This window comes from Aegilops tauschii, chromosome 3 (genome assembly GCF_002575655.3).
Source record: "Aegilops tauschii subsp. strangulata cultivar AL8/78 chromosome 3, Aet v6.0, whole genome shotgun sequence".
Lineage (NCBI taxonomy): Eukaryota > Viridiplantae > Streptophyta > Magnoliopsida > Poales > Poaceae > Aegilops > Aegilops tauschii.
Genome location: NC_053037.3, coordinates 222,481,512 through 222,553,600, shown reverse-complemented (window position 1 = coordinate 222,553,600; position 72,089 = coordinate 222,481,512).

Here is a 72,089-nt window from a genome sequence, read left to right as displayed (position 1 = left end):
ATCGGACCACATACATCTGTATGTATGATTTCCAACAAATCTGTTTGCTTTCTCCATAGTTCCGGAGAACGGCGTTTTAGTCATCTTGCCCATGAGGCACGGTTCGCAAGCATCAAGTGATTCATAATCAAGTGATTCCAAAATCCCATCAGTATGGAGTTTCTTCATGCACTTTACACCAATATGACCTAAACGGCAGTGCCACAAATAAGTTGCACTATCATTATTAACTTTGCATCTTTTGGCTTCATTATTATGAATATGTGTATCACTACGATCGAGATCCAACAAACCATTTTATTGGGTGTATGACCATAGAAGGTTTTATTCATGTAAACAGAACAACAATTATTCTCTAATTTAAATGAATAACCGTATTGCAACAAACATGATCAAATCATATTCATGCTCAACGCAAACACCAAATAACACTTATTTACTTTCAACACTAATCCCGAAAGTATAGGGAGTGTGCGATGATGATCATATCAATCTTGGAACTACTTCCAACACACATTGTCACCTCGCCTTTTACTAGTCTCTGTTTATTCTGCAACTCCCGTTTCGAGTTACTACTTTAGCAACTAAACCAGTATCAAATACCGAGGGGTTGCTATAAACACTAGTAAAGTACACATCAATAACATGTATATCCAATATACCTTTGTTCACTTTGCCATCCTTCTTATCTACAAAATAGTTGGGGTAGTTCCGCTTCCAGTGACCAGTCCCTTTGAAGTAGAAGCACTTAGTCTCAGGCTTAGGACCAGACTTAGGCTTCTTCACTTGAGAAGCAACTTGCTTGCCGTTCTTCTTGAAGTTCCCCTTCTTCCCTTTGCCCTTTTCTTGAAACTAGTGGTCTCGTCAACCATCAACACTTGATGTTTTTCTTGATTTCTACCTTCGTCGATTTCAGCATCACGAAGAGCTCGGGAAATACTTTCGGCATCCCTTGCATACTATAGTTCATCACGAAGTTCTACTAACTTGGTGATGGTGACTAGAGAATTCTGTCAATCACTATTTTATCTGGAAGATTAACTCCCACTTGATTGAAGCGATTGTAGTACCCAGACAATCTGAGCACATGCTCACTGCTTGAGCTATTCTCCTCCATCTTTCAGCTATAGAACTTGTTGGAGACTTCATATCTCTCAACTCGGGTATTTGCTTTGAAATATTAACTTCAACTCCTGGAACATCTCATATGGTCCATGACGTTCAAAACGTCTTTGAAGTCCCGATTCTAAGCCGTTAAGCATGGTGCACTAAACTATCAAGTAGTCATCATATTGAGCTAGCCAAACATTCATAACGTCTGCATCTGCTCCTGCAATAGGTCTGTCACCTAGCGGTGCATCAAGGACATAATTCTTCTGTGCAGCAATGAGGATAATCCTCAGATCACGGATCCAATCCGCATCTTTGCTACTAACATCTTTCAACATAATTTTCTCTAGGAACATATCAAAAATAAACACAGGGAAGCAACAACGCGAGCTATTGATATACAACATAATTTGCAAAAATACTATCAGGACTAAGTTCATGATAAATTTAAGTTCAATTAATCATATTACTTAAGAACTCCCACTTAGATAGACATCCCTCTAATCCTCTAAGTGATCACGTGATCCATATCAACTAAACCATGTCCGATCATCACGTGAGATGGAGTAGTTTCAACGGTGAACATCACTATGTTGATCATATCTACTATATGATTCACGCTCGACCTTTCGGTCTCCGTGTTCCGAGGCCATATCTGCATATGCTAGGCTCGTCAAGTTTGACCTGAGTATTCCGCGTGTGCAACTATTTTACACCCGTTGTATTTGAACGTAGAGCCTATCACACCCGATCATCACGTGGTGTCTCAGCACGAAGAACTTTCGCAACGGTGCATACTCAGGGAGAACACTTTTATCTTGAAATTTTAGTGAGAGATCATCTTATAATGCTACCGTCAATCAAAGCAAGATAAGATGCATAAAAGATTAACATCACATGAAATCAATATAAGTGATATGATATGGCCATCATCATCTTGTGTTTGTGATCTCCATCTCCGAAGCACCGTCATGATCACCATCGTCACCGGCGCGACACCTTGATCTCCATCGTAGTATCGTTGTCGTCTCGCCAACTTATTGCTTTTACGACTATCGCTACCGCTTAGTGATAAAGTAAAACAATTACATGACGATTGCATTGCATACAATAAAGCCACAACCATATGGCTCCTGCCAGTTGCCAATAACTCGGTTACAAAACATGATCATCTCATACAATAAAATATAGCATCATGTCTTGACCATATCACATCACAACATGCCCTGCAAAAACAAGTTAGACGTCCTCTACTTTGTTGTTGCAAGTTTTACGTGGCTGCTACGGGCTTAGCAAGAACCGTTCTTACCTACACATCAAAACCACAATGATAGTTTGTCAAGTTGGTGCTGTTTTAACCTGCGCAAGGACCAGGCGTAGCCATACTCGGTTCAACTAAAGTGAGAGAGACAGACACCCGCCAGTCACCTTTAAGCAACGAGTGCTCGCAACGGTGAAACCAGTCTCGCGTAAGCGTATGCATAATGTCGGTCCGGGCCGCTTCATCTCACAATACCGCCGAACCAAAGTATGACATGCTGGTAAGCAGTATGACTTATATCGCCCACAACTCACTTGTGTTCTACTCGTGCATAGCATCAACGCATAAAACCTGGCTCTGATACCACTGTTCGGGAACGTAGTAATTTCATAAAATTTCCTACGCACACGCAAGATCATGGTGATGCATAGCAACGAGAGGGGAGAGTGTTGTCTACGTACCCTTGTAGACCGAAAGCGGAAGCGTTAACACAACGCGGTTGATGTAGTCGTACGTCTTCACGATCCGACCGATCAAGTACCGAACGCACGGCACCTCTGAGTTCAGCACACGTTCAGCTCGCTGACGTCCCTCAAACTTCGATCCAGCCGAGTGTTGAGGGAGAGTTTCGTCAGCACGACGGCGTGGTGACGATGATGATGTTCTACCGACGCAGGGCTTCGCCTAAGCTCCGCAACGATATTATCGAGGTGTAATATGGTGGAGGGGGGCACCGCACACGGCTAAAAGATCGTTGATCAATTGTTGTGTCCATGGGGTGCCCCTTGCCCCCGTATATAAAGGAGCAAGGGAGAGGCGGCCGGCCAAGGGGAGAGGCGCGCCAAGGGGGGAGTCCTACTCCCACCGGGAGTAGGACTCCTCCTTTCCTTGTTGGAGTAGGAAAAGGGAAGGGAGAAGGAGAAAGAAGGAAGGGGGCGCCCCCCCTCCCTAGTCCAATTCGGACTAGTCCATGGGGAGGGGTGCGGCCTCCCTTTGGGGCATTTCTCTCCTTTCCCGTATGGCCCATTAAGGCCCAATACGAATTCCCGTAACTCTCCGGTACTCCGAAAAATACCCGAATCACTCGGAACCTTTCCGAAGTCCGAATATAGTCGTCCAATATATCGATCTTTACGTCTTGGCTATTTCGAGACTCCTCGTCATGTCCCCGATCTCATCCGGGAGTCCGAAATCCTTCGGTACATCAACATACATAAACTCATAATAAAACTGTCATCGTAACGTTAAGCGTGCGGACCCTATGGGTTCGAGAACTATGTAGACATGACCGAGACACCTCTCCGGTCAATAACCAATAGCGGAACCTGGATGCTCATATTGGTTCCCACATATTCTACGAAGATCTTTATCGGTCAGACCGCATAACAACATACGTTGTTCCCTTTGTCATCGGTATGTTACTTGCCCGAGATTCGATCGTCGGTATCTCGATACCTAGTTCAATCTCGTTACCGGCAAGTCTCTTTACTCGTTCCGTAATACATCATCCCGCAACTAACTCATTAGTCACAATGCTTGCAAGGCTTATAGTGATGTGTATTACTGAGTGGGCCAAGAGATACCTCTCCGACACTCGGAGTGACAAATCCTAATCTCGAAATACGCCAACCCAACAAGTACCTTTGGAGACACCTGTAGAGCACCTTTATAATCACCCAGTTACGTTGTGACGTTTGGTAGCACACAAAGTGTTCCTCCGGTAAATGGGAGTTGCATAATCTCATAGTCATAGGAACATGTATAAGTAATGAAGAAAGCAATAGCAACATACTAAACGATCGAGTGCTAAGCTAACGGAATGGGTCAAGTCAATCATGTCATTCTCCTAATGAGGTGATCCCGTTAATCAAATGACAACTCATGTCTATGGCTAGGAAACATAACCATCTTTGATTAACGAACTAGTCAAGTAGAGGCATACTAGTGACACTCTGTTTGTCTATGTATTCACACATGTATTATGTTTCCGGTTAATACAATTCTAGCATGAATAATAAACATTTATCATGATATAAGGAAATAAATAATACTTTATTATTGCCTCTAGGGCATATTTCCTTCACCCTTCCCCTAGGAGCATGCGTAGTAGTACTTTGCTTCGAGGGCTAATAAATTTTTGCAATAAGTATATGAGTTCTTTATGACTAATGTGAGTCCATGGATTATACGCACACTTACCTTTCCACAATTTTCTAGCCTCTTCGGTACCGTGCATTGCCCTTTCTCACCTTGAGAGTTGGTGCACACTTCGCCAGTGCATCCAAACCCCGTGATATGATACGCTCTATCACACATAAAACTCCTTATATCTTCCTCAAAACAGCCACCATACCTACCTATTATGGCATTTCCATAGCCATTCCGAGATATATTTCCATGCAACTTTCCATCGTTTCGTTTATCATGACACGCTCCATCATTGTCATATTGCCTTGCATGATCATGTAGTTGACATTGTATTTGTGGCAAAGCCACCATTCATAATTCTTTCATACATGTCGCTCTTGATTCATTGCGTATCTCGGTACACCACCGGAGGCATTCACATAGAGTCATATTTCGTTCTAAGTATTGAGTTGTAATTCTTGAGTTGTAAGTAAATAAAAGTGTGATGATCATCATTATTATTGCATTGTCCCAAGTGAGGAAAGGATGATGGAGACTATGATTCCCCCACAAGTCGGGATGAGACTCCGGACTAAATAAAAAAAGAGGCCATAAAAAAAGGAGAAAAGGCCCAAATAAAAAAATGAGAGAAAAAGAGAGAAGGGACAATGTTACTATCCTTTTACCACACTTGTGCTTCAAAGTAGCACCGTTATCTTCATGATAGAGAGTCTCTCATTTTGTCGCTTTCATATACTAGTGGGAAATTTCATTATAGAACGTAGCTTGTATATTCCAATGATGGGCTTCCTCAAAATGCCCGAGGTCTTCATGAGCAAGCAAGTTGGATGCACACCCACTTAGTTTCTTTTGTTTGAGCTTTCATAAACTTATAGCTCTAGTGCATCCGTTGCATGTGACACCCAAAAATTTTGTTTGGTTTTATCAAATTCTTTATTTGATTTGAAGGAGGTTATTTAAATTTTTTCCTAAAGGACTCCCCTTCTCAAAAAAAATTCTTTTATGACAAGTATTTTCCTTGGGTTCATCCAAAACTTGATCTTTGGTCTTGAGGGTTTTTCATCTTGTGTTGACTCAACACAAATGTTTTTCATTGGGAAAGTTTTTGAAAATCTTTTCTTTTATAAATAGCCCTATGGCTTATGGAGTGATCCTTCCCCTTTTCAAAAATTATCTCTTGCCATGACCTAAGTTGAAATCCCCCTCCCAAAGGCCATCTTCCCACTTTGTGTCAAGTCTAGCTTCAAATCCAGCAAGTTTAACTTCCCCATGATTTTTATCTCCTTTTGTTTTAATCAAAAATCTTTTCTGTCTCCTATTTTAGCCCTTAGAAATTTACAAAGGAACCACTAGTTTTCCTTTGAGTTCTGCCTCCAAACAAGTTTCCCTGGATAGTCCTTAGGACCCTCAACCAAGATCCATGAAGAACCACTGGTCCCTAGTTCAAAATTTTCAAAATGTGCTTGCTACAATTTTGGACCATATTTGCAAAATTTGGTGAAATTCATTTGTTTCCTTCTCCTAAAAATCTGAGAAAATTCAGGCAGCCTCTAGATGCATCAAGAGGTCACCTCACCAAGTCACAGCTCCAGAAAAATTTTCCTCGTGCCCAAATCATATCGTCGAACACCTGGAGTGCACTGTTACTGTCAAAGTTCAGAGTTCAGAGAACAGCTTCAGGTGTCAGTGTCGTTTTCCTCTAAACTTCACGTCGATCTCGCTAGTAACTGCAGTGGCACCTTGCTCCCTGATCCTCCTTCTTATACACCGCGCCGCACGGTCGCCTGGACGCTTGCGGGCGTCGGCGGCGAGCTGGCCGAGGTGCATCGCCCCGTGCGCAGCGGCAGCAGCGCCCGCTGCGGCTGCCAGAGAGGTGCAGCGAGGGACGGCGCCGTCCAGCACCGCCCAAGCCACCAGAGGCCACCGCGTGGCCGTCCCCTCCCCTGTGCACGCTGCAGAGCCATTGTCGTGAACCGGAAGGCACGGAGCGCGCTCCCTACCGCCGACGTGCCCGTACGCCCATTCCGTCGAGGGCCGGAGCATTACCCAAGTCCGACCGAAGTTTTGGCTGAGAAACGGTACCATTAGACCATCACGATGATGCGCAACCGCCTAAACCTCCTGCCCGACCTCTGCCCCGTCGTAATTGCTCCCGGCGTTATCCCGGTCACGGCCACCTCCTCGGATCGACTATAAAAGGAGGTCCCGAGCTCGATCTCGACCACGCGCCATCACTCCACCCCCACAAGAACCACGCCAAGCCACTGGGAAGGCCTCGAGGAGGTCTTCTTCCCCAACTCCGGCCGCCTCGACCCGCTTCGGGATCCGGCAAGATTCGCTCCAGTGCGTGCACCCCCGCCTCTCGACTCATGCCAGTAGCCTCCTAGTGCATCCACCTCTCTAACCCGCGCCCTAATTTGGAATTTGCAGCACCCACCGGAGAGTTTCATCCTCGCCCGAACCACCGTCCACCGGAGATAAGGTCGCCGTCGACGTGGTGCTCGCCGACGGCCAAGTCCACCACCCACCGACGCAGAAGGACACCTTGAACCCGTAGGTACCCTCCGATCCCCCTACCTCGCCGTGGATCAACGCCGGCGACCACCGCAGCCTTTGGGTGCCGGCGAGCTCTGTTCGAGTTTGAACCTGACGAGTGGGACCCCCCGTCAGCCTCTCCCTCTTTCCTCGAACCTTTTTTCTATAGGCGCCTTCGGGCAAAGTGTGTTTTCCTTCTGGGCTGGCGTATTTCGTACCGAAGCGTTTTCTGCTTTTTCAAACGAGCCCCTGGATCTTTTCTGTTTCATCACAGATTAGTCCTTGGACTAAAACCCTTATATCTTTTAAACAAAAGATGCTTTTTGATTGATTCTTTTTTTTGTCAGTCTTATATTTTTGTCTAGTTTTTTGTAGTATTTATTTGGAAAAAAATTGGAATAAATTTTTATACACACACGGTATTCACGTTAGTATACGGTTTCTTTATACCGTAGATACCGGAGGAGGTGACGGAGCCGCGAACTTCGCCGAGCTAGACTCCGACTTCTCCGAACCAGGCAAGCATGTTTGAACCTTTGATATGATGAGTGTTTGCATGTTTGCTTGAATAGTTTGTGCATGGCATATGGGCATCAGTGGGTGTTACGTTGCATGCAAGGCAACTACCAGTATGCTTCGAAGTTTGATGTGATCTTTTGATGGGAGATGACCTGATCATGTGGTGACATGAGAGGTAGTAAGATGGTATTATTGTAGCATGCCAGTCTTATGTCAACCGTTAAACTCCGACGTTAACGTGGACCGAGCCACGTTACCGTTCGTTCCCCTTTCGTGCTGCCACATGTTTTCTGCAAAGAATACGGTTTAGTAAGTTGCAAACCTCTTTCCTTGTACACACCAAATAGAGGGGCCGGGATGAGGGTTCCATGGCCCTGGATTAAAGCCAGTCATCCGGTCAGGGGGCATGGGTGTTTCTGGTTGGGACCGAGAGGGGGCACCCCTTAGAGCGCGCGATATAAATTTGATCCCATGCTACGCGAGGTTGTAGCCTCCCCGTCTCAAGGTTTTTCTTGAACGTTGCCTAGGGTGATTCCTGGCAACGGAATGTGGAATGGGTGTGTACTGGTTAGATGTGTTTCTCCTAAAATACCGTAAACGGAACTAGTCCCTTGTGACTACTGAAATCCGTTGGCTGTGGTTAAGAGTACAAACTCTGCAGAGTCAAAACCTTCCGAGTCATCGTATCCATGGTCAAGGACCTTGGTCATTGTATCCATAACAGTATCCATATCAGTCTCAGTGTCAGTCCCTGTGTCAGTGTAACACCCCGGATGTAACTTGACATATTTGTAACTCCGACTCTTGCCATTTCCGGCTATGTGTTATGATTTTCCCTCCGTTGTCGGGTTTTTGTTTTTCGTTTTGTATTTTGTCATGTCATGCATTTCATATCATGTCATCATGTGCATTGCATTTGCATACGTGTTCGTCTCTTGCATCCGAGCATTTTCCCCGTTGTCCGTTTTGCAATCCGGCGCTCCTATCTCCTCCGGTGCACCCCTCTTGTTTTCTTTCGTGTGCGGGTGTCAAACTTTCTCGGAATGGACCGAGGCTTGTCAAGTGGCCTTATTACACCATCCGGAGACCACCGGTCAAGTTTCGTTCCATTTGGAGGTCGTTTGGTACTCCAACAGTTAACCGGGCATCCGCAAAGTCCATTTGAGTGTCCAGCAAAAACCCCCTCCAAAACCAGCCCAAAAGCCACCAAACTCTCTTCCATGTCCTAGGTCGTTCGATCACGATCGTGTGGGCGAAAACCGCACCTCATTTGGACTCTCCTAGCTCCCTCTAGCTATATAAGTGCATCCCCTCCCGTATACATTCGCAGTCCAACCCTAAAATTCTCCACCGCGTGCCGCCGGACAAAAGCTGCCACCGACGGACATGTCCGCTCCGTCGCCCCGACCAACCACGGCGTGACACGTCACCGCCGCCGTCCCCGCGCCGACGCGGCCCGCCGGCCCGTCCGCGGCCCCCGCGGCCTGAAGCCTCCCCGCGAGCCCACGCCGGCCGGCCCCGCCGTCCACTCCGGCACCGGCCGCCACCGCAGCCATCACCGGCCACCGCCGCCGGCCCCGAGGCCGCCGCCTCCTCCTCCGTCCGGTCCCCCTCCGCCTGACGTCTCCTCTCCTTCCTCCGTCGCCAGCCGCCATCGCCGGCCACGGGAGCGACGAGCTCGAGCTCCATCGAGCGAGATCCGATCTGGTAGTCACGTACGTTGACTTTTCCCCGTCCCCCGATTTCTCTAAGTCCTCCAAATTTTACAGCATATTGCCTTGTTCCTCATTGCATAACTCCTCGCATGTAGCTCCGATTCACGCGTGTAATATGTCAAATTGTTCGTCTCGTGATGCTCTTCATTTTGTTCAATTGCACCTTGTTCATTAGAGGTCATCTTGAGGCCCAAATCTCTGTTGGAAGAGGGCTAGGTTCTGTTATTCTCTGGTTCTTAACAGAACTTGGAGATTTGTCATTTTTGTATCATTTAATCTGTGCATCTTTTGGGCATGAGCTCTACATGTGTTTTGAAGTATGCCATGCCATCTTTCCAGTGGTGTAGTCCATGTATTTTTGTGATCTCTGTGGTGACTAGCACAAGCATGCAAAGTAGGCTCCGTAATATTTCTGATTTCAGGGACTTGGTGATTTCTCTAAGTCCTTGTCTGCTGTTATTTTGTTGCCATGTAAACTGGATGCTACAGAGAGATCCATGTATATTTTGGAGATGTTCAGTAAGGATGTTTTGTAGCTATTGTTGTAATAGATCTATTCCTGCAATGTTTTGCAATTATGGAGTGCCAGAGCATGACTCAATCTTGCTCTACTTTTGCTATAAAATATTTCTGGCAGATTCTTAACATGATATGCAATTTTGCCAAGCTTATTGTAGTTGATCCATACATGCTATGCAATTGTTCTTGCCATGGTTAGCTTCATAAACATGCCATCTTGCTGTAGGTGTGCTTGGTGTGTCATGCATTGCTCTGTAGTGAGTGCATCAAGCTCACAAAGAGGCCTACATATTATTATTTCTGCCATGCCCTGTTTTCTGCCAAGTCTGAAACCTGATAACGAAACTTGCTATGTTTACATGCTTTCCATCATATCTTCTGGTCCTTTTTGGCTTATGGTCATTAAGGGACTTTTGTCATGTGCTTTTAGTAGAACACTACAATGCCTTGTTTTGCTATGTTAATTTCCTGTAGCATGTTGATTTCGTGCTCTGAACATTGCTACCTGATGCTGTTTTCTGCCATGTCCAGTTTTTCACTAAGTCTGTGATCCTGTTATCTTTTGCACTTTTGCCATGCTTGTTTGAGCTTGATATGTTGTGAACTAGCCGTAGCTCAGTGTTCATCTTTTGTCAAGCATCTCCTGTAGATTACTGCCATGTGCTTGTTGCTATGTTAGGGTGATGTACCATTGTTACTTGTTACATTTTAAGTGCTATCATGCTGTTTATCGCAGATTCGTGTCATTCTTGTTTTGCTTGCCATTTGCAAACCGTGCATCCGTTTCCGGTGATCTTTATATCGATTTCAACCGAAATCATCTCATCTTTCCAGTGGCATGCTTGGTTTTCCAAGTTACTGCCATGTTCATCATTATCCTTCCGGAGCACACATATGCATCGCACATCATATCTTGCTTATCATACATGTTTTGCATCATGTTGCTTGTGCATTTCTCGTGGTTGATTGTGGTTCCGTTTGTTTGTGTTCTTGTCTTGGGTAGAGCCGGGAGACGAGTTCGTGAACGAGGAACCTGTTGAGTATGCTTACGAGGATCAAGCTTTCGACAACTCTGAGAACCTTGCAGGCAAGATGACCACCCCTCGATATCACTTCTATCTTTGCTTTGCTAGTTGTTCGCTCTATTGCCATGCTCCGCTACCTATCACTTGCTATATCATGCCTCCCATTTTGCCATGTCAGCCTCTAACCATCCTTTCCTAGCAAACCGTTGATTGGCTAAGTTACCGCTTTTGCTCAGCCCCTCTTATAGCGTTGCTAGTTGCAGGTGAAGTTGAAGTTTGTTCCATGTCGGAACATGGATATGTTGGGATATCACAATATCTCTTATTTAATTAATGCATCTATATATATTTGGTAAAGGGTGGAAGGGTCGACCTTATGCCTGGTGTTTTGTTCCACTCTTGCCGCCGTAGTTACTGATATACCGGGATTATGTTCCTTGAGTTTGCGTTCCTTACGCGGTCGGGTGATTTATGGGACCCCCTTGACAGTTCGCCTTGAATAAAACTCCTCCAGCAAGGCCCAACTTTGGTTTTACTATTTGCCACCTAAGCCTTTTCCCCCGGGTTTTCGCGAGCCCGAGGGTCATCTTTATTTTAACCCCCCGGGCCAGTGCTCCTTCGAGTGTTGGTCTGAACCGAGTAGCCTGCGGGGCCACCTCGGGGAAACTCGAGGTCTGGATTTAGTCGTAGCTTGACTTATCCGGTGTGCCTTGAGAACGAGATATGTGCAGCTCCTATCGGGATTTGTCGGCACATTCGGGCGGCTTTGCTGGTCTTGTTTTACCATTGTCGAAATGTCTTGTAAACCGGGATTCCGAGACTGATCGGGTATTTCCGGGAGAAGGTTTATCCTTCGTTGACCGTGAGAGCTTATGATGGGCTAAGTTGGGACACCCCTGTAGGGTATTATCTTTCGAAATCCGTGCCCGCGGTTATGAGGCGGATGGCAATTTGTTAATGTCCGGTTGTAGATAACTTGTCACTTGACCCAATTAAAATACATCAACTGCGTGTGTAGCCGTGATGGTCTCTTCTCGGCGGAGTCCGGGAAGTGAACACGGTCTGTGTTATGCATGACATAAGTAGGCGTTCAGGATCACTTCTTGGTCATTACTAGATGACGACCGTTCCGTTGCTTCTCTTCTCGCTCTCATTTGCGCAAGTTAGCCACCATATATGTTTTTGCCGCTGCAGCTCCACCTTATTACACCTCTCTTTCCTGTAAGCTTAAATAGTCTTGATCTCGCGGGTGTGAGATTGCTGAGTCCCCGTGACTCACAGATTCTACCAAAAACAGTTGCAGGTGCCAACGATGCCAGTGCAGATGATGGGGTCGATCTCAAGTGGGAGTTCGACGAGGAACGTGGTCGTTACTATGTGTCTTTTCCTGATGATCAGTAGTGGAGCCCAGTTGGGACGATCGGGGATCTAGCATTTGGGGTTGTCTTATTTTCATCTGGATTTTGACCGTAGTCGGTCTATATATGATTGTATTTTGGATAATGTATGATATTTATTCATGTATTGTGTGAAGTGGCGATTGTAAGCCAACTCTTTATCCCATTCTTGTTCATTACATGGGATTGTGTGAAGATGACCCTTCTTGCGACAAAACCACTATGCGGTTATGCCTCTAAGTCGTGCCTCGACACGTGGGAGATATAGCCGCATCATGGGCGTTACAGTCAGTCTCAGTGGAAATCCCCCGTGAACAAGCTTGAGTGGTAACCCGGTTGAATGTTATTCCTGTGGATGGATTAACCATTTTATTATTACGTACCTGAGTATTTCCTTGAGATGATTTAAATTCATGAGCTACTTGAATTTCGAGTAATGAAATATAAGCCCTTTATGTGATGTCGCTCAGACGTCCGACTGTGGCACTTTTGTTATTTACTTTTAATATAAGCCCTTTATGTGATGTCGCTCAGACGTCCGACTGTGGCACTCTTGTTATTTACTTTTGATATAAGCCCTTTATGTGATGTCGCTCAGACGTCCGACTGTGGCACTCTTGTTATTTACTTTTGATATAAGCCCTATATGTGATGTCGCTCAGACGTCCGACTGTGGCACTCTTGTCATTTATTTTCAATATAAGCCCTTTATGCGACGTTGCTCAGACGTCCGACTGTGGCACTCTCGTTATTTACTATTGATATAAGCCCTTTATGTGATGTCGCTCAAACGTCCGACTGTGGCACGCACTGTCATTTACATTCCAATATAAGCCCTTTATGTGGTGTCGCCCTGACGCCCGACTGCGGCATTGTTAATTTATTTTCCCGTTCGAGGCGTCATTCAGACACTCGATTGGCCTTCAGTATTTCATTGGGATTTCGGGAGGACTACCGCCCGACTTCCTTTTTATTTACCATGCAGCGCAAAATTTTATCATCTGAGAGCGCATTACTAATCTGCTCGTATGCATCATGTTTGCATTTGTTATATCTTATGTCCAAACTGTCTTGCGAGTACTTTCATAGTACTCACCTGGCTTGTTGATTTGGCCAGATGTTGACGAAGGCGATCTTATGGATGATGAGTTCGATAGCGAGTCCGACGCCTAGAGGAGTCCCAGTCAGTCCCGTGCGATCCTGGAATTGGTCACTTGTTTTGTATACGCTTCCGCTACCCAGATAAAAACCCTCGAGCTTCACTCCGATGCTCGATGAGTTGTTAGATTCAGGAGTCATGTCACCCACTTCACTGTGACATATCCACCACCACTTTTATTACGAGTCAGTAGTTATGCCACCATATCCCTTGTGTCATATCCGCCTTTATGTATAATATCGGCGTGCTTGTAATAAATTGTTGAGCCACCTCAGCTCAACCCTGTATTATATTTAGTACTTCTGGATTTCTGTATCAAGGATTTGTCTACCAGTAAGAAGGATTCTTCTATACTGGTCCATTAAAGGGATCGGTTTCTCAATAAATGTTTTATTGGAAAACCGGTCGTGACATTGCATGGCAATCCCTACTCCTTGCATTGACATCAATTGATGGGCATCTCCATAGCCCGTTGATTAGCCTTGTTGATGTGAGACTTTCTCCTTTTTTGTCTTCCCACATAACCCCTACCATTATACCTTATTCCACCATAGTGCTATATCCATGGCTTGCGCTCATGTATTGCGTAAGAGTTGAAAAGGCTGAAGCGCGTTAAAAAGTATGAACCAATTGCTTGGCTAAAACCGGGGTTGTACATGATATGAATATTTTGTGTGGGGAAGATGGAGCATAGCCAGACTATATGATTTTGTAGGGATAACTTGCTTTGGCTATGTTATTTTGATAAGACATAATTGCTTGGTTAGCATGCTTGAAGTATTATTGTTTTTATGTCAACATTAAACTTTTATCTTGAATCATATTAAATCTGAACATTCGTGCCACAATAAGAAGAATTACATTGAAATTATGCTAAGTAGCATCCCACATCAAAAATTCTGTTTTTATCATTTACCTACTCGAGGACGAGCAGGAATTAAGCTTGGGGATGCTTGATACGTCTCCAACGTATCTATAATTTTTTATTGTTCCATGCTATATTATATTCTGTTTTGGACATTATTGGGCTTTATTATACACTTTTATATTATTTTTGGGACTAACCTATTAACCGGAAGCCCAGCCCAGAATTGCTGTTTTTTTGCCTATTTCAGAGTTTCACAGAAAAAGAATATCAAACGGAGTCCAAACGGAATGAATCCTTCGGGAACGTGATTTTTGGAACGAACGTGATCCAGAGGACTTGGACCCTACGTCAAGAAAGCAACCAGGAAGTCACGAGGTAGGGGGCGCGCCTACCCCCCCCCCCCCCCCCAGGCGCGCCCTCCACCCTCGTGGGGCCCACGTTGCTCCACCGACGTACTTCTTCCTCCTATATATACCTACGTACCCCCAAACTACCAGATACGGAGCCAAAAACCTAATTCCACCGCCGCAACCTTCTGTACCCATGAGATCCCATCTTGGGGCCTTTTCCGGAGCTCCGCTGGAGGGGGCATCGATCACGGAGGGCTTCTACATCAACACCATAGCCTCTCCGATGATGTGTGAGTAGTTTACCTCAGACCTTCGGGTCCATAGTTATTAGCTAGATGGCTTCCTCTCTCTCTCTTTGGATCTCAATACAATGTTCTCCCCCTCTTTTGTGGAGATCTATTCGATGTAATCTTCTTTTGCGGTGTGTTTGTTGAGACCGATGAATTGTGGGTTTGTGGTCAAGTTTATCTATGAACAATATTTGAATCTTCTCTGAATTCTTTTATGTATGATTGGTTATCTTTGCAAGTCTCTTCCAGTTATCAGTTTGGTTTGGCCTACTAGATTGATCTTTCTTGCAATGGGAGAAGTGCTTAGCTTTGGGTTCAATCTTGCGGTGTCCTTTCCCAGTGACAGTAGGGGCAGCAAGGCACGTATTGTATTGTTGCCATCGAGGATAACAAGATGGGGTTTATATCATATTGCATGAGTTTATCCCTCTACATCATGTCATCTTACTTAAAGCGTTACTCTGTTCTTTTGAACTTAATACTCTAGATGCATGCTGGATAGCGGTCGATGTGTGGAGTAATAGTAGTAGATGCAGGCAGGAGTCAGTCTACTTGTCGCGGACGTGATGCCTATATACATGATCATACCTAGATATTCTCATTACTATGCTCAATTCTGTCAATTGCTCAACAGTAATTTGTTTACCCACCGTAATACTTATGCTCTCGAGAGAAGCCACTAGTGAAACCTATGGCCCCCGGGTCTATTTTCCATCATATTAATCTTCCAACACTTAGTTATTTTTATTGCCTTTTATTTTACTTTGCATCTTTATCATAAAAATACCAAAAATATTATCTTATCGTATCTATCAGATCTCACTTTCGTAAGTGACCGTGAAGGGATTGACAACCCCTTTATTGCGTTGGTTGCGAGGATTTTATTTGTTTGTGTAGGTGCGAGGGACTCGTGCGTGGCCTCCTACTGGATTGATACCTTGGTTCTCAACAACTGAGGGAAATAGTTACGCTGCTTTACTGGATCACCCTTTCCTCTTCAAGGGAAAACCAACGAAGTGCTCAAGAGGTAGCAGGACCCACCGGAAGGGCCTCTGTATTTCATGAAAAAAATGTTCCCCCCGCTGACAGGTCGGACCCACCAGCTATATCTTCGCACGCAAGGAAGTGCCTCCTTATTACGCACAAAAAAATGAATACCCCCTGCTAGCTAGGACCCACCATAGTGGGAGGCTGACTTGTGGGCCTGCTAAATTGACGGGGACGGAGGGCTTTGTCAACTTAGTCAATATGAACGATTCTAGATCAAGTGACCGTACGATGTCCATCCAACAGTGGTAGTGCTTCTTCAACCTCTGATCTTGTTGCTCCAGCTGCCCAAACCAGCGCCGGTCGTGCCGCGTGCTCCTGCTTCCGGTGGCCGGCTGTGATGCCGCGGAGGCCTCATCGCCCCCTACTACTCCCACCGCTGGCCAGGCCCTGCGGCGACGGCAGCCTCACACCGCAACCGAACCAGTGAACCCTCGTACTCCTCTCCGCATGGGCATCCACTGCCGCGTCTTCCCCGGCTCCGCGCCGTCCCCTTCCTAGGCCTCACCGTCGTCCACCGCCCTGGTGCTCTCGCCGCGGCGTGGTCGGCGTGGTCAAGGAACGACTTCCATCGGAAGAGTACTGTACGTGGAGAGGCTGACAGCTGGGTCCACGGCGCAGCAAGGAAGTGCCTCCTTATTTTGCGGAAAATAATGATTCCTCCACCTGACAACAGGGACCCACTGGACGGGCCACCATATTCCGCGAAAAAAATGTTTCCCCCTAACAGCTGGGACCCACCAGCTACATCTTCGCACGCAAGGAAGTGCGTCCATATTATGGGCAAAAAAATGATTCGCCCCCTGACTGCTGGGACCTGCCAGTTACATCTTCGCACGCAAGGAAGTACCTGACAGTCAAGACCCACCCGGTTGAAGCGTACGTAGCGTTGTCATTCTGGTCGTGAGCGTGTACGTACATACTGGTCGATGTAGAGGCGCGCACGTGTGGTAGTAGAGGCGCGCACGTAGCATGTACACGTATGCACAGCAGCCAGGGTGCAAGAAAGTAAATACGGCCACGTACGTACATACGGGCGGTGTCTCGAACGCCTACTCGCGCATACGTACGGCCAGGGCTCGTGTACATGGCTGTGGCTGGGTCAGAATGGAGAAACTGCATCGTCATCGTGTTCATGGGGAGGCAACGGAATGCGTCGTGTTCATCGGGAGGCAACGGAATGCGTGTTGTTCATCGGGAACCAACCGGCTTGGACGGAACAGACAATGGAAACGAGGCCTGGCGTACCGCAGAACGGAGGAAATGGCCTTGTGTTCGACCGGCCACGGTGGAAACGGGATCCTCTTCATCGAGAGGGGTCTGGCGTACTGCAAAACGGAGGAAACGAACCTCCTATGGTCGAAACGGGGTCCTGTTGATCGGGAGGGGTGTGGCGTACCGCAAAACGGAGGAAACGGACTTGTGTTGGAGCGCTACGATCGAAACGGGGGTCCTATTCATCGGGAGGGGTGTGACGTACCGCAAAACGAGACTCCACGAGATACTGTTCATCTCCACCGTCGACCTCCTCCAGCCTCCACGGGCTATTGTTCATCCACCGTCGACCTCCTCCAGCCTCCACCTGCGACTGTTCATCCACGGGCTCCTGTTCATCCAGCCTCCACTGCGCGCTCCTCCACCGCCTACTGTTCAACCAGCCCTCCCCACGGGGGTCCTGTTCAACCACCCCTCCACGGGCTACTGTTCATCCAGCCCTCCATCGGCTCCTGTTCAACCAGCCCTCCATCGGCTCCTGTTCAACTAGACCTCCACGGGGTCCTGTTCATCCAGCCCTCCACGGGGTCATGTTCATCCACCGGCTCGATCGATCGGGGTACTGTTCATCGAGTGGCAACAGCCTCTACTACCACGGGTTCCTGTTCATCCAACCCCCACCGGGAACTGTTCATCAAAACCCCCCAACAACGCTCACTGTTCATCCAGAGGCAGCATCGATCGGCTACAGTTAGCAGCAGTAGCGAAGGAATCGCTCGATTGGGTTCAGTTAACAGCCATCGATCGATCGCTCGGGTTCAGTAACGCGTAGCCTGTAGTGCAATCGCTCGGGTTCAGTTAGAGCCCAACGCCTCGCTCGGGTTCAGTTAGAGCACAACGCCTCGCACACACGCGCGTACGTACAAGAGAAACGCGCATCGCTCGGCCCCCGGCCACCCACCGTAACCGGGAACTCCCCCGATATTTTCCTCGCCCTCGCTTCTACCACGGTTTTCTCCGTCATGGACGGCCCAAAGAATGTCATGCAACTGCGTCTCCGGCCCGCCCAGGACGAAAGGCCCATTTTCTGTCATGATTTTTTGTCATAGAAGTAGGAGCCCACCACATCTATGATGATACCGGGTTTTGTCACCATTATCGTCATAGAAGTGTCATAAGTATGACAAAAAAACGTTCGGCCCAAAATGTCACGGATGTGTCTTTTTTTGTAGTGCTAGCTTCAACGACTCCAACACCTTCTACCTCAACCAAGCCATCTACAAGCAACAGCGACAAGTCAAGTTACAAGAAAACTTCGACAACCTCAAGTCATCCTCCCACTATAAGCAACTTCAAGCCGAGAGCTTCATCATCATCTACTCCAACCGATGAGACCATCAAGACAAGTTCCTTCAAATGCTTCACATGCGGCTGCCGAGGCCACATGTCCTTCGAGTGTACAAACAAGTGCACCATGATCTTCAACGATGATGGTACATATGACTCCATGAGTGAAGGAGAAATGGAAGCCCTTGAGCAAGTGGCCATGCACCAGCAAGCAAATGAAGATGAAGATGATCAAGTCTTTTGTGGCGAAGATCCGAGCCCTGCTCTTGTTGTCTCCAAGGTCTTGACTCTTCAACATCAACAGAAGACCAAAGATGTCATATCTTCCACACCAAGGCCAGCATCAATAGAAGGTCCGTCAAGGTCATCATTGATGGAGGGAGTTGCCATAACTTGGCAAGTGAAGAACTATGTTCCAAGCTCCAATTGGTCAAGATGAAGCACCCACATCCCTACAAAGTTCAATGCTTAGCGACTCCGACACTATATAAGTCGAGCATACGGTCAAAGTTTCCTTCAAGATCGGAGCTTACGAAGACACTTTGGAGTGTGATGTCGTTCCAATGTCCGTTTGCCACCTCCTTCTTGGACGACCATGGAAATTTGACTGCGGTGTCATCCACAACGGACGAACGAATCACTATAGCTTCAAGATGCAAGGAAAGGAATACATGTTACGACCTATGTCTCCAAGCCAAGTGGAGAGAATAGTGATAGAGTGAACCACCAAAAAGAGAGTGAGTGCCGCAAGCCCAAATTGAGTGCCTCCACGATGAGCGACAAGAAAAGCCTAGTCCTATTTGCCACCAAAAGTGAGATGAGAGAAGTGTGTGAGAAACCATCAAGTGTCATGCACTATGTCCTTTTGTGCAAGGATGAGGCACCCAAAACTAACAACTCTCACAATCTACCTTTAGTGTTATCTTCTCTATTGCAGGAATTCCAAGACGTTTTCCCCGACGAACTACCTCCGGGTCTACCACCACTAAGAGGCATCGAGCACCGAATTGACCTCATCCCCGGAGCACCACTTCCAAACAAGGCTCCCTACCGTGTCAACCCCGAGGAAACTAAGCAGATCCAACGGCAAGTACAACAACTCATCGACAACGGCCACGTACGAGAAACTTTGAGCCCTTGTGTCGTCCCGGTAATCCTAGTTCCCAAGAAAGATGGTACATTTCGCATGTGTTCAGATTATCGTCCTATCAATTCTATTACCGTGTGTTATCGTTGCCCCATTCCACGCCTAGATGACATGCTAGATGAACTTAGCGGAGCCACCATTTTCTCTAAAATTGACCATAAAAGTGGCTACTATCAAATACGCGTCCAAGAGGGTGATGAATGGAAAACCGCCTTTAAGACCAAATTTGGCTTATATGAATGGCTTGTTATGCCAATGGTTTTATCTGAAGCACCCGGTACCTTCATGTGACTAATGCATTTTGTTTTTCGACCCTATATTGGTGTATTTGTTGTGGTCTACTTTGACGACATTCTTGTGTTTAGCAAATCTCTCAAAGATCATGTCACCCATCTTAGAACCGTGTTGCAAACTCTTAGAAAAGAGAGCCTTTATGCTAATATGGACAAATGCCTTTTTGGTGTTGATAGGCTTGTTTTCTTGGGTTTTGTCGTGTCTTCTAAGGGTGTTCATGTTGATGAATCTAAGATCAATGCTATTAAAACTTGGCCCCAACCAACCAACTTGCAACAAGTGCGTAGTTTTCTTGGTTTAGCCGGTTTCTATCATAGATTTCTGAAGGATTTTAGCAACATTGCTTGACCTTTACATGGTTTGAGCAAGAAGAATGTGCCTTTTGTTTGGGGACCATCCCAAGATACCGATTTCAATGAGCTTAAGAATTTGCTTACACATGCTCCTGTGCTTGCTTTGCCCAATTTTGACAAACCTTTTGAAGTTCATTGCGATGCTAGCGGTAATGGCATAGGAGGTGTGTTCATGCAAGAGAAGCGCCCAATTGCTTACTTTAGTGAGAAAATTTTCGGAGTGCCACTCAATTACCCCATCTATGACAAAGAGCTATATGCTTTAGTGCGAGTTTTGCGTGAATGGGAACATTATCTTCTACCTCATGAATTTTTCATTCATACCGATCATGAAACGCTTAAGTATCTTAAAGGTCAAACTAAATCGAACAAGCGTCATGCTAAGTGGAGTGAATTCATTGAGTCATTTCCATATGTCATCAAGTATATCAAAGGCAAGGAAAATGTTGTAGCGGATGCGCTTTCCCGTATATGCATGCTTGTTACTCAACTTGAATTGAATGTCATTGGCTTTGAGCATATCAAAGAATTGTATGCGCATGATCCTACTTTTGCTATTCCTTATGCCAAGTGTTTGACGCATCCATCTTGGGAACGTTATTACATCAAAGATGGCTATCTTATGAGAGCTAACAAACTTTGCATCCCCGAGTCTTCTCTTCGTTTGTTACTTTTGCAAGAATCTCATGGATGAGGACTAATGGGACACTTTAGACACGACAAGACATATGCTATGCTCTCCAAGAACTATTTTTGGCCCAAGATGTTCTGTGATGTCTCACACTTCACCAACCGATGTTCGACATGTCGCAAAGCTAAGTCCAAAGCTCAATCTCATCATCTATATACACCCCTTCCAATTCCATATCACCCATGGGAAGATATTAGCATGGATTTCGTGCTTGGCTTGCCTAGAACTAGAAATGGAAAGGATTCCATGTTTGTTGTTGTGGACCGATTCTCTAAGATGGCACATTTCATACCATGCAACAAGATAGACGATGCTTCACATATTGCAAAATCTTTTTTGTAGAGAAATCTTGTGCCTACATGGAGTGCCAAAGACGATTGTCTCGAACCGTGACATCAAGTTCTTGAGTTACTTTGGGAAGACCTTATGCGCCAAGCTCGGAATCAAGCTACTATTCTCCATGGCATACCATCCACAAACCGATGGCCAAACGGAAGTGACGAACCGAATGCTCTCCACTCTACTACACGTGATAATCAAGAGGAACATCAAGGAGTGGGAAGAGTGCCTGCCCATCGCCGAGTACGCCTACAACCACGCAAGACATTCGACTACCGGCAAGTCCCCCTTCGAGGTCGTGTACGGTTTCAACCCATTGTCCCCACTGGACATTATTCCTCTACCACTACAAGAGCGCATCAACATGGACGCGAGTGCCCGAGTGAACTATCTCAAGAAGATGCATGAAGATACAAGGCACACCATCGAGCGCCAAGTACAACAACTCGCGACTAAGCTCAGCGTCAACAAGCAACACATGATATTCAACATTGGAGATCTTGTGTGGCTACACCTTCGCAAGGAACGCTTCCCGAATGAAGGCAAGTCCAAACTTCTACCATGAGCCAATGGACCCTTCAAGGTGCTAGCACGCTACAACAACAACGCTTACAAGATCGACCTCCCGCGCGACAAGTACAACGTGAGCGACGTCTTCAACGTCAAGGATCTTTCGCCCTACCATGGTGATGAAGATTTCGATCCGAGGTCGGATCTTTCCCAAGGGAGGGGAGATGATGCGGAGCATCCCAAGGTCATCCCCATGGACCTACCTACGTCTCCCACGACACCACTTGGACCAATGACATGAGCCCGAGCAAAGGCTATCAAAGATAAGGTGAACTCGCTCCTTTCCAAACTACCACTTTCTATACATGAGACATGGCTGCTACCTCAAGCGGAAACACTATGTGTGATCAGGTACATGGAGGAAAGCCACGGAACATCTACATCCAACGGACAAGACGGCAAGGACACCAAGTGCGAAGGACGAGAAGAAGAGTTGCCACGGAAGCTACAGCCACCGGACGACCGGTCGGGACCGGACGCCCATCACCTGAAGCCCAACCTGCCCAAGTCCCAGCCAACACAAGCTACAGCGAGCGGACGTCCGGCCAGGACCGGACGACCGACCACACCTCCCAGCAAGCGGACGACCGACCAGGACCGGACATCCGGCGCCACCACACCTGAGCCAAAATTAGCGGAAGTCCGAAGCCACTGGACGTCCGGCGCCACCCTCACAGAACGGAAATAGCGGAAGTCCGGCGACCACCGGACATCCAGAATCCCACGAGCCACCGGACGACCGGTCCCCAGCAGACGTCCGGTACCTGTCTGCGTACAGTTTCGGGCCCGAGGCCCATGTATCTCTCTCCCACTTACCCCTTCGTGGACCTAGACTATATATACTCCTCCACCTCCTCCTAGTTAGGGTTAGCATTGTGATAGCTCATATGTGAGATAGAGCCTCGCTCATCCATCCGGATCTACTCCACCACGAGGGACCGACACCTCTTCGGAGAATATCCACTTGGATTCAAGACCCCTTGTGGGAAGACCTCAACACCTCCTCACGGAGAAGAACCGGTTACCCTATGTATCGTCCCTTGTTGGGTTTGGACTGTGTGATCTCTATGTGTACTTGGATCTAGCATATGTGTGGCTATATCTAGTTGGTTTGAGTGTTTCCTCTCTTTCCCTTTGTGTTTTTCCCTTTGTGTTCTTCATGTTCATCGCGGGATCCACTCCTTTCGTGAAAGATCGGCCCTCTAGGGTTCCACCCTACATCACAACCCCAAAGTCATGTCTTGATGTAGTGTTTGAGATACTGGCCACTACCGCTGGCACAAGCTCTTCGAACTCACTGTCTGAATCAGTTCGGTTTCTTGAGTCTCAACTACAAGCTGAAAGACATCGATCAGCTGTGCTGCGACAAGAAGCCGAAGGACTGAGGAAGTCCCTGGAGAATTCAGATGCATACTTTTTTGGTGAAACAGCAAGCGTTGGAGGATTTTAGTGCCAAACAGGAGAAAGCTAATAAGCTTGCTAAGCTTATTGCCAGCATGGTGGATACCCAGGATAACGTTTCTTGAGCTCTTGTGAAGTTGTTTCAGTTCTGTACTTGTTTTGTTGTCGCTTGTTTATTTGCACTAGTGGCCAATTAATACGCCCAGTGTATGTAATATGCTTCTTTGTTCCCTATATTTGCACGGGTGGCGAACTTCGATGCTCAGTGGATGTAATATGTGTAATAGTCGTAATAGCCTAGCGTAAGTTGCTTGCTTATTTATTTCCTTATTGTCTTATTTAATTTTTTGGTTGCAGCCACTGCAGTTCTTTTTTCGCGGTTTGCTAGTGGCAACAATAAAATATTTTTTAAAACTAGGCCGTAATAACCATGCACCGTTATGTAGTGACCATGGGCCTCCTACGGGCCGTAGGATCTATGGCCCTCCTACGGGGCCGTAGGATCAATGGGCCTTGTGCGGGGGCGTTAGAATCAATGGGCCTTCTACGGGCTGTACTACTCATGAAACAATAAAGGACTGCAATATGGGCCGTAAACGGGCTAGAATGGAAATTGTCTGTTTATGGCCCGATCATAGCGAGCCATTAATAGTTGATATGTATAATGGGCTTAAATGGGCCGTATTTGATAATGCTAAGAAAACAGCCCAACAGATTAACGGGCGACAAACTGGCCGACTGTAACCACGGGCTGAATTTGGCTCCCAAGCAGAACAATCTAGTAACATACCAGAAGTAATCGAATGCTAGAAGTGAGCCCATCAATAAATGGGCCCTTTGAAGGCCGAAAGTTCACACGGGCTAGAAAGGGCCCAATGGAATAATGGGTCGTTAATGGGTATAAATCGATACACTGTTCATTATGGGCCAGTTTCACCATGGGCCGTTAATGGGCCAAGAGTTACATAGGGCCTCATAAGGGCCGAAAGACGTCGTGGGCCATACATGGTCCGGAAGTTACAACGGGATGGAATCATGTTGGATGCCCCAGATGCCGGTACTGGGCCTAATTTGGATAGGCCATAACGGGGCGTGAGTTAGCGGGCTATAAATGAAGCAAATATGCCCTAGAGGCAATAATAAAGTTGTTATTTTATATTTTCTTATTCATTATAAAGGTTTATTATTTATGCTAGAATTTTATTGACCAGAAAATTAAATACATGTGTGAATACATAAACTAATACCGTGTCCCTATTAGGCCTCTACTAGTCTAGCTCGTTGATCAAAGATGGTTAAGGTTTCCTAACCATAGACATGTGTTGTCATTTGATAACGGGATCACATCATTAGGAGAATGATGTGATGAACAAGACCCATCTGTTAGCTTAGCATATTGATCGTTCAGTTTTATTGCTATTGCTTTCTTAATGTCAAATACATATTCCTTCGACTATGAGATTATGCAACTCCCGGATACCGGAGGAATACCTTGTGTGCTATCAAACATCACAACGTAAGTGGGTGTTTATAAAGATGCTCTACAGGTATCTCTGAAGGTGTTTGTTGAGTTGGCATAGATCGAGATTAGGATTTGTCACTTCGAGTATCGGAGAGGTATCTCTAGGCCCTCTCGGTAATACACATCATAATAAGCCTTGCAAGCAAAGTGACTAATGAGTTAGTTGCAAGATGATGTATTACGGAACGAGTAAAGAGACTTGCCGATAACGAGATTGAACTAGGTGTAAAGATACCGACGATCGAATCTCAGGCAAGTAACATACCGATGGACAAAGGGAATTACGTATGTTGTCATAACGGTTCGACCGATAAAGATCTTTGTAGAATATGTAGGATCCCATATGGGCATCCAGGTTCCGATATTGGTTATTGACTGGAGAGGTGTCTCGGTCATGTCTACATAGTTCTTGAACTCATAGGGTCTGCACGCTTAACGTTTGTTGACAATATAGTGTTATATGAGTTATATGTTTTGGTGACCGAATGTTGTTCGGAGTCCCGAATGAGATCGCAGACATGACGAGGAGTCTCGAAATGGTTGAGAGGTAAAGATTGATATATAGGACAAACGTATTTGGACACCAGAAGTGTTTCGGGACATACCGGGATGGAATCGGGTCACCGAAAGGGGTTTCGGGCACCCCCCCCCCCCCCCCCGGCAAGTTATGGGCCTTAAGGGCCAAAGGAGGGGACAGACCAGCCCACAAGGGGGCTGGTGCGCCCCCTCCCTTGTTTGGGCAGCCCTAGGGAAGGAAAAAGAGGAGGGCTAGCCCCTCCTACCTTTCCCTCTCATGGGAGAAAGGAAAGGGGGGCGCTACCCTCCCCTGCCTTTCCCCGCACTCCAAATAAGGAAAGGGGGCGGCTTGGGAGGAACGCCAAGTAGGATTCCTCTTACTTGGGCACCTCCCTTGGCTGCTCCTCCCTCCCTCCCACCTATATATACATGGGGAGGGAGCGCCACACAAACACACGACAATTGCTTAGCCGTGTGCGGCGCCCCCGTCCACCGTTTTACTCCCTCGGTCATATTTTTCGTAGTGCTTAGGCGAAGCCCTGCAGAGATCGCATCACCATCACCGTCACCATGCTGTCGTGCTGCCGGAACTCATCCACTACCTCTCCGTCTTGCTGGATCAAGAAGGCGTAGGACGTCATCGAGCTGAACGTGTGCTGAATGCGGAGGTGTCGTACGTTCGGTGCTCGATCGGTTGGAACACGAAGAAGTTCGACTACATCAATCGTGTTGTCAAATGCTTTCGCTTACGGTCTACGAGGGTACATAGTCATACTCTCCCCCTCTCGTTGCTACGCATCTCCTTGATAGATCTCGTGTGCGTAGAATTTTTTTGTTTTCCATGCAACGTTTCCCAACAGTGGCATCAAGGTCAGGTCTATGCGTAGATGATATGCACGAGTAGAACACAAAGAGTTGTGGTAGGTGATAGTCATACTGCTGGCCACCAACGTCTTATTTTGATTCGGCGGTATTGTGGGATGAAGCGGCCCGGACCAACCTTACATGTCCACGCACATGAGACCGTTTCCACCGACAGACATGCAACTAGTTTTGTATAAAGGTGGCTGGCGGGTGTCTGTTTCTCCTACTTTAGTTGAATCGAATTTGACTACGGCCGATCCTTGAAGAATGTTAAAACAACAAACTTGATAAAACACCGTTGTGGTTTTTGCGTAGGTAAGAACGGTTCTTGCTAAAAGCCCGTAGCAGCCACGTAAAACTTGCAACAACAAAGTAGAGGATATCTAACTTCTTTTTGCAGGGCATGTTGTGATGTGATATGGTCCAGACATGATGTGATATACGTTATTGTATGAGATGATCATGTCTTGTAAGTTATCAGGAGCTGGCAGGAGCCTTGTGGTTGTCTCTTTATTGTATGAAATGCAAACGCCATGTAATTACTTTACTTTATCGCTATGCATTAGCAATAGTTGGCAAGACGACCACGACACAACGATGGAGATCAAGGTGTCGAGCCAGTGATGATGGAGATCATGACAATGCTTTGGAGATGGAGATCAAAAGCACAACATGATGATGGCCATATAATGTCATATATTTTGATTGCGTGTGATGTTTATCTTTTATGCATCTTATCTTGCTTAGTACGGCCGTAGCATTATAAGATGATCCCTTCACTAAATTTCAAGGTAAAAGTGTTCTCCCTGAGTATGCACCGTTGCTACAGTTCATCGTTTTGGGACACCACGTGATGATCGGGTGTGATAGACTCTACGTTCACATACAACGGGTGTAAGACAGCTTTGCACATGCAGAATACTTGGGTTAAACTTGACGAGCCTAGCATGTACATACATGGCCTCAGAACACTGGAGACCGAAAGGTCAAACGTGAATCATATAGTAGATATGATCAACATAGAGATGTTCACCATTGATGACTACCCCATCTCACGTGATGATCGGACATGGGTTAGTTGATTTGGATCACGTATCACTTAGATGACTTGAGGGATGTCTATTTAAGTGGGAGTTTGTCAGTGTGGAACGACACCTATGGGATCACAAGAATCCCTACTACGGTTGCCGGGGCACAGGGTTGCGAGAAGAGCAGGATTAGTAATCGGCACAAGGATCGTTTATCCAGGTTCGGGCCGCGAGGATGCGTAAAACCCTAGTCCTGCTTTGGTGGCTGTATTTCAGAGAGTTCTTGAGCTCTCGAACTAGCTATGGTGGGTGCGTGGTTCCAGAGAGCCGAATCCTCCTCAAGTACGCCATGGGCCTCCTTTTATAGTTGAAAGGGGCTGCCACAGTGGCGTACAGGAGGTGGAAAGGCCTACAGTGCTACGAGCTTATCACTCGTATTACAGCACAAGACGCATTTAATGCGCCGCTGAGGTGTCCCCTAGCTTTATCGGGGACGGGGGTGAGGCCCATCCCGTCCGTCGCCGCTCCTCCTCACTTCGACACGCGCCCTGGCCAGCGACGCATGCGGTGCCATGTAGGCAGGCAGCTGAGGTGGCGCGGTGGTAGGGTCTTCATGAAGATCTGCATGCCGCCATGCAGGCGCCTGCTGAGTTAGCCTAGAAGCTGCATGTTGCCACACAGGTGCCTGCCTAGCTGGTTGGGCTGGCAGCTGCATGCGAACGGCGGTGGAGATTTGGTTGGTGCGGGCCTGGCAGTGGCCCTGCTGGCGTCCTTGATGAGAGCCTTGCCGGGTGACCCGGCAAGGGTCCTGCCGTGGCGCGCTGTCGTCCCCGGCAAGGATCTTGCCGGGGGTCTCGTGGCTCTCCTCGGCAAGGATCTTGCCGAGGACCGTTGTCTTTTAATCCTCATCTGATCTTGAACATTCGTTGTCTTCACAAAGATGTGCATGCCACCACGGAGGTGCCTCCCGAGCCCTAGTTCCAACGTGGTTGGTTGAGTTGGAACCCGTGGGCTCGAGGGTGGCTCACTCCGCTGGCGTGGATGAGCCGCCCCGGCAAGGGCCTTGCCGGGGCCGCTGAGGCTGCCCCTGGCAAGGATCTTGCCGGGGGGACCTGCTTCACCTCTCTGCTTCTTTGTGGTCTCAGTCTTGGCGTTGCTCTGGCTATCTTGGGCTTTGGTTTTACCTTGGTTCACCTCCTCCGCTCTGCTTGGTGCGGCCGTGGGCGCGGCTCCGACTGTCCGTGCACAGGTAAAGGGGTACAAAGGTGCGCCCCTTCTTTTGTACACCGACAGGAGCCCCCGGGCCTGGGCCACACATAAGCGCGACACATTGTTGGGCCAGGGCCAAAACAGTGCGTGGGCAGGTGGGGCGGTTTTTACCACGGTAAAACTTTTCGCGCGCTACGTTTCCCACGACCCGCGTTGAATGCGCGGCGTGGAGGGGTGCGCATGACGTGGGCGGCATGCGTGGGGCGGTTCCTGCACGCATGCGTCACATCGCGGTAAATGGGCAGTGCGACCTGCACCTTCCCCATAAAAAGGGATAACCGCGGGCGCACTGTTCCTTTTACCCTCCGCGCAATCCCAATCTCGGAAGTCTCCATTCGTCTTCCTCTTCTTCCCTAAGCTTCGCTCTTGCTCGCCGCCGTTGCGTTCCCGCCGCCCTCTGTCTCTTGCCCCCTTCCCCCAGCCGCCATGGCGCCAAAATCCACCAAGGACAAGGGAGTGGCCAAGGATGCCGGCACGACGGAGCCGCCGGAGAGTGCGCTGGCGGTGCAGCGGACGCAGTCCGCCTACTTCCCCTCGACAGTTGATGTGTTCGAGCTCCGAGAAGCATTCAAGCCCCTGTGGGGGGTGAAGACGGGGGGAGAGAAGACGGGGCACCCAGCCACGCGCGTCATCCCTGCCAACTGTGCCGAGGCCGCGCCGAATCGATACCCCTTCTTTGTCGACTATTTTTCCTGCGGGCTTTGTCCTCCCTTCTCTGATTTCTTTAGGGACATCATGCACACCTTTGGCTTCCGCCTCTTGGATTTCACCCTGAATGCCGTGGCGTGCATGGCCCTTTTCGCGCACCTCTGCGAAGGTTTCGCCGGGGTGCACCCCAACACGGCGCTCTTCCGCCATTACTTCTTCCCTCGGATCCAAACGGGAGGCGCCATTTCTGGTTGCATCACTTGGATCCCAAGATCCAAGGGAGCGTACCCGGATGGCGCCATGAAGGAGAGGTGGGAAGAATGGCGGGGCCGGTGGTGCTGGATCGAAGAGAAGGACCCGCCGGCGGTCTGCGAAGTTCACCGGGCGCCGCCAGTCCGCAGAGGCGATTGGAGCGACGTCGATGCCGACGACGAGAAGCTCTCGGCCGCTACCACCAGGATCCTTTGTCTCACCGAGGTCGGACTCACCCTTGAGATGATCGGGGCGAACTTCATCTGCCGCCGGATCGCTCCACTGCACAACAAGGGGAGGCCGGCCTGGCTCTTCACGAACCCCGCTAATATCATGCGGCTTCGCCCCGGCCTCGACCACAATTTCACAGTGATGGGGCATGCCCATTTCTGCCAGCGACTCTTCTAGCTCGATGTGGGCCGCGACGGCGAGGTTGAGCGAACCGGCAAGGTCGCGAGGGCCGCCGCGAAGGCCGGCAAGGTCTTCAAGGGGCTCTTGTTCAAGTTGCCGGCAGGAGTGGTCCCGCTGTGCAATAATTCGCGCCGGACCGAAATCATCACCATGATGCTGGACTGCAACGTGCATGGCCCTGACCCGAGCTGGGTCGAGCCGGAGGACATCCAGGTGCAAGAGTTCTTCGACACTCTGCACGAGGGATACATCAATGCCGACGCCACCCAGGCGGAACTGGACTACATCGCCACCAGGGCGAGGGAGGCGCAGCTTGCCGAGGAGGCGGGCAGCGCTGGTGGTGTGGAGGACAAGGCCGCGACGGCCGCGGAGGAGGAGGAGCTTGCCCGGTGGGCGGCGACTGCCGGGGAAGCCAGCAGCGCCGGCACCGATGCTCCTCTGGTTGAGGATGCGGCCGACGAGTCGTCGGAGGAGGAGGCCGGGGCTGTTGACCCTCCGGCCACAGGAAGAGGGCGAGTCCTGCGGCGGGCCACTTCTGGCGAGCCGGTACAGCCCGTCAGGGCCGCACGGCGGCCAAAGTCTCTGGAGGAGTCCGCGCGTCAAACGAGGGCCGCGGCGGTGAAGAAAGTGGTGAAGGCCGCGGTGGCGAAGAAGAGAGCATATGCCTCCTCTTCGCCCAAGCGCGCCCAAACTCCGCCCTCCTCCCCTCCTCCGGCGGACGCGGGGGTCACCTTTGACTTCGGATCCCTCAGCCCGAGGAGGAAGAGGAAAACAACAGAGGAGGAGGTGGACGACGAGTAAGTATCTTGTTCTTCCACATCATCTCTGTCTCCTCAATCTGTGTTGCTTGTCTTGACTCGTTTTCATCTTTGCAGGGACGCGGAGACGCTGGCTCAGAGGGTGAAGAGGGCCAAGACCTCGGCGGGCAGCCAGCCCCCGGCTGGTACTTCAAGGGCGCGACTGGTGGTGTTGAGCAGCCCGGACAGCAGCCCCCGGCGTATCCCCCAGCGTAAGTTCACCGCTCACTCCTCGTCGACATGTGTCATGGGTATGATACTTTGGCGCTGACCTTGTCGTGTATGCAGGAGGAGAGCAGCAGTAGGAGGAGCCACAGAGGGCTACTCCCACCACGCCGCCCCCATCGACCACACCGCCCCGAGGGGCGTCCCCGGCAAGGGCGCCAAGCACCGAGCCCACACACATGGAGGACGAGGAGGAGAACTTGGCCGCCGGTGGCTTCGCCTCAGTGCCAGATATTGGCGGGAAGGGGACTTCTGCTTCCCAGCCCGGGACCGGTAAGTCCCTGGCCTTTTGTCCCTGCTTTTTCTCTTCTTTTTGAATCTTTGATCTTGGCTCTACCCCACCCTCTTCTTGATATCCAGATCCTCTCTCGGCGAACCGGGAGGACCTGGACACCGTCATCAAGGACGTGGCCAAGGATGCCGCGGCGGAGGCCGAGAAGACCGCCGCCGAAGAGGCCGCCGGGGGCGCCGCGGAGGACGCCGCCAAAGGGCCTGCCGGCAAGGCTACCGCCGAGGAGGCCGGCAAGGGGCTTGCCGGAGAGGCTGGGAGGGCCGCTGCCGAGTAGGAGGTGGTCGATGACCAGCCTTCCTCCTCCGCTGCCTCTGGTTCCGGCAGGTACCTGAAGGTGAGCGACGATCTCTTCGTCCACCTCCCAGGCGCGTCGAGCACCAGGGCTCCCTTGGAGGGGGAGGTGTTTGACGACGAGGTGCTCGCCGCCACCGGGCTTGTGATTGTTGACGAGCCGAGTGCCGGTGGCGGCGGCTCCCAGGAAGAGCGGCTCCTCCACGCCATGGGCGCCAGCTTCCGGAAGCTCCAGGCGCTCCACCGCGCCCGCCTGGACAAGGCTAAGTCCAGGATGGCAGTGGCGGAGAAGGCGGAGGCGGACCTCCAGAAGCGCATTGCCGAGACGCGGGACTGGTTCCGCCAGGCTCACGAGGAGCTAAAGACCGCCCAGGGTGAGTTGGCCAAGCGCGATGTGGAGCTCACCATGAAGCTGGCCGACATCGAGAAGGCCCAGGAGATGGCAGAGGGCTTGGCCGCGGCAGCCGAGGCCGCCCAGACTCAGCACCAGGCCGCGCTGAACTCCCAGGAGGAGGACCTCGCTAAGCGTGAGGCAGACCTCGACGCCAAACTCCACGCCAAGGACAAGGAGGTGGAGAAGCTTGTCTTGCAGCGGACCCATGAGTTGGAGCAGAGGCACAAAGAGGCGCTCGATGCCCAGGCCCAGGTTCACGCCGGCAAGGTGAAGGAGTTGGAGGTGGAGCTGGACGAGCTGAAGGAGCAGGCCCTGAAGCTGTCCCAGGAGAAGGACACGCTCAACGGCGCCCTGACGGAGGCGCAGGGCGCGGCCATCAGCAAGGCCGGGGAGCTCTCCGAGGCCAACAAGTCCATCAAGGACCTCATGCTGAAGCTGGAGGGCCTCGAGGGGATGCTCACTGAGGCCAAAGCCCGGGAGGGGACCCTGGCCAAGGAGCTGGAGACCGAGAAGCAGCTGCAGAAGAACGAGGCCGCCGAGCATAAGGATTTAAAGGAGGGCGTGAACCGCTGGATCGGCCGCCTCGAGGACGTTGCCGGCAGGATCACTGCGCAGCTGGCTACCATGGGGATGCCAAACGTGAGGTACGCCCCAGAGCGCAGTGGGACCACCAACGCCAAGCTGACCTTGTTGTTCGAGTGTGTTCTCGGGGCCCTGGAGCAGCTTCACGCCAACCGGGCGACCTCATTGGCCGACAAGGCCCGGAGGCTTTGCCAGGGTGCCATGACCAAGGTTCTCACCAAGGTGGCATACTGGTACCCTGACCGTGACGCCGCGCTGGAGAGCTTGCGGGAGGATACTGACCTCGCGCCGGTCAGGGAGCACATCAAGCCTATCATCAGCCGTGTCGGCGGAATTCTAAGGGTGGAGGACCAGCGCCGGGATTAGGCACCCCATTTCTTATCGCCGCTGCAGGTTCACAACCAAGACAATTGCTATCTTTAGTTAGTACCGCAACAACAATTTGATGTAATATGACTCTGCAGCACTTCTAATATTATGCATGTTAGTTTCCTATTCGATTTTCCTTTGTATGTCCACCCTACGTTAACTGGGTAGGTTTGCCGGCGCGTAAACCCAGGGCGGCGTCTTGGGGACGGATCCCCAATGGCCTGCCGGGTGTGCTTGCTGCCGGTCGAACCACCTTACCGCCCTTAGTGTGGCCGCCCGAACTGTCGAGCTTGACTCGAGTCAGAATCGAGAGCGTTGCCAAGTGCGGAAGGCTACCCTGCCACTCTCAACGCGGCCGCTTGAGCTGTTGAGCAGACTCGAAACAGAACAAGGGCATTGCCAATTGCGGGAGGGCCCCTTTGCATGCAAGTTTTTCATACATAGGCAAGATCTCCGAGGACGATAACCTTATATATAAAAGGAAAAAACTCAAGGCTCTGAATGACTTAGCTTTTCTGTTGCCGCACTAGTGTCCTTCGCGTTCGCAGGCGGCGCCCTTTTCTCCTGGTCGTCTCCTTCTTGGGAGCCATGGCGATGAAGAACTTCTAGGCCAACTACTAGACCAGATTCCCACAATTGCTCCCCCTACCTGGCGCGCCAAAGATGTCAGTGTGGAACGACACCTATGGGATCACAAGAATCCCTACTACGGTTGCCGGGGCGCAGGGTTGCGAGAAGAGCAGGATTAGGAATCAGCACAAGGATCGTTTACCCAGGTTCGGGCCGCGAGGATGCGTAAAACCCTAGTCCTACTTTGGTGGTTGTATTTCAGAAAGTTCTTGAGCTCTCGAACTAGCTATGGTGGGTGCGTGGTTCCAGAGAGCCGAATCCTCCTCCAGTACGCCATGGGCCTCCTTTTATAGTCAAAAGGGGCTGCCACAGTGGCGTACAGGAGGTGGAAAGGCCTACAGTGCTATGAGCTTATCGCTCGTATTACAGGACAAGATGCATTTAATGCGCCGCTGAGGTGTCCCCTAGCTTTATCGGGGACGGGGGCGAGGCCCGTCCCGTCCGTCGCCGCTCCTCCTAGCTTCGACACGCACCTTGGCCAGCGACGCATGCGGCGCCATGTAGGGAGGCAGGCAGCTGAGGTGGCGCGGTGGTAGGGTCTTCACGAAGATCTGCATGCTGCCACGCAGGCGCCTGCTGAGTTGGCCTGGAAGCTGCATGTTGCCAAGCAGGTGCCTGCCCAGCTGGTTGCGCTGGCAGCTACATGCGAATGGCGGTGGATATTTGGTTGGTGTGGGCCTGGCAGTGGCCCTGCTGGCGTCCTCGGTGAGAGCCTTGCCGGGTGACCTGGCAAGGGTCTTGCCGTGGAGCGCTGTCGTCCCCGGCAAGGATCTTGCCGGGGGTCTCGTGGCTCTCCTCGGCAAGGATCTTGCTGAGAACCGTTGTCTTTTAATCCTCATCTGATCTTGAACATTCCTCGTCTTCACAAAGATCTGCATGCCACCATGGAGGTGCCTCCCGAGCCCTAGTTCCAACGTGGTTGGTTGAGTTGGAACCCGTGGGCTCGAGGGTGGCCCACTCCGCTGGCGTGGGCGAGCCGCCCCGGCAAGGGCCTTGCCGGGGCCGCTGAGGCTGCCCCCGGCAAGGATATTGCCGGGGGGACCTGCTTCGCCTCTCTGCTTCTTTGTGGTCTCGGTCTTGGCGTTGCTCTGGCTGTTTTGGGCTTTGGTTTTACCTTGGTTCACCTCCTCCGCTCTGCTTGGTGCGGCCGTGGGCGCAGCTCCGACTGTCTGTGCACAGGTAAAGGGGTACAAAGGTGCGCCCCTTCTTTTGTACACCGACAGAGTTCTTAAGTAATTTGATTAATTGAACTTAATTTATCATGAACTTAGTCCTGATAGTATTTGCATATCTATGTTGTAGATCAATGGCCTGTGCTACCGTTCCTGTCGTGGAATTATCACGGCAGATGTCCTCATGCAAGGACTTAGTCGTGGAGCCATCACAGCTAGGAAGCTTAAAGGGGTTAAACGGGACAAAGGACACGAAGGTTATACTGGTTCGGCCCCTTACGGTGAAGGTAAAAGCCTACTCCAGTTGAGGTGGAATTACTTGGGGTTTCTATGACCAGGGAGCTAAACGGCTATGCCTGGCTATCGATCTTATGTTACTTGTCCTGAACCACCGCCGGGTCGTCCCTTTATATAGAAAGGTTAGCGCCCAGCGGCTCTCAGAGTCCCGGCCGGCTCATAAACTATGTTCGGCTGGGACTCTTAACTATTCTTGCCTTACACTACAAGTCATGCCACAACGGCGGTTTACCACTACGGGCCTTAAGTCGCCTCTGGGCCTTAGACCTATGACTAAACCGCCATCCTTAACCTATCCTTGGGCTTCTGAATGAAGAGCTGTCGCAACATAACCCGGCCCATCTTGGGCGGGTTACACCAGTAGCTATATCCTCAACATTAGGCCCTAGATTGATTTGAACCGGTTCATCTCAATCATCAATACCTTAAGAAAAAATCTTCCGGCTTCTGTTTGCGCAAAGGTTATAACCCGCCATGACGTCATCTTCTGGATTCTTGGTAACCCGCCGTGACGTCATCCGCCATTAATGCACGTCCTGTCCAACGTATCTCAATGGATCCTTATCTTAATAACTATCCCGAAAATCGAGGCGCCTCTGCAGCTGGATAATCATGTTTTCAGCCTCCTCGTTTCTCGCGCCCACTCATCAGCCGTCCCTTGTAAATAGGCCCGACCGGGTCCTCTCTCACTCTTCCCTTTCCATCATCTTCCTCCTCTCAACACCCCAGAACCCGAGCTCCGCCGCCACCGCCGCGCCTCTCGTCTTCCTTAGCCTCGGCCGCTGCATCAACCTGAGCTGGTCCAGAGAACGGCGGCGACTCTCCGCAGTGAACCTGCAACCGTAAGTCTTCTTCTTCTCGAATGTCAGATCCGCATTAGGGTTCCGCGCTTTCTCCGTGTTCTTCGTAGTTCATCTCGGTTCCTTCATAGTTCTTCCACCGCGATTTCTTTTGATTCGAAAAACAGCACAGACCTCCTGCGGTAGTTGTTTCGCACCCATTTTCAACACTAGTAGACCCCTTTTACTTGCAAAAAGACCTCACTAGAGCTTATGAGCTTCTCTGTACCAGTTTTTAGGTCTAGAAAATTTTCCTTTCTGGACGACCGTTTGATCCAAAATAATCACTGCAATCTGTGAAACTTGTTTGTCCAACACTTAGGCAAAAATTGCATCTGTTAGCTATGGCGGCTCATATCTCCGGCTTTAAAAAAGGCAATGCTTCATGAATATTCCGGCTCATTCATAATAGATTCAAATAACTTAATTGCTCATGATATCCATAGCGGCTTAAATAATCTGACACAATTAGCCATATATCATTAGGCCCCTTCATAAGCCGCCACCTTAAATACTAAACTGAAACTTTCCTCTGGCTTAAATTTGAACCGGAAATTTTATTTTGTCATAGGCTTCCATCCTTCACAATGCCGCCCAAGGCTCCCAAGGCGCCCATTACATGCAACTGGGTTAGATCTAACGTCGCCGATAGCACCTTAGCTGACTTCGTGAAAACGGGTTACCTGCCCAAGAAAGAGGTCATGTCATATCGTGCTCCTGACCCGTCTGAAGAGAGACCTCAACCCAAGGACGGAGAGGTTGTCATATTTGCTGATCACATGAGCCGGGGCTTTGCTCCTCCCGGCTAAAAATTCTTCAGAGATGTTCTGCACTTTTTCGACCTGCGACCTCAAGACATTGGACCCAATTCCATGTCAAACATTTGTAACTTCCAAGTGTTCTGTGAGGTGTACCTTGGAGAAGAGCCCAGCTTGCTACTCTTTAGAGAGTTATTCTATCTGAACCGCCAAAATGAATGTGCCAATGGGCCCAGCCTGGAGCTCGGTGGAATCTCAATCCAACGACGGAGAGATTGTCTCTTTCCTTATGCTGAGCCGCCAAGCCACCCGAAAGACTGGAACCAGACATGGTTCTACTGCCAAGACACTTCTCTGGCTGATGAGAATCCTCTGCCCGGCTTTCGCGCCCTGCGTCTGGAATCAAATCACCCCTTGCCAGATAAACTATCTCAAGCTTAACGTCAGCCACTTACTCCCACCATTAACAAGATCAGAGCTCTTTTGGGGAACGGCCTGAATGGCATTGATCTGGTCCGGGTCTAGATTGCCTGGCAGGTGATTCCTTTAAGCCGTCGCCCCAGCTTAATGTGCGATTATATGGGCCGGAAGGATGATCCTCTTCGGCACAGTCCCAACGACTTACCTGAGGACGTCATTGATGACATGACCAAGTCTCTTCTGAACGAGAGCCTGGCAGATTGCGGGAGAACAGGCTTAAGTCCTTCCTGCAAGGCTAATCCGGCCCCAGCGGTAAACTATTGACCTGAACACCTCACCTTCCATTTTAACGATTTCGTCTTAACTTCAAAAACCTTTGTTGTATTTTATAGGCTAATGATAAATTCTGGAAGGTCAAGTATGACCATGAAGCTGCCAAGAAAGCCAAAAAGGTTAAGAAAGCCGCCAGGAGAGCCGCTCCCCGTAAGAAGGGGAGTAAACCTAGTGCCTCGGACCTACTTCACCTGGAAGACACCTCCGAGTCAGAGGTAGCCCTTGACTCTTTAAGCTCCTTTCTTAACCATCTTATTGACATGGATTATCAGCAGGAGGACACCGGAGCGAGTCATGAAGCGATTGAAGAGTAACTATAATTTCCTCCGACTCCGAGCCTTTTGCCAAGACAGAAAGTCCGAAGAGTAACCCGGAAAGTAAGATTTTCACATCCTTTAGCTTATCAAGATCCTCAATTTCTTTTGAAGCGACAGATTTATGAGAGTCGGAGGCAGACCCGGACCAGCAAGGATGCAGACCTCTCCTCCGGCTTACCCGAAGCATCAAGGAAGCGCCGGACTGAGGTTATCTCCGACTTATATCCTTTTCATCCTTTGGCGGGCGTCACTCGTCAACCACTCAATTCTTCTGATTCAAACTACCAGGGAACTTCACCTTCCTCCGGCGACTCAATGCAGTCTAGCTTGCCGGCTTTCAAAACCGCACCCGGGTAATGATGATCAGCTTATTTTGTGCTTATCTTACTCATGTTTTTGCACTAACCCTTTGACTTTCAGTGTACAAGTAAAGCCCAGCAAGAGGGCGGAGAAAAATAAGCCGGTCCTGACTGAACCTGATGCTTCTGCTCATGAGCCGCCGTCTGCACCAGCTCCTGAAACCGCCACTGCTCCATCTGATGAACAAGTTATGGAAGGTTCTGATAACCCGGAGATCCCCAGCCCGGCTCATCCAGATGATCCGGACGTTGTAATCACCCGGACCGAGTTTGTCGAACCGGGAAGACCCACCGTGTTGGCTAGATGCTCTGCCAAGGAAGAACTTCTGGAACGCCGCAGGGCCAGGCTGGACATCACTGATTATGCTAATCTGAGCATTGGAGATATTGTCTCTGGCTATATTAATCAAGTGCACAATAGCCGGGACCTGGAAATTGATATGGTGAAGCAAATACAGCAAAAATCTAAGGTATGACTCTCTTGCTTACTCCATAGTTATCCTTACCATGCCAGCCCCCAAGTCTATTACTTATGATGAAATATGTTGTAGACTTAATACCAGCTTAGTAATCACTGCAAGAAAACCGGCTTATCTGGTAACACTCGAGTGCCGGTTTAAACAGCATAGTTGAACCGGTCCTTACCTTGTTTTAATCAAGTAGTTGAGCAGCTTTACGCATTAGCCCCCAAGTGCCAAGTACCTTTGCCTGCAAAGTGCTTGGGACTTATTTTCATGAACCGGCACTGTAAATAGAGCTCTTCAGCATACATTAGCCCCCAAGTGCCAAGTGTCTTTGCTTGCAAAGTGCTTGGGACTTAATGTTGCATTATAATCACCCTAACTGTAACCCGGAATTTGTATAGGCCGTCTGTAAGAAATTTGAATCGGAAATCTCTGATCTGAAGAACCGCCTGAAGACTCAGGAAAGTGAAACCCAAAAGGCCAACTCCAAATTTGAATTCAGTGTATCTGCACAAGAGAAACTGAAGAAAAAGTTTGAAGCCGAAAGAAAATCCTGGGCGGATGAAAAAACTGCTTTGCTCAGCCGGGCCGAACAAGCGGAGGCCACTCTTACTGAAAGAACCGCCGAGCTATCCGGCTTAAAACGCCATGTATCTCAGATGGTCTCCGCAATCTTTGGTAAGTTACTCTGTAAGTTTCTAGCTAGTTTACATCGTTCATTTCCCATAAGTATCTCAATTGCCATCAGCTCACCTGACTTTGTAATGCAGGTCCCAGGAGTTCCAATCTCAACCAGAACGTGCTGACCAAACTGAAGGCGGTTTATACCTTGGTAGAGCAACTTTACACCGGGTCACAACGTGCCTTAGCCGTTGTGGCTCTGTCAAACAAAGTTCCCACTCATCTGGCGGATGTACTCAGGCAGCTTGCCGTGCTTCCTCAACGCTTTCAAGAGTTAAGACGTGCTTCTGCAAGAGCCGGAGCCATAGCCGCTCTAAGCCGGGCCAAGGCGTTTCTACCGGAGCTAGACCCGGCCGACATCGCCCTTGGGTATCCTAGCTTGAAGGAAGATGGCACTCCCTTTGACCAGAAGGACTTCGCCACTTGCGTGAAGAGCGTACGCCCTGTGGCCACTTTGATTGGTAATGACACAGACCTTACCAAATATCAACCGGGCTATGACGCGGAGAATCAGAGGATCCCAACACCTCGTTATGAAGCAGTCAGCCTGATTCCTCCGACTCGTAAGCATACCTTCACCCCTGAAGTTGACACGGCCGGGTTAATTGATGATGAAGCTCAATTTCAAGCCTTGAGTGGCATTGACTGGAAATCATCAACCTTCCAGGACATGGAAACAGCCGGAGGAGCGGAGAGGGATGAACCGGAAGCTTCAGCCCAACAGCACCTTTGATCTCTTAGGCGGCTCATGGTTATGTCTTTAAAAACAATACCTCACCTTTTGGACTTGGGGAGTCATGTAATAGAGTAGGATAAGCACTTAATTTTGCCGTGCCATCGTGCACGTGTGTAGCGCTCAATACTGTTTAAGCCGCTCTTTTATATTCTTCCGGGTTATGTTTGATCCTCTGCTTTCCTGAAGTTTTAAAGAGCTGTCTTTAATTGTCCTGCATAGAAAACAAATCACAAGTCCCTAGGCGGCTCACCGCATGGAGAGTCATATCTCGTACATATAACCCGGAATATGAATCAAAGTCATAATAAACCGGTTCTCAATTATATCTTTAAGATAACCATAACAGCATACCTCCGAGCCTTCAAGTATACTTCCGGTTTATGTAACCCGAATAATGAGGTTAAGAACTCAACTCTGGTTCACCAGCACATATAATGCTTATTATGTGCTATCAATGTTATTAACCAAGGTTAAGCCGGTGGAATAAGAACCACCCTTGAACACCTTTGATATGATCAAAAGAACTTGTTTGCAACAAAGAGATCTCAAAAATTTAGAGGCCTCTGATTCGAATACGACCAGAGAACCGTCCCAAAGGGGTCAAGCTAAGATTCGAATGCGATCATATAGCCCCCAGTGGCTTTGGCGTTGCCGATCAAGAGGGTACCGACAGCTATGTTCTCTTTGGTTCGAATACGACCTATGTTTGAACAGGAAGCCCCCAAATGACCTTAAGAGTTGTTTAACGACGCTGATTCGAATACGATCCACGTCAGTTCCCGAAAGGGGTTGAGCTATGATTCAAATATGATCAAGAAACTCCCCAATGAGCTCGGCAATATGCCAATCAAGTGGGTATCGACAGCTATGTTCTCTTTGGTTCGAATACGACCTATGTTTGAACAGGAAGCCCCCAAATGATCATATTTTTAACGGCTAGATTCGAATACGATCATAAGCCGGATCAACCTCCAAGAGACCATGTGATATTACAATGAAAATAACAATGACACATTTACCTTTGGAGGGGGAAAAAGGATAGAGGTCCTGCTTTATTATTTATCATAATATATACATGGCTATAGAAATATGTACATTATGAGAGCTGGTGGCTCAAGTGTAATAAGGCCGAAGCTGAGCTATATTCCACGGCCGGCGGGTCTCCTCCTCCGACTTACGTGAATCTTTGTGCTCTCGAACATCGATGAGGTAGTATGACCCGTTGTGCAAGTTCTTGCTGACCACAAAGGGCCCTTCCCAAGGTGGGGATAGCTTATGTGCATCTGTTTGATCTTGGATGAGCCGGAGCACCAAGTCACCCTCCTGAAAGGTCCTGGACTTACCCTGGCGGCTGTGATAGCGGCGCGGGTCTTGTTGGTAAATCGCCGAGCGAGCTGCTGCTACGTCACGTTGTTCGTCCAAAAAGTCAAGAGCATCTTGACGCGCCTGCTCATTATCCGCCTCGACATAAGCCGCCACTCGAGGCGAGTCATGACGGATGTCGCTAGGGAGGACCGCCTCAGCTCCGTAAACCATGAAGAAAGGCGTGTAACCCATAGACCTGTTAGGAGTAGTATTGATGCTCCATAATACAGAAGGTAACTCCTCCACCCAACAACCCGGTGTCCGTTGCAAAGGGACCAAAAGCCGGGGCTTGATGCCCTTCAAGATTTCCTGATTGGCTCTCTCAGCTTGACCATTGGATTGAGGGTGAGCCACTGATGAAACATCAAGCCGAATATGCTCTCGTTGACAAAAATCCACCATGGCGCCTTTAGATAGATTGGTACCATTGTCAGTTATAATGCTGTGTGGAAAACCAAAGCGAAATATCACCTTTTTCATGAACTGAACCGCCGTGGCTGCGTCACACTTACTAACTGGCTCTGCCTCAACCCACTTTGTGAACTTGTCAACCGCCACCAAGAGGTGGGTCTTCTTATCTTTGGACCTTTTGAAAGGCCCAACCATATCAAGCTCCCCAGACTGCAAACGGCCAAGTGATTGGAATCATCCTCAACTCTTGAGACGACACGTGAGCCCGTCTTGAGAACTTCTGACAACCGTCACATTTATTGACCAAGTCCTCTGCATCAGCATGAGCCGTCAGCCAATAAAAACCATGACGAAAAGCCTTGGCCGCAAGGGATTTTGAGCCAGCATGATGGCCACAATCCCCCTCGTGAATCTCACGTAAAATTTTGTGACCTTCCTCAGAGGAAACACAACGCTGAAAAGCTCCAGCGACACTACGATGATGCAGCTCGCCATTGACAATTATCATTGACTTAGACTGCCGGGTTATTTGTCTGGCCAAAGTTTCATCCTCAGGCAATTCCCCCCGGGTCATGTAAGCCAAGTATGGCACTGTCCAATCTGGGATAACGTGGAGAGCCGCCACCAACTGTGCTTCTGGGTCAGGAACAGCCAAGTCTTCCTCTGTAGGTAACTTGACAGAAGGGTTATGCAGAGTATCCAAGAAAGTATTAGGCGGCACCGGCTTTCGCTGAGAGCCTAGCCGGCTTAATGCATCAGCCGCCTCGTTCTTTCTGCGATCAATGTGCTCTACTTGGTAACCGTGAAAATGTCCAGCAATGGCATCAACTTCACGGCGATAAGCCGCCATGAGGGGGTCCTTGGAATCCCACTTGCCTGATACTTGTTGGGCCACCAAATTTGAGTCGCCAAAGCACCTTACCCGGCTTAATCTCATCTCCTTAGCCATCTGAAGACCATGGAGCAAGGCCTCGTACTCATTTGCATTGTTAGTACAGGGAAACATCAACCATAGTACATAACAAAACTTGTCACCTCGAGGGGAAGCTAACACAACTCCAGCCCCCGAGCCCTCCAATTGCCTGGACCCGTCGAAGTGAATAGTCCAGTATGTATTATCCGGTTTCTCTTCAGGCACCTGCAGCTCCGTCCAATCGTTGATGAAATCCACCAATGCTTGAGATTTGATAGCAGTGCGTGGCACGTACTTTAGACCATGAGGCCCAAGTTCTATGGCCCACTTAGCAACTCTTCCTGTGGCTTCTCTGTTTTGAATGATATCTCCTAGGGGAGCAGAACTAACCACAGTGATAGGGTGGCCCTGGAAATAATGCTTAAGCTTCCGGCTTGCCATGAACACCCCATAAACGAGCTTCTGCCAATGTGGATACCGTTGCTTGGACTCAATGAGTACTTCGCTGACGTAGTAAACTGGTCGCTGAACCGGATGTTCCTTACCCGCCTCCTTACGCTCCACCACCATAGCCACACTGACGGCTCGTGTGTTAGCGGCTACATACAACAGTAAGGGCTCCTTATCAACAGGAGCAGCAAGGACTAGCGGCTCAGCTAGCTGTCTTTTCAAATCCTCAAAGGCAGCATTAGCAGCATCATTCCAGACAAAGTCATCTGTTTTCTTCATCATCTGATATAGTGGCATGGCCTTTTCGCCCAATCGGCTTATAAACCGACTCAAAGCAGCGATGCGACCCGCCAGACGCTGGACATCATTTATGCACGCCGGCTTAGCCAGAGAGGTGATTGCCTTGATCTTCTCCGGGTTAGCTTCAATGCCTCTATGAGAAACCAGAAAACCCAAGAGCTTGCCTGCAGGAACACCAAAAACACACTTGGCCGGATTAAGCATCATCTTGTAGACCCGGAGATTATCAAAGGTCTCTTTCAGATCATCTATTAAGGTTTCCTTCTCTCTGGATTTTACCACAATATCATCCACATAAGCATGAACGTTGCGCCCAATCTGATTATGGAGACAATTCTGCACGCACCGCTGGTAAGTCGCCTGTGCACTCTTGAGCCCGAAAGGCATGGACACATAACAGAAGGCTCCAAAGGGAGTGATGAACGTCGTCTTCTCTTGGTCCTTAACTGCCATTTTGATCTGATGTTATCCACAGTAAGCATCCAAAAAACTTAAACGCTCACAACCCGTCGTAGCATCAATAATTTGATCAATACGGGGGAGAGCAAAAGGATCAGCCGGACAAGCCTTGTTTAAATCCATATAATCCACACACATACGTCGTTCTTCTTGAGCACGAGCACCGGGTTAGCTAACCATTCTGGATGAAAGACTTCAACGATGAACCCGGCCGCCAAGAGCCGGGCTACTTCCTCACCAATGGCTTTCCGCCTCTCCTCATTAAATCGCCGGAGGAATTGCCTGACTGGCTTAAATTTCGGATCAATATTAAGAGTGTGCTCAGCGAGTTCTCTTGGTACACCCGGCATGTCAGAAGGTTTCCATGCAAAGATGTCCCGGTTCTCACGGATGAACTCGATGAGCGCGCCTTCCTATTTAGGATCCAGATTGGCACTGATGCTGAACTGCTTAGATGAGTCACCTGGAACAAAGTCAACAAGTTTAGTCTCATCGGCCGACTTAAATTTCATTACCGGCTCATGCTCCATGGTTGGCTTTTTCAAAGACGTCATATCTGCCGGGTCAACATTATCCTTGTAAAACTTCAACTCCTCTGTCGCACAAACAGATTCAGTGTAAGCAGTGTCACCTTCCTCACACTCCAAGGCTATCTTTCGGCTGCCATGAACCGTAATGGTCCCATTGTGACCCGGCATTTTGAGCTGCAAATACACGTAACACGGCCGTGCCATGAACTTGGCGTAAGTCGGGTGCCTAAATAAAGCATGGTACGGGCTTCTTATTTTAACCACCTCAAAAGTCAGTTTTTCCGCCCTGTAGTTGTACTCATCTCCAAAGGCTACTTCCAGCTCGATCTTACCGACAGGATACGCCGACTTACCGGGCACCACACCATGGAAAATAGTGTTGGACTGGTTGAGGTTTTTATCAGTCAACCCCATACGACGGAAGGTCTCATAATAGAGGATGTTGATACTACTGCCTCCGTCCATGAGCACCTTAGTGAATTTATACCCCCCCGACCTGAGGAGCCACCACCAAGGCCAGGTGACCCGGATTATCAACTCGGGGAGGGTGATCTTCCCTACTCCATACAATAGGCTGCTCAGACCATCTTAAATAGCGTGGAACCGCCGGCTCAACAGCATTCACGGCCCTCTTATGAAGCTTCTGGTCTCGCTTGCACAGACTGGTAGTAAACACATGATACTATCCACTATTGGGCTACTTTGGATTGGTCTGGTATCCCCCTGCTGCTGCTGCTGATTACCTTGTCCAGATTGCTGATTAAAACCTCCTTGATTACCTTGAAAATTCTGAGAATTGGAATTTGAGCCGCCGCCCGGGCCATGAAAGCCGCCGCCGCCTGAGCCGCTGCTATTGTTGCCATTAAAAGCGTTGGAATTTTTGAAGGCTTTCATGATTGCGCGGTCTTTCCATAGATGAGTGGCCGGCTTCTCCCTAGAGCCATGCCTTGGACAGGGCTCATTCAACAATTGCTTAAGCGTCGGGCCTGCCCCGCCTGATCGGGGAGGTGGTCTCCCCTTACGTTGGTGGTTGTTACCCTGCGCATTGGTGTTGGCCACAAACTCCATACTGCCATCAGCCTTACGTTTGTTACCTCCCTGGTTCGCCGGGTTATGCTGAGGGCCCTTGCCATTGCCATTCTTCTTTCCCTTCCCTGTCCTTTCATCATCGGACGCGGGATCCTTGGTACTATCAGAGTCGGCATACTTGACCAGAGCCGCCATCAGCGTACCCATATCATTGCAATCGCGCTTGAGCCACCCGAGCTTCATCTTCAGGGGCGCAAAACGACAATTTTGCTCCAACATTAAGACTGCAGAGCCGGCATCCATCTTATCAGACGAATTCATTATCTCTTTGACCCGGCGTACCCAATGGGTTGTAGACTCGCCCTCTTGCTGCTTGCAGTTAGTCAAATCCACAATTGACATAGACTGCCTAGATGTATCTTTGAAGTTTTGGATGAACCGGGCTTTTAGCTCTGCCCATGACCCGATAGAATTAGGCGGCAGTCCTTTCAACCAAGTGCGGGCAGTCCCATCCAACATCATGGTGAAGTATTTCGCCATTGCCGCTTCGCTGACCTCCAGCAACTCCATAGCCATCTCATAGCTCTCGATCCATGCTCCGGGTATTAAATCAGCCGTGTAATTAGGTACCTTCCTAGGTCCTTTGAAATCCTTGGGCAGACGTTCATTACGGAGAGCTGGCACCAGACAAGGGACACCTCCGGTCCTCGTAGGTATGCCCGCCTCGATAGAAGCCGTCGGATAAACCGGGAGGGGCTGGTAAGCTGTCAGCTGAGCCGCCTGCTCCGCCTCTTGCCGTGCTCTGTCTTGGTCTACCGCGTTAAAGGCTCCATTATGTGCCGGGCCGTGGCCAGCTGGCAAGTCACGGCGCCGGACGTTGCTTGAGCCGGTCGCTGAACCCATGTGTCTGCTATAACTTGGGCTCCGGCTTGGACGAGGGGTTGAATGAATCCTGTCCCGGCTATATGAATATGCCTCCTGTTGCGCCAGAGCCGTCTGAAGAAGTTCTCTGACCCGGCGGGTTTCGACCGCCATCGGAGAGTCGCCCTCGACTGGGAGAGCCGCCAGTCCCGCCGCTGCAGCGATCATGTTTTCCAACGGGTTGGCATAATGACTCGGTGGTATCGGCACGTATTGAGGCGGGGTAGTGTTCACACGGGGAGGCCCCATCACTTGCGGCTGAACCGGTGTTCCAGCCCCGGGTGCCGTGATTTTTGGCAGGTTACTGGGCCCTGCACCAGGCGTATTGAAGAGGTTTCGAGGATCGTAAACCGGAGGGAGTCGGGATTGAGCCTTCTGATGCCTCCTTCTCATGATCTCATTGGATGCGTTATGATCCATCGTGAGCCAGAAAGACTGTGCCTGAATCAGCTGCGTCTGGGCGTCGAGAGCCGCCCGTTCTGCAGCCATCCTGATCCCTTCCGCTGCTAGATCTTCCTTGGCTCGTGCTATATCCAGCTTTAACTGTGCCACCTCCGCATCATGTTGAGCTTGATCCGCCGGGACGACCGTGGCGGTTAGCCTGGCAGTCATCTTATCCATAAGATCCATCAGCACCTGAGCCGGCGAGTGCGCAGGGCCTCCTGCCCCAGCGGCGGAGTTTTGCACAGGTTACGTGCCGGCCATGAAGATTCCAACCCGGCTTGGCGGCTCAAAAGGGTCCGGAATACTGTCGCCCTCGGAACACCCCCCGAGCCTGCCGTCTTGAAGTTGATACAATGAGTCCGTCTCACCCGCGGATGATTCATCAGAGCAGATGGCCGTCTCATCGCTAGATCTAGATCCTTCAAAGTCCTCCGTGGATGCATCCCACGAAAGCACGTTTCAAGGCGGGCGGGTCTCACACGCTGAGCCGTCTCGATGAGGTCGGTGCCGATGTCCGGCTTAGGGCCCGGCTCACCGATCTTGCCAATGAACACGTGGATTCCGCCGAAGGGGACCCGGTACCCGTACTCGATTGAGCCGGCGTCGGGGCCCAGCCTGCGTCGTTGATGTAGAGCTTGCCACGACGACTCTTGGTCATCCGGCCCACAGCGTATCCCTTGAGCCCTTCGAAGCTGCCCTTCAAGAACTCAAATCCACCGTGCGCTGGCCCCACGGTGGGTGCCAACTGTCGTGGAATTGTCACAGCAGATGTCCTCAAGCAAGGACTTAGTCGTGGAGCCATCGCAGCTAGGAAGCTTAAAGGGGTTAAACGGGACAAAGGACACGAAGGTTATACTGGTTCGGCCCCTTACGGTGAAGGTAAAAGCCTACTCCAGTTGAGGTGGAATTACTTGGGGTTTTGATGACTAGGGAGCTAAACCGCTATGCCTGGCTATCGATCTGATGTTACTTGTCCTGAACCACCGCCGGGTCGTCCCTTTATATAGAAAGGTTAACGCCCAGCGGCTCACAGAGTCCCAACCGGCTCATAAACTGTGTCCGGCTTGGACTCTTAACTATTCTTGCCTTACACTACAAGTCATGCCACAACGGCGGTTTACCACTACGGGCCTTAAGTCGCCTCTGGGCCTTAGACCTATGACTAAACCGCCATCCTTAACCTGTCCTTGGGCTTCTGAATGAAGAGCTGTCGCAACGTAACCCGGCCCATCTTGGGCAGGTTACACCAGTAGCTATATCCTCAACAGTTCCCCTAAATTTTAATGCGTTCCTAGAGAAAGCTAAGTTGAAAGATGATGGTAGAAACTACATGTACTGGGTCCATAACTTGAGGATTATCCTCATTGCTCCACTACCTCGCCGTCTTGCTGGATCAAGAAGGCAGAGGACGTCATCGAGCTGACGTGTGCTGAATGCGGAGGTGTCATACGTTCGGTGCTCGATCGGTTGCAACACGAAGAAGTTCGACTACATCAACCGTGTTGTCAAATGCTTTCGCTTACGGTCTACGAGGGTACATAGACATACTCTCCCCCTCTCGTTGCTACGCATCTCCTTGATAGATCTTGCGTGTGCGTAGAATTTTTTTGTTTTCCATGCAACGTTTCCCAAATGTGGCATCAAGGTCAGGTCTATGCGTAGATGATATGCACGAGTAGAACACAAAGAGTTGTGGTCGGTGATAGTCATACTGCTGACCACCAACGTCTTATTTTTATTCGTCGGTATTGAGGTGTACCTTACTAATGCTCGTAGTAGCGCCTAGGTATTTGATACTGGTTCGGTTGCTCATATTTGTAACTCGAAACAGGAGTTGTGGATTAAACGAAGATTGGCTAAGGACGAGGTGACGATGCGCATCGGGAATGGTTCCAAGGTCGATGTGATCGCCGTCGGCACACTACCTCTACATCTACCTTCGGGATTAGTTTTAGACCTGAATAATTGTTATTTGGTGCCAGCGTTGAGCATGAACATTATATCTGGATCTTGTTTAGTGCGAGACGGTTATTCATTTAAATCAGAGAATAATGGTTGTTCTATTTATATGAAAAAATCTTCTATGGTCATGCACCCTAGAAGAGTGGTCTATTTTTGTTGAATCTCGATTGTAGTGATACACATATTCATAATATTGATGCCAAAAGATGCAAAGTTGATAATGATAGTGCAACATATTTGTGGCATTGCCGTTTAGGTCATATTGGTGTAAAGCGCATGAAGAAACTCCATGCAGATGGGCTTTTGGAATCCATTGATACTTGCGAATCATGCCTTATGGGCAAGATGACTAAAACTCCGTTCTCCGGAACAATGGAGCCAGCCAATGACTTATTGGAAATAATACATACCGATGTATGCGGTCCGGTGAGTGTTGAGGCACGCGTCGGGTATCATTACTTTCTGACCTTCACAGATGATTTGAGTAGGTATGGGTATATCTACTTAATGAAACACAAGTCTGAAACATTCGAAAAGTTCAAAGAATTTCAGAGTGAAGTGGAGAATCATCGTAACAAGAAAATAAAGTTTCTACGATCTGATCGCGGAGGCAAATATTTGAGTTACGAGTTTGTCCTTCATTTAAAACAATGTGGAATAGTTTCACAACTCATGCCACCTGGAACACCACAGTGTAATGGTGTGTCCGAACGTCATAACCGTACTTTATTAGATATGGTGCGTTCTATGATGCCTCTTACCAATTTACCACTATCCTTTTGGGGTTATGCATTAGCGACAGCTGCATTCACGTTAAATAGGGCACCATCTAAATCTATTGAGACGACACCGTATGAACTATGGTTTGGCAAGAAACCTAAGCCGTCGTTTCTTAAAGTTTGGGGTTGCGACACTTATGTCAAAAGGCTTCAGCCTGATAAGCTCGAACCCAAATCGGAGAAGTGCGTCTTCATAGGATACCCTAAGGAAACAATTGGGTACACCTTCTACCACAGATCCGAAAGCAAGATCCTTGTTGCCAAGAATGGAACTTTTCTAGAGAAGGAGTTTCTCTCGAAATAAGTGAGTGGGAGGAAAGTAGAACTTGATGAGGTAATCATACCTTCTCTCGAATTGGAAAGTAGCACATTAGATAAATCCGTTCCCGTGATGCCTACACCAACTAGAGAGGATGCAAATGATAATGATCATTAAACTTTAGATCAAGTTGCTACTAAACCTCATAGGTCAACCAGAGCATGATCCGCACCAGAGTGGTACGGTAATCCTGTTCTGGAAGTCATGTTATTACACCAAGGCAAACCTACGAACTATGCTAAAGCTATTATGAGCCTAGATTTCGACAGATGGCTTGAGGCCATGAAATCTGAGATAGGATCCATGTATGAGAACAAAGTGTGGACTTTGGTGGACTTGCCCGATGATCGGCATGCCATAGAGAATAAATGGATCTTCAAGAAGAAGACTGACGCTGATGGTAATGTTACTGTCTACAAAGCTCGACTTGTTGCAAAAGGTTTTCGACAAGTTCAAGGGGTTGACTATGATGTGGCTTTCTCACCCGTAGTGATGCTTAAGTCCGTCTGAATCATGTTAGCAATTGCCGCATTTTATGATTATGAAATCTAGCAAATGGATGTCAAAACTGCATTCCTTAATGGATTTCTTAAAGAAGAGTTGTATATGATGCAACCAGAAGGTTTTGTCGATCCTAAAGGTGCTAACAAAGTGTGCAAACTCCAGCGATCCATCTATGGACTGGTGCAAGCATCTCAGAGTTGGAATATACGCTTTGATGAGGTGATCAAAGCATATGGTTCTATACAGACTTTTGGTGAAGCCTGTATTTACAAGAAAGTGAGTGGGAGCTCTGTAGCATTTCTGATATTATATGTAGATGACATATTGTTGATTGGAAATGATATAGAACTTCTTGATAGCATAAAAGGATACTTGAATAAGAATTTTCCAATGAAAGACCTCGGTGAAGCTGCTTATATATTGGGCATCAAGATCTACAAGGATAGATCGGGACGCTTAATAGGACTTTCACAAAGCACATGCCTTGACAAAAGTTTTGAAGAAGTTCAAAATGGATCAGTCAAAGAAAAGGGTTCTTGCATGTGTAACAAGGTGTGAAGCCTAGTAAGGCTCAAAACCCGACCACGGCAGTGAAGGAAATATGCCCAGAGGCCATAATAAAGTTGTTATTTTATATTTCCTTATATCATGATAAATGTTTATTATTCATGCTAGAATTGTATTAACCGGAAACTTGATACATGTGTGGATACATAGACAAAACATCGTGTCCCTAGTAAGCCTCTACTAGACTAGCTCGTTAATCAAAGATGGCTAAGTTTCCTAACCATAGACATGTGTTGTCATTTGATGAACGGGATCACATCATTAGGAGAATGATGTGATGGACAAGACCCATTTGTTATCCTAGCATATTGATCGTTCGGTTTTATTGCTATTGCTTTCTTCATGTCAAATACATATTCCTTCGACTATGAGATTATGCAACTCCCGGATACCAGAGGAATACCTTGTGTGCTATCAAACGTCACAACGTAACTGGGTGATTATAAAGATGCTCTACAGGTATCTCCAAAGGTATTTGTTGGGTTGGCATAGATCGAGATTAGGATTTATCACTCTGAGTATCGGAGAGGTATCTCTGGGCCCTCTCGATAATACACATCATAAGAAGCCTTGCAAGCAAAGTAAATAATGAGTTAGTTACAGGATGATGTATTACGGAACGAGTAAAGAGACTTGCCGGTAACGAGATTGAACTAGGTATGAAGATACCGATGCTCGAATCTCGGGCAAGTAACATACCGATGACAAAGGGAATAACGTATGTTGTCATAACGGTTCGACCGATAAAGATCTTCATAGAATATGTAGGATCCAATATGAGCATCCAGGTTCCGCTATTGTTTATTGACCGGAGAGGTGTCTCGGTCATGTCTACATAGTTCTCGAACCCGTAGGGTCCGCACGCTTAACGTTCATTGACGATATAGTATTATATGAGTTATGTGATTTGGTGACCGAATGTTGTTTGGAGTCTCGGATGAGATCACGAACATGACGAGGAGTCTCGAAATGGTCGAGAAGTAAAGATTGATATATAGGACGATGGTATTCAGACACCGTAAGTGTTCCGGAGGGTACCGGGTACTTATCGGGTCACCGGAAAGGAGTTTCGGGCACCCCCGGCAAAGATATGGGCCTTATGGGCCAAGTAAGGGAACACACTAGCCCTTGTGCGCCCCTACAGAGGCCAGCCCTATGAGGAGGAGAAGGAAAGAGGGGAGGGCAAGGAAAGTGTGGATTAGGATTCCTACTTCCTTCCCTCCCCCCCCCCTCTTTCCTTCCTCCTCGGTTATATATGGCAGGGGCGCGCGCGGCTTGGGAGGGACTCCAAGTAGGATTCCTCCTACTTGGGTGCCTCCTATGGCTGCTCCTCCCTCCCTCCCACCTATATATATGAGGAGGGGGGCGCCTAGCACAGACCAGACAATTGCCTAGCCATGTGCGGCGCCCCCCTCCACAGTTTACACCCCCGGTCATATTTTCGCAGTGCTTAGGCGAAGCCCTGCGAGGGTCACTTCACCATCACCGTCACCACGCCGTCGTGCTGGCGGAAATCATCAATTTCCTTGACACCTTGCTGGATCAAGAAGGCGAGGGATGTCATCGCGCTGAATGTGTGCAGAACTCGGAGGTGTTGTACGTTCGGTGCTTGATCGGTCAGATCTAGAAGAAGTTCGACTACATCAACTGCGTTGTCAAACGCTTCCGCTTTTGGTCTACGAGCATACGTGGACACACTCTCCCCCTCTCGTTGCTATGCATCTCCTAGATAGATCTTCAAAAGGTCGAACAGAGCACGTTCCGCACCAGAGTGGTATGGTAATCATGTCCTGGAAGTCATGTTATTAGACCATGGTGAACCTACGAACTATGAAGAAGCTGTGATGAGCCCAGATTCTTATAAATGGCTTGAGGCCATGAAATCTGAGATATCATCCATGTATGAGAACAAAGTGTGGACTTTCGTGGACTTGCCCGATGATTGGCAAGCCATTGAAAATAAATGGATCTTCAAGAGGAAGACAGACGCTGATGGTAATGTCACCATCTACAAAGCTTGACTTGTCGCGAAAGGTTTTCGACAAGTTCAAGGGGTTGACTACGATGAGACTTCTCACCCGTAGTGATGCTTAAGTCAGTCTGAATCATGTTAGCTATTGTCGCATTTTATAATTATGAAATCTAGCAAATGGACGTCAAAACTGCATTCCTTTATGGATTTCTTAAAGAAGAGTTGTATATGATGCAACCAGAAGGTTTCATCGATCCTAACGGTGCTAACAAAGTGTGCAAGCTCCAGCGATCCATCTATGGACTGGTGCAAGCATCTCAGAGTTGGAATATACACTTTGATGAGGTGATCAAAGCATGTGGTTTTATACAGACTTATGGTGAAGCCTGTATTTAAAACAAAGAGAATGGGAGCTCTGTAGCATTTTTGATATTATATGTGGATGACATATTATTGATCGGAAATGATATAGAATTTCTGGATAGCATAAAAGGATACTTGAATAAGAATTTTTCAATGAAAGACCTCGGTGAAGCTGCTTATATATTGGGCTTCAAGATCTATAGGGATAGATCGAGACGCTTAATAGGACTTTCACAAAGCACATACCTTGATAAAGTTTTGAAGAAGTTCAAAATGGATCAGTCAGAGAAAGGGTTCTTGCCTGTATTACAAGATGTGAAATTGACTCAGACTCAAAGCCCGACCACTTCAGAAGATAGAGAGAAAATGAAAGTCAATCCCTATGCCTCAGCCATAGGTTCTATCATGTATGCTATGCTGTGTACCAGACCTGATGTGTGCCTTGCCATAAGTTTGGCAGGGAGGTACCAAATAATCCAGGAGTGGATCACTGGACAGCATTCAAGAAAATCCTGAAGTAGCTGAAGAGGACTAAGGATATGTTTCTCGTTTATGGGGGTGATGAAGAGCTCATCGTAAATGGTTACATCGATGCTAGCTTAGACACTGATCCAGATGACTCTAAGTCACAAACCGGATACGTATTCATATTGAATGGTGGAGCTTGTCAATTGGTGCAGTTCCAAGTAGAGCTTCGTGGCGGGATCTACGTGTGAAGCGGAGTGCATAGCTGCTTCAGAAGCAACACATGAAGGAGTCTGGATGAAGGAGTTCATATCCGATCTGGGTGTAATACCTAGTGCATCGGGTCCAATGTAAATCTTTTGTGACAACACTGGAGCAATTGCCTTGGTAAAGGAATCTAGGTTTCACAAGAGAACCAAACACATCAAGAGGCGCTTCAACTCCATTCGTGAAAAGGTCAAGGATGGAGACATAGAGATTTGCAAAATACATACGTACCTGAATGTGGCAGAGCCGTTGACTAAGCCTCTTCCGCGAGCAAAACATGATCAACACCAAGACTCCATGGGTGTTAGATTCATTACAATGTAATCTAGATTATTGACTCTAGTGCAAGTGGGAGACTGAGGGAAATATTCCTAGAGGCAATAATAAAGTTGTTATTTTATATTTCCTTATTTATGATAAAGGTTTATTATTCATGCTAGAATTGTATTGATCGGAAACTTAAATACATGTGTGAATACATAAACAAATACCGTGTCCCTAGTAAGCCTCTACTAGACTAGCTCGTTGATCAAAGCTGGTTAAAGTTTCCTAACCATAGACATGTGTTGTCATTTTATAATGGGATCACATCATTACGAGAATGATGTGATGGACAAGACCCATCCATTAGCTTAGCATATTGATCATTCAGTGTATTGCTATTGCTTTCTTAATGTCAAATACATATTCCTTCGACTATGAGATTATGCAACTCCCGGATACCGGAGGAATACCTTGTGTGCTATCAAACGTCACAATGTAACTGGGTGATCATAAACATGCTCTACATGTATCTCCGAAGGTGTTTGTTGAGTTGGCATAGATCTAGATAAGGATTTGTCAATCCAAATCGAATAGGTATCTTTGGGCCCTCTCGATAATACACATCATAAGAAGCCTTGCAAGCAAAGTGACTAATGAGTTAGTTGCAAGATGATGTATTACGGAACGAGTAAAGAGACTTGCCGGTAACGAGATTGAACTAGGTATGAAGATACCGATGATCGAATCTCGGGCAAGTAACATACCGATGGACAAAGGGAATTACGTATGTTGTCATAAGGTTCGACCGATAAAGATCTTTGTAGAATATGTAGGAGCCAATATGGGCATCCAGGTTCTGCTATTGGTTATTCACTGGAGAGGTGTCTCGGTCATTTCTACATAGTTCTCGAACCCGTAGGGTCCGCACGCTTAACATTCGTTGACAATATAGTGTTATATGAGTTATATGATTTGGTGGTGACCGAATGTTGTTAGGAGTCCCGGATGAGATCATGGACATGACCAGGAGCTCCGGAATGGTCCAGAGGTAAAGAATGATATATAGGATGATGATATTTGGACACCAGAAGAGTTTCGGGATGTACCGGGTAGAAATTGGGTCACCGAAAGGGTTTCGAACACCCCCGAGAGGTTAATGGGCCATATGGGCAAAACGGGGGAACACACCAGCCCACAAGGGGTTGGCACGCCCCTCCTAGGCCACAACCCTTGGGGGTTTATAGAGGTGGGATTAGGTCAAGAGGTGCCATGAGGGTTCCACAAGCTCAGGGGGCGCCCCCTACGAGCTTGTCGCTCCCTCGTGACTCTTCTGGTCTTCTCTTGAACCTTCATGGGTCCCTTCTGGTCCATAAAAATCATCGTAAAGCTTCATCATGTTTGGACTCTGTTTAATATTGATTTTCTAAAAAGCCAAAAACAAGCAAAAAACAGCAACTGACACTCGGCACTAGGGTAATAGGTTAGTCCTAAAAATGATATAAAATAGCAAACAAATGCATATAAAACATCCAAGATTGATACTATAATAGCATGGAACAATCAAAAATTAGAGATACGTTGGAGACGTATCATACCTCGCCGCCCGGAGCTCTATGATGGTGCCCTCCGTGACATGGGACACTACTAGGGAAAACCCCAGTAGTAGCGCGGGTTTTGAGGCTATCAGCAGCGCGAGGAGCCGCGCTACTAATAAGGCGCTACAACTAACTGTTAGTAGTAGCGCGGTCTGTACCCACGCCACTACTATTGACTATATCAGCAGCGCTTTTCCAGAACATGTTACTATTAGTTAGCTGTAGCGCTTTTCTAGCCCCGCGCTACTGCTATGTGTTTCATCATCCCCCCCCCCCCCCCCCCCCCCCCGCGCTTCCTACCCAGTTTCAATAAACTGCAATTTCCAGATACTAGGTACTACTAGATATCAATTTCATAAAGCAATATAGGTATTAGGTAGTACTACCTCTGTTCCAAATTACTCGTCGTGGTTTTAGTTCAAATTTGAACTAAAACCACGACGAGTAACTTGGAACGGAGGGAGTACTAGATAACAATTTCATATATAGTCAACATGCATCCTCAAGCAGTACAAGGTGATATCGATGACGATCATCATATGTAGTTCTAGATGATATCGACTACGATCATCATATGTAGTTCTACATGATATCGACGACGATCATCATATGTAGTTCTAGATGATATAGGCACACACACATATGTAGTTCTAGATGATATCGACGACGATCATCATCCTGAAGCCTGGGCGGTGGGTGTTCCTGATAGTAATTAGGATGGCCTGTCCAACATGAAGATTCTTGCCAACGAGGAATCTCTTCCACCCAACCGAGTTTAAGTGTGTGCGACCGTCTGTGTCCATGTGGTAAGTACAGGTGGTGACGGAGCCCCTTGCGGTAAGGCGTAGTCCAGCTGAGCCTTCTTCATCAGGCTCGATACCACAACTCACAGATAGGTTCTTCGGCAATTTCTGAATAATAAAAACATATCAATTAATAAATAGCCTCGCGCATACTCTTGCAAATATATTTCTATTAAGTATAGATTTCTACACTATCAAAAGACACAGTACTACGCATTTGTACTAATTAAGCATGAATTCTACTAGTAAGTATATATGGATTATCTACACTATTAATAGTTCCTTGGATTCTACACTAATAAGCATGTGATCAGACACTACACTAAAGCATATCATCGACTAGATTCCACAAAGCATATCATTGGACTCTACACTAAGCATATCATCGGATTCACTAAGCATATCATCGGATAATTTGCATTTGTAAGTATAAAAATAAAATAGTTGTTACATTTCATCTAATTTCTTACCGCCACATGACGAAAACTCGGCTGGAAGTAGATGCCGAACAGCTTGCCAGCTGCAAGGCTGCTGGCGCACCTTGACTTGCACAGTTGACATGGTGGTGGTTGTGGTGGTGGTGGTGGTGGCGCCATTTTCCTAAAGCAATATGAGCAAAGGATTAACGATCGACTTCACAGGAAAGAAAAACAGTAGCATGTGATATTTTTGGTTCTTCCGTGAGAAGCAATTTCATGGACAATTATAATCCTAAGATCTAGTAACATATTAGATGACAAGGTACCACCTACCAAAGCATTTCGGTGGCACCTATTGCCACAAATATCTACCAAATCAGGGTACCACCTACCAAGACATTTCATCTAATTTGGCCCCTATTGCCTAAGATAATTGATTAAAAAAACAAGTGGCAAATTTAACTAAATTGGCACCTACATTTTGCCAAAAAAATAACTTATTACAGAAAAACAAAAGCATCTAGCTATCCATGTACAGAAAAAATAACAATAAAATGGTGCATACTAAATCAACTAAATCAACTATCCTACTAAATCAACTAAATCAACTAGCCTACTAAATCAACTAGCACACTAAATCAACTAAATCAAAATGTTCTAAATCAACTAAATCAACTAGCCTACTAAATCAACTAAATCATATCAACTAAATCAAAATGTTGCATATGAACTAGCCTACTAAATCAAAATGTAGCAGGGAGGAGGGGTTGTGGATGGAGGAGGGAGGAGGGAGAAGGAGGGGCGACTCGAGGAGGAGAAGAGAGTAGGACGGAGGAGGAAGGCGGAGCGAGGAGGGGCCGGCCGGCAGCGAGTGGAGGGAGGACGGAGGATGAAGGCGGAGCGAGGAGGGGCCGGCCAGCGGCGAGTGGAGGGAGGACGGAGGAGGAGGCCTGTACCGAGTCCAGCAAGGAGGAGGAGGTGACGGCAGCGCAGAGGGAGGAGGGGCGACGGGGGAGGACCGACACGGGGGGTTGAGGGGGAGATCGAGTGAGTGTGAGTGTGAGTGTGAGTGGATCGGATAGAGGAGAGTGGGGGTGGGAGATTAAATGGCTTAGCAGTAGCGCGCTATAGAGAAAGGCGCTACTGCTAAACGACCTAGCAGTAGCGCCTTTCACAAAGAACGCGGTACTGCTATGTGTCAGCATGTAAAAATAGACATCAAAAATACATTGATCATCAATAATCTTTTTGTGTACAATCTGATTTGTCAATATGAGTCATCGTCGGTTTAGGAACCAGTGAAGACTCATATTGCGGCCACAAATTCTACACATAGAGTTCGATGAAGACCAAGTGCTCGTGAAAGTTTGAGAAGTAACATATTTAAGGTGGTAGAAACTCTCTTCACGGAGCGAGGTGGGACTAAATTTTTGTAGTAAACTTAGCAGTAGCGGTTATTGTGGAAATGCACTACTGCTATGATCCGTAGCAGTAGCGCTTTTTGTATTAACGCGCTGCTGCTAGAACTAGCCTCGCGACGGCGTTGTGGCAATTATAGCAATAGCGCGTCTTAGAACGGGCGTGCTACTGCTACATTTATTTCAGCAGCGAGTTTTGTGTGCGCGCGCTACTGCTACGTAGCAGCAGCGCCTTATTTTAAAGCACGCTGCTGGTAAGATTCTGTGTATAGGCTTTTCCCTAGTAGTGGGAGGACACCCACTTGCCCTTTAGCTCAGCATAGGCCATTGCCGGTGAGGAAATGCGAGCGCAGGTGAAGTGCGAAGGTGTTGGAAGGGACTAGGGCGCTAGAGCTCTGGAGGCTATAGGCGATGGCGCGGGAGATGGAAGCGTGGGGGAAAGTAAATTACCACCCTTTGCTTTTATAGGTCAGTGAAAAACCAAGAGTCCCGTTACTCCGCTGCATGAATCGCCACCTTCCAACCCTTTGTGCCGTTAGGCGTGCATCGGTGAAAACAATTCGTTGATGATATCCCTTGAAAAATGGAACACAATATGTGCATTGATAGGATGTGCCAATGAGAAAGATGCCTCAGGCCGCAATTTGATTCGCAATAACTGGCTCAATTAGCATTATGGGCGGTGACGGTTTGATAAAAATTCTTAGATAAAAACCACTGCTCAGACACCTGTGTGGCAAGCCTTTGAGGCTAAGAGATCTCAAGACTTCGGATGCCGAAGTATGACCCTTAGAGCATATGGTCGGAAGGGTCAAACTGTAAAAGGACACCCAATAATTGTACTCTTTGTATTCAAGCACAAACTGATAATGAAAGAACTCGTGTGCCAAGCCGAAGACTTCAAAGCCGAAAACATTGGTCCGATGATGAAGCCTAGTCCTCGGCTTCAAAGACATGTTCAGGGCTACTGACGGTGTCCTATACAAAGGGTACTAACCTATACGACCTGTAGTCCAGGGGCCGAGCTTACGGTCTGCCGATCTCCACAAGGAAAGACTCCAGGAAGCTATGAACCTCAGCGCTATCAAGATGGAAACCTCCAAAGACTTTGCATGTACTTCAAGGATAGCTTGCTAGCCGGCATGAGTGGCAACCGACCATATGTGTAACCTAGGTACCCCTACTGGTACACATATAAGTCGTGGGGTTTAGTCTTTAGAGGCACGATTACAAACCTTAGGGTTTAGAACATAATCATACTATCTCGAGGTAGATCATCTTGTACTTGATACTCCATAACATCAATATAATCAAGCAGGACATAGGGTTTTACCTCTTCGAGAGGGCCCGAACCTAGTTACACATCGTCTCTTGTTTCCCCCTGTTACCATCGTTCCTAGACTACCATCTCGGGACCCCCTACCTGAGATCCGCCGATTTTAGCACCAACAGGCATGGTCAACAACCTCTCGGAGTTGGTTTAGCCATTGTTAAGGTGTGACGTCCTCTCACATTCGTAGTCAGATCATCAAAGTCTACTCTGCCCAAACTGATAGTTATCCTTCATCGAAATATCAGGACACCATTGCGTTTATCAAAGCAAGCGCGATGGGACCAAATCAGTCAGGCGGGGTCCGAAGATGCTGATAAGCGGATCCGGCTCGCCCATCGCGCGTGGGGCAGCGGTCAGGACGGCGCATGCGGCTGAAAACACCCCATGACGATGCTCCATGCCGTGACTATGTTCCCTGTCATGGACTCCCGAGGGAAACTATCCGGGTGTGGGGCGTCCGCGCCGATCGGGCGACTGAGAGAGCCCCATGAAACTAGGTGCGGGAGGCCAACGCCAAAAGGACAGCACGAAGGGCACTCCCGAGTGAGGAGGCTACCAAAAGGCAGGTGCTCCAACATCCTTTATATAGAAGTAAATAGATGGGTTGCCCCTGTTTGCCAAAAAAACAAGTTGACAAACTATGCGAGGGGATGACAAACTACATGTGTCGATCGAACCGGCTCAGGGAACGCGCCCTTGATCCGCAGACCATAGTTTTACAACCGAACAGGCAGTCCGACCGAAAAAAAATCATCAACCAACGGCTTGCTTGGTTTTTAAAGGTGTACCGGTCTCTCAGTAAAAACACAAAAAAAATATTAAAAAAGAATTGCATCAATAAGGTATTGAATACCTAATCTTGAGGCAAGGCATGCTAAAGCACCAATAACCAACTAGATCAATAACAATGTGATTTATTAATAGTTTACATTCAATATTATGTGTATTCATTTAATGCGACGTCAAAATTTTGAAAAATTACCTTGAATATTTTTTTGTCACAAATGAACACAGGTGGTCCGACTAGTAAAAATCTGAACCGATAGCCTCACCGGTTTTTTTGCCGGTCGGTTTTTTTAATCTTTTTTAAACTATGCCGCGAACCCGGCTGCTGCAATATGTAACTAGTGGCAAATTGTCTCAAGTGCAAAGTAAACTAGATGATGCCCCACGCGTTGCTGCGGGCATGATAGTCCTAAATACTATGTATGAACAATATTGCATCATGATAAAGAGAGTATGTATTAGACTGAGAGCGGCGATATGGGTCATACTACCATATAGTCCCATTATCTGGACCATGCAACACCCTCATCTAGCAGGCAAGCAGCGCATTGAATGTTTTCCATGCGAGCTCTCAAAAGTGTTGTATTCCGCGACGGACGTGCAGCCCCATATGATATGACCGTGAACCCGCGTTGGTAGATTTGGCAGGTTGGTGGGGGCCCGCAGGAGCAGGTGTGCAGTTGACGAGATGGACCGTCGGCATAGTACTTGCGTCTTAACAGGACCAAGGTACAGAATCCTGCTGGGAAGCCAGATCCTCGAGCGCCGGGATGGATTAAGAAGTAATCGCCTGATGATATGTACATAGCAAACTAACAAATGGATCGTAGTGCAGTGATTACGGATACGTAATTTGTGGACGTGCATGCTTTCCTACTGTTTTCTGAAGCTCATGTATACTCAAATTCTGAGTCGTTTTCGTTCAAATACTGAATGAACATTGCTGGGTACATAAGTGAACTAGCTCAATGCTTGCAGAGAGAACCATCTAGCTTGATGATTTGTTCTGAATTTCGGTAGTTCATGAATTCTGAAAAAATTCTGAAAGGGAACCTAAAAAACAAGAATTCTAAAAAAACAATATTGCGGGAGTAATCAATCAACATTTCTGCTTGCATTTCTATCCTGAGTTCTGGTAGTAGAGTGATTGTGGATTATTAAGAGCATCTCCAGTCGTTCGGCACCCCAGGGACTAAAATAAGGCCTCCTAGGGGCTAACCGGCGCTATTTTCGCCGTCGAAACGCTCGGGTTCCCAAGCGCCGCCCCAGGTTGGCCTGGAATCACTTGATTATGAATCACTTGGTACTTGCGAACCATGCCTCATGGGCAAGATGACTAAAACGCCGTTCTTCGGAACTATGGAGCGAGCAACAGATTTGTTGGAAATCATACATACAGATGTATGTGGTCCGATGAATGTTGAGGCTCGCGGCGGGTATCGTTCTTTTCTCACCTTCACAGATGATTTAAGCAGATATGGGTATATCTACTTAATGAAACATAAGTCTAAAACATTTGAAAAGTTCAAAGAATTTCAGAGTGAAGTTGAAAATCATCGTAACAAGAAAATAAAGTTTCTACGATCTGATCGTGGAGGAGAATATTTGAGTTACAAGTTTGGTCTACATTTGAAACAATGCGGAATAGTTTCGCAACTCACGCCACCCGGAACACCACAGTGTAATGGTGTGTCCGAATGTCGTAATCGTACTTTACTAGATATGGTGCGATCTACGATGTCTCTTACTGATTTACCGCTATCGTTTTGGGGTTCTGCTTTAGAGATGGCCGCATTCACGTTAAATAGGGCACCATCGAAATCCGTTGAGACGACACCTTATGAACTGTGGTTTGGCAAGAAACCAAAGTTGTCGTTTCTTAAAGTTTGGGGCTGCGATGCTTATGTGAAAAAGCTTCAACCTGATAAGCTCGAACCCAAATCGCAGAAATGTGTCTTCATAGGATACCCAAAGGAGACTGTTGGGTACACCTTCTATCACAGATCCGAAGGCAAGACATTCGTTGCTAAGAATGGATCCTTTCTAGAGAAGGAGTTTCTCTCGAAAGAAGTGAGTGGGAGGAAAGTAGAACTTGATGAGGTAACTGTACCTGCTCCCTTATTGGAAAGTAGTTCATCACAGAAACCGGTTCCTGTGACGCCTACACCAATTAGTGAGGAAGTTAATGATGATGACCATGAAACTTCAGATCAAGTTGTTACTGAACCTCGTAGGTCAACTAGAGTAAGATCCGCACCAGAGTGGTACGATAATCATGTTCTGGAGGTTATGTTACTAGACCATGACGAACCTACAAACTATGAAGAAGCGATGGTGAGCCCAGATTCCGCAAAATGGCTTGAGGCCTTGAAATCTGAGATGGGATCCATGTATGAGAACAAAGTGTGGACTTTGGTTGACTTGCCTGATGATCGGCAAGCCATTGAGAATAAATGGATCTTCAAGAAGAAGACTGACGCTGACGGTAATGTTACTGTCTATAAAGCTCGACTTGTTGCGAAAGGTTTTCGAGAAGTTCAAGGGATTGACTACGATGAGACCTTCTCACCCGTAGCGATGCTTAAGTCTGTCCGAATCATGTAAGCAATTGCCCCATTTTATGATTATGAAATTTGGCAAATGGATGTAAAAACTGCATTCCTGAATGGATTTCTGCAAGAAGAGTTGTATATGATGCAACCGGAAGGTTTTGTCGATCCAAAGGGAGCTAACAAAGTGTGCAAGCTCCAGCGATCCATTTATGGACTGGTGCAAGCCTCTCAGAATTGGAATAAACGTTTTGATAGTGTGATCAAAGCATTTGGTTTTGTACAGACTTTTGGAGAAGCCTGTATTTACAAGAAAGTGAGTGGGAGCTCTGTAGCATTTCTGATATTATATGTGGATGACATATTGCTGATTGGAAATGATATAGAATTTCTGGATAGCATAAAGGGATACTTGAATAAGAGTTTTTCAATGAAAGACCTCGGTGAAGCTGCTTATATATTGGGCATCGAGATCTATAGAGATAGATCAAGACGCTTAATTGGACTTTCACAAAACACATACCTTGACAAAGTTTTGAAGAAGTTCAAAATGGATCAAGCAAAGAAAGGGTTCTTGCCTGTGTTACAAGGTGTGAAGTTGAGTAAGACTCAATGCCCGACCACTGCAGAAGATAGAGAGAAGATGAAAGATGTTCCCTATGCTTCAGCCATATGCTCTATCATGTATGCAATGTTGTGTACCAGACCTGATGTGTGCCTTGCTATAAGTCTAGCCGGGAGGTACCAAAGTAATCCAGGATTGGATCACTGGACAGCGATCAAGAACATCCTGAAATACCTGAAAAGGACTAAGGATATGTTTCTCGTTCGAGGTGACAAAGAGCTCATTGTAAATGGTTACATTGATGCAAGCTTTGACACTGATCCGGACGATTCTAAATCGCAAACCGGATACGTGTTTACATTGAACGGTGGAGCTGTCAGTTGGTGCAGTTCTAAACAAAGCGTCGTGGCGGGATCTACGTGTGAAGCGGAGTACATAGCTGCTCCGGAAGCAGCAAATGAAGGAGTCTGATTGAAGGAGTTCATATCCGATCTAGGTGTCATACCTAGTGCATCGGCTCCAATGAAAATCTTTTGTGACAATACTGGTACAATTGCCTTGGCGAAGGAATCCAGATTTCACAAGAGAACCAAGCACATCAAGAGACGCTTCAATTCCATCCGGGATTTAGTCCAGGTGGGAGACATAGAAATTTGCAAGATACATACGGATCTGAATGTTGCAGACCCGTTGACTAAGCTTCTTCCACGAGCAAAACATGATCAGCACCAAGGCTCCATGGGTGTTAGAATCATTACTGTGTAATCTAGATTATTGACTCTAGTGCAAGTAGGAGACTGAAGGAAATATGCCCTAGAGGCAATAATAAAGTTATTATTTATTTCCTTATATCATGATAAATGTTTATTATTCATGCTAGAATTGTATTAACCGGAAACATAATACTTGTGTGAATACATAGACAAATAGAGTGTAACTAGTATGCCTCTACTTGACTAGCTCGTTGATCAAAGATGGTTATGTTTCCTAACCATAGACATGAGTTGTCATATTATTAACGGGATCACATCATTAGGAGAATGATGTGATTGACTTGACCCATTCCGTTAGCTTAGCACTAGATCGTTTAGTATGTTGCTATTGCTTTCTTCATGACTTATACATGTTCCTATGACTATGAGATTATGCAACTCCCGTTTACCGGAGGAACACTTTGTGTGCTACCAAACATCACAACGTAACTGGGTGATTATAAAGGTGCTCTACAGGTGTCTCCGAAGGTACTTGTTGGGTTGGCGTATTTCGAGATTAGGATTTGTCACTCCGATTGTCGGAGAGGTATCTCTGGGCCCACTCGGTAATGCACATCACTTAAGCCTTGCAAGCATTGCAACTAATGAGTTAGTTGCGGGATGATGTATTACGGAACGAGTAAAGAGACTTGCCGGTGACGAGATTGAACTAGGTATTGAGATACCGACGATCGAATCTCGGGCAAGTAACATACCGATGACAAAGGGAACAATGTATGTTGTTATGCGGTCTGACCGATAAAGATCTTCGTAGAATATGTGGGAGCCAATATGAGCATCCAGGTTCCGCTATTGGTTATTGACCGGAGACGTGTCTCGGTCATGTCTACATAGTTCTCAAACCCGTAGGGTCCGCACGCTTAATGTTTCGATGACGGTAATATTATGAGTTTATGAGTTTTGATGTACCAAAGGTTGTTCGGAGTCCCGGATGTGATCACGGACATGACGAGGAGTCTCGAAATGGTCGAGACATGAAGATTGATATATTAGAAGCCTATATTTTGATATCGGAAGTGTTCCGGGTGAAATCGGGATTTTACCGGAGTACCGAGGGGTTACCGGAACCCCCCGGGGACTTAATGGGCCATAGTGGGCCTTAGTGGAGAAGAGGAGAGGCGCCTAGGGCATGGCTGCGCGCCCCTCCCCCTCTAGTCCGAATAGAACAAGGAGAGGGGGGCGGCGCCCCCCTTTCCTTCCTCTCTCCCTCCTCTCTCCCCCCTTCTCCTAATCCAACAAGGAAGGGAGGGAGTCCTACTCCCGATGGGAGTAGGACTCCTCCTGGCGCGCCTCCTCCTGGCCGGCCGCACCTCCTCCCCTTGCTCCTTTATATACGGGGGCAGGGGGCACCCCAAAGACACAATAATTGATTTGATCTTTTAGCCGTGTGCGGTGCCCCCCTCCACCATAGTCCACCTCGATAATACTGTAGCGATGCTTAGGCGAAGCCCTGCGTCGATAGAACATCATCATCGTCACCATGCCGTCGTGCTGACGAAACTCTCCCTCAACACTTGGCTGGATCAGAGTTCGAGGGACGTCATCGGGCTGAACGTGTGCTGAACTCGGAGGTGTCATGCGTTCGGTACTTGATCGATCGGATCATGAAGACGTACGACTACATCAACCGCGTTGTGCTAACGCTTCCGCTTTAGGTCTACGAGGGTACATGGACAACACTCTCCCCTCTCATTGCTATGCATCACCATGAGCTTGCGTGTGCGTAGGAAATTTTTTGAAATTATTACGTTACCCAACAGTGGCATCCGAGCCTGGTTTTATGCGTAGATGTCATATGCACGAGTAGAACACAAGTGAGTTGTGGGCGATATAAGTCATACTGCTTACCAGCATGTCATATTTTGGTTTGGCGGTATTGTTGGATGAAGCGGCCCGGACCGACATTACGCGTACGCTTACGCGAGACTGGTTCTACCGACGTGCTTTCCACACAGGTGGCTGGCGGGTGTCAGTTTCTCCAACTTTAGTTGAACCGAGTGTGGCTACGCCCGGTCCTTGTGAAGGTTAAAATAGCACCAACTTGACAAACTATCGTTGTGGTTTTGATGCGTAGGTAAGAAAGGTTCTTGCTCAGCCCGTAGCAGCCACGTAAAACTTGCAACAACAAAGTAGAGGACGTCTAACTTGTTTTGCAGGGCATGTTGTGATGTGATATGGTCAAAGCATGATGCTAAATTTTATTGTATGAGATGATCATGTTTTTAACCGAGTTATCGGCAACTGGCAGGAGCCATATGGTTGTCGCTTTATTGTATGCAATGCAATCGCCCTGTAATGCTTTACTTTATCACTAAGCGGTAGCGATAGTCGTAGAAGCATAAGATTGGCGAGACGACAACGATGCTACGATGGAGATCAAGGTGTCGCGCCGGTGACGATGGTGATCATGACGGTGCTTCGGAGATGGAGATCACAAGCACAAGATGATGATGGCCATATCATATCACTTATATTGATTGCATGTGATGTTTATCTTTGATGCATCTTATCTTGCTTTGATTGACGGTAGCATTATAAGATGATCTCTCACTAAATTTCAAGATAAAAGTGTTCTCCCTGAGTATGCACCGTTGCCAAAGTTTGTCGTGCCCAAACACCACGTGATGATCGGGTGTGATAAGCTCTACGTCCATCTACAACGGGTGCAAGCCAGTTTTGCACACGCAGAATACTCAGGTTAAACTTGACGAGCCTAGCATATGCAGATATGGCCTCAGAACACTGAGACCGAAAGGTCGAGCGTGAATCATATAGTAGATATGATCAACATAGTGATGTTCACCGTTGAAAGCTACTCCATTTCACGTGATGATCGGTTATGGTTTAGTTGATTTGGATCACGTGATCACTTAGAGGATTAGAGGGATGTCTATCTAAGTGGGAGTTCTTAAGTAATATGATTAATTGAACTTAAAGTTATCATGAACTTAGTACCTGATAGTATCTTTCTTGTCTATGTTGATTGTAGATAGATGGCCCGTGTTGTTGTTCCGTTGAATTTTAATGCGTTCCTTGAGAAAGCAAAGTTGAAAGATGATGGTAGCAATTACACGGACTGGGTCCGTAACTTGAGGATTATCCTCGTTGCTGCACAGAAGAGTTACGTCCTGGAAGCACCGCTAGGTGTACCACCTGCGCCAGCAACTGCAGACATTGTGAATGCCTGGCAGTCACGTGTTGATGACTACTCGATAGTTCAGTGTGCCGTGCTTTACGGCTTAGAACCGGGACTTCAACAACGTTTTGAACGTCATGGAGCATATGAGATGTTCCAGGAGTTGAAGTTAATATTTGAAAAGAATGCCCGGATTGAGAGATATGAAGTCTCCAATAAGTTCTATAGCTGCAAGATGGAGGAGAATAGTTCTGTCAGTGAGCATATACTCAAGATGTCTGGGTACTACAATCACTTGATTCAACTGGGAGTTAATCTTCCGGATGATAGCGTCATTGACAGAATTCTTCAATCACTGCCACCAAGCTACAAGAGCTTCGTGATGAACTATAACATGCAAGGGATGGATAAGACGATTCCCGAGCTCTTCGCAATGCTAAAAGCTGCGGAGGTAGAAATCAAGAAGGAGCATCAAGTGTTGATGGTCAATAAGACCACCAGTTTCAAGAAAAAGGGCAAAGGGAAGAAGAAGAAGAAGGGGAACTTCAAGAAGAACAGCAAGCAAGTTGCTGCTCAAGAGAAGAAACCCAAGTCTGGACCTAAGCCTGAGACTGAGTGCTTCTACTGCAAGCAGACTGGTCACCGGAAGCGGAACTGCCCCAAGTATTTGGTGGATAAGAAGGATGGCAAGGTGAACAAAGGTATATGTGATATACATGTCATTAATGTGTACCTTACCAGAGCTCGCAGTAGCACCTGGGTATTTGATACTGGTTCTGTTGCTAATATTTGCAACTCAAAACAGGGGCTACGGATTAAGCGAACACTGGCCAAGGACGAGGTGACAATGCGCGTGGGAAATGGTTCCAAAGTCGATGTGATCGCCGTCGGCACGCTACCTCTACATCTACCTTCGGGATTAGTATTAGACCTAAATAATTGTTATTTGGTGCCAGCGTTAAGCATGAACATTATATCTGGATCTTGTTCGATGCGACACAGTTATTCATTTAAATCAGAGAATAATGGTTGTTCTATTTATATGAGTAATATCTTTTATGGTCATGCACCCTTGAAGAGTGGTCTATTTTTGATGAATCTCGATAGTAGTGATACACATATTCATAATGTTGAAGCCAAAAGATGCAGAGTTGATAATGATAGTGCAACTTATTTGTGGCACTGCCGTTTGGGTCATATTGGTTTAAAGCGCATGAAGAAACTCCATACTGATGGACTTTTGGAATCACTTGATTATGAATCACTTGGTACTTGCGAACCATGCCTCATAGGCAAGATAACTAAAACGCCGTTCTCCGGAACTATGTAGCGAGCAACAGATTTGTTGGAAATCATACATACAAATGTATGTGGTCCGATGAATGTTGAGGCTCGCGGCGGGTATCGTTATTTTCTCACCTTCACAGATGATTTAAGCACATATGGGTATATCTACTTAATGAAACATAAGTCTGAAACATTTGAAAAGTTCAAAGAATTTCAGAGTGAAGTTGAAAATCATCGTAACAAGAAAATAAAGTTTCTACAATCTGATCGTGGAGGAGAATATTTGAGTTACGAGTTTGGTCTACATTTGAAACAATGCGGAATAGTTTCACAACTCATGCCACCCGGAACACCACAGCGTAATGGTGTGTCCGAACGTCGTAATCGTACTTTACTAGATATGGTGCGATCTACGATGTCTCTTACTGATTTACCGCTATCATTTTGGGGTTATGCTTTAGAGACGGCCGCATTCACGTTAAATAGGGCACCATCAAAATCCGTTGAGATGACACCTTATGAACTGTGGTTTGGCAAGAAACCAAAGTTGTCGTTTCTTAAAGTTTGGGGCTGCGATGCTTATGTGAAAAAGCTTCAACCTGATAAGCTCGAGCCCAAATTGGAGAAATGTGTCTTCATAGGATACCCAAAGGAGACTGTTGGGTACACCTTCTATCACAGATCCGAAGGCAAGACATTCGTTGCTAAGAATGGATCCTTTCTAGAGAAGGAGTTTCTCTCGAAAGAAGTGAGTGGGAGGAAAGTAGAACTTGATGAAGTAACTGTACCTGCTCCCTTATTGGAAAGTAGTTCATCACAGAAACCGGTTCCTATGACGCCTACACCAATTAGTGAGGAAGTTAATGATGATGACCATGAAACTTCAGATCAAGTTGTTACTGAACCTCATAGGTCAACCAGAAGATCCGCACCAGAGTGGTACGGTAATCCTGTTCTGGAGGTTATGTTACTAGACCATGACGAACCTACGAACTATGAAGAAGCGATGGTGAGCCCAGATTCCGCAAAATGGCTTGAGGCCATGAAATCTGAGATGGGATCCATGTATGAGAACAAAGTGTGGACTTTGGTTGACTTGCCCGATGATCGGCAAGCCATTGAGAATAAATGGATCTTCAAGAAGAAGACTGACGATGACGGTAATATTACTGTCTATAAAGCTCGACTTGTTGCGAAAAGTTTTCGAGAAGTTCAAGGGATTGACTACGATGAGACCTTCTCACCTGTAGCGATGCTTAAGTCTGTCCGAATCATGTTAGCAATTGCCGCATTTTATGATTATGAAATTTGGCAAATGGATGTAAAAACTGCATTCCTGAATGGATTTCTGAAAAAAAGAGTTGTATATGATGCAACCAGAAGGTTTTGTCGATCCAAAGGGAGCTAACAAAGTGTGCAAGCTCCAGCGATCCATTTATGGACTGGTGCAAGCCTCTCGGAGTTGGAATAAACGTTTTGATAGTGTGATCAAAGCATTTGGTTTTGTACAGACTTTTGGAGAAGCCTGTATTTACAAGAAAGTGAGTGGGAGCTCTGTAGCATTTCTGATATTATATGTGGATGACATATTGCTGATTGGAAATGATATAGAATTTCTGGATAGCATAAAGGGATACTTGAATAAGAGTTTTTCAATGAAAGACCTCGGTGAAGCTGCTTATATATTGGGCATCAAGATCTATAGAGATTGATCAAGACGCTTAATTGGAATTTCACAAAGCACATACCTTGACAAAGTTTTGAAGAAGTTCAAAATGGATCAATCAAAGAAAGGGTTCTTGCCTGTGTTACAAGGTGTGAAGTTGAGTAAGACTCAATGCCCGACCACTGCAGAAGATAGAGAGAAGATGAAAGATGTTCCCTATGCTTCAACCATAGGCTCTATCATGTATGCAATGATGTGTACCAGACCTGATGTGTGCCTTGCTATAAGTCTAGCAGGGAGGTACCAAAGTAATCCAGGAGTGGATCACTGGACAGCGGTCAAGAACATCCTGAAATACCTGAAAAGGACTAAGGATATATTTCTCGTTTATGGAGGTGACAAAGAGCTCATTGTAAATGGTTACATTGATGCAAGCTTTGACACTGATCCGGACGATTCTAAATCGCAAACCGGATACGTGTTTACATTGAACGGTGGAGCTGTCAGTTGGTGCAGTTCTAAACAAAGCGTCGTGGCGGGATCTACGTGTGAAGCGGAGTACATAGCTGCTTCGGAAGCAGCAAATAAAGGAGTCTGGATGAAGGGGTTCATATCCGATCTAGCTGTCATACCTAGTGCATCGGGTCCAATGAAAGTCTTTTGTGACAATACTGGTGCAATTGCCTTGGCGAAGGAATCCAGATTTCACAAGAGAACCAAGCACATCAAGAGACGCTTCAATTCCATCCGGGATTTAGTCCAGGTGGGAGACATAGAAATTTGCAAGATACATACGGATTTGAATATTGCAGACCCGTTGACTAAGGCTCTTCCACGAGCAAAACATGATCAGCACCAAGGCTCCATGGGTGTTAGAATCATTACTGTGTAATCTAGATTATTGACTCTAGTGCAAGTGGGAGACTGATGGAAATATGCCCTAGAGGCAATAATAAAGTTATTATTTATTTCCTTATATCATGATAAATGTTTATTATTCATGCTATAATTGTATTAACCGGAAACATAATACTTGTGTGAATACATAGACAAACAGAGTGTCACTAGTATGCCTCTACTTGACTAGCTCATTGATCAAATATGGTTATGTTTCCTAACCATAGACATGAGTTGTCATTTGATTAACGGGATCACATCATTAGGAGAATGATGTGATTGACTTGACCCATTCCGTTAGCTTAGCACTAGATCATTTAGTATGTTGCTATTGCTTTCTTCATGACTTATACATGTTTCTATGACTATGAGATTATGCAACTCCCGTTTACCGGAGGAACACTTTGTGTGCTACCAAACGTCACAATGTAACTGGGTGATTACAAAGGTGCTCTACAGGTGTCTCCGAAGGTACTTGTTGGGTTGGCGTATTTCGAGGTTAGGATTTGTCACTCCGATTGTCGGAGAAGTATCTCTGGGCCCACTCGGTAATGCACATCACTTATGGGAGTAGGACTCCTCCTGGCGCGCCTCCTCCTGGCCGGCCGCACCTCCCCCCTTGCTCCTTTATATACGGGGGGCAGTGGGGCACCCCAAAGACACAACAATTGATTTGATCTTTTAGCCGTGTGCGGTGCCCCCCTCCACCATAGTCCACCTCAATAATACTGTAGCAGTGCTTAGGCGAAGCCCTGCGTCGGTAGAACATCATCATCGTCACCACGCCGTCGTGCTGACGAAACTCTCCCTCA